Here is a 72,089-nt window from a genome sequence, read left to right as displayed (position 1 = left end):
CAGACATAGCAAAGCAATAACATAACAAACAACTGCCCGGATTCCCATCCGATAAAGGGTCGGCCTTGGTGCCTTAGACCCTGTCGATATAGTGAGGATAACTCACCTGCAACTGCCGACTTGAAGGAATAAGACCACGCTGCTCCGACCACCAGCACAAACTCCACCACTGATCATTACCAAATAACCAAAACCAATAAACACCAATAATTACCAAAATACCCTTGGAAGTCAAACTGGTCAACCCTTGGTCCAAGTCAAAGTCCTCAATCAAAGTCAACCTTCCTGGTTGACCCTACTCGCCGAGTCAACCCGTTGACTCGTCGAGTTCCTATGCTCAGAACTCCCCACGCCACGACTCAACTCGCTGAGTCTCCCCAAGACTCATCGAGTTCAACAAGCTCTGAGTCCCTTCCTGCTCAACTCACCGAGTCATCCCTCGACTCACCGATTCACAGCTCAACCAGACAAGGTTAGGACTTCACGGCCAGACTCGTTGAGTCCAAGAACAGACTCACCGAGTTGTTCGTCCAACTCGTCGAGTTCCTGCCCATCTTCATACAACTCGCCGAGTCCACCCATGTGACTCGCCGAGTTACTATGCAACTCAAGACTGATATATAGCCCGACTCGCCGAGTCCATACGTAATATCTTCATTCAGACGATCACAGGCCATTCCATTGCTTCCAATACATAGATCTGGACTCCTAGGGCCATATTCACACATAAAGTTTCCAACTTTACGTACATACAAGGCTCAACAAGCTCTAATCAAGCTAAAATGAAGGTTTAAGTCAAGGACACTCTCAATCAAGCCCCAAAGCTATCACTTTCCAGATTCATGAGTCAAGACCAGTCTAGATCTGTAGTAGCAACCTCAGATCTGAACCCAATACTCGAAAAGAGACTCATATATGTCAATTTGGCCCTAAAAGTTCATCTATGAACAATCTAAGCACAACAAAGTCAAGGCAACAGCTTTTTACCTTCAATCTGATGCCAACAAACAAGGAAATCAGATCCACTTCGCTCCTCTATGATCCCACCAACTCTTGCTTCAAGTATCCTTCTTCTCCAAGCTCCAAAACACACTTAAATCCTTCTCACTCTCAATTTAGGGTTTGAAATCGATGGGGAAAGCTTCTGGATGTCAAAGGGAGTGCTAAAGAGGCTGGGGTGGGGCTTAAGGTTCCTTATATAGGGTGCAAACCCTAGAAATTAGGGTTTCTCATTCCAGCACGGGCTCGTCGAGTCCAGCCTCCGACTCGGCGAGTCCGGTCACTTAACATGTGCCCGGCACACGCTTAGACTCGACGAGTTGCAGTTCCCACTCGCCGAGTTCCTCTTTTCCAAACTTACACTTTACCCCCCCTGAACTCTTGTTTCTGACTTAGGATGTTACAATTCTCCCCCACTTAAATTAGGCTTCGCCCTCGAAGCCTGCTGCAGCATACAATTCCAGATACTACTCCCACAATGCACCTCCCGGTATCAATCGACCCAGGTTCCTCCGAACACTGCTATCAAACCTCTATAAAGTCTAACTCCTCCCTCACAGAGTCAAGACCACTGCTTCAAGCCGGCCACCGGCTTCTTTCTCTGATAACAACACTCATCAACCAATGATCACCCTGAACCACCGGGTCCTGACCCGGTACCAAGCTACTACCCCTTTCCTCGACTGGCATATCCTTTATCGCATTCACTTCCGGGACTTATCCCGCTTTCCTTTCCGAATCCAACTCGTTTCTTTCTGTGCTGACAGGATGACACATCCTTCAGCTCCTGAGCAACTCCCATGAGCTCTCCTCTACAATCACATACAAATGCTGAACCTGCTCTAACATCCTCGGGCCGGAAAAACCCGACAAACTGACGATACCTCCAGACATCCCCAGGATGAATTACCGCTACATACATAACCTCCTGATCACAACCATACCGAAAATCCAAGGCTCCATCCTTGCATCTCTTCCGAACTCCTCTGGTTCTACACCACCGGAAATTCTTCGGCAACCTCAACAGACACCCAATCCGGATGTGCTTCCATACCACTGGCACAATCACAGTGCTCAACAACCTTAATTGAAATACTCTCAATCATCCATTCTCACTACTGCTTTCACTTCCGTGAACCAACACTCCCCCCCCCCCCCGGAGTTACATACCTTTCCCTATCCTTATCCAAGGAAGTCTACTTGCCAACCTTGCCACTTCAAGCAAGTGCCACGATGCTCACACCCCACTCTACACTATTCCCTTGTAGAGTAACCGCTATTCAATGCATCACACATGCTCTGAATCTGCCCACAAGGACTCTCGGGTCCATGCACTGCCTTCCACTAACACGATCAATACCCGGGGCCAGACCTACTGTCTGCTATTGCATCGCAACATGCTCAATCTGTCTCCTCGCATAGATCTATCAGCACATACAGAGTCTTCAGCATGACTGGACCGCCTTACCAGGCCTTCAGCCGATATGGACCACTCTAAGAACCTTCAGCATGTCTGGACCGCCCTCCAGGGCCTTCAGCCTGTCTGGGCCGTTCTCCGAGCCTTCGGCCTGACTGGTACGCCCACCGGCCTTCAGTCTCCCCGGACCGCTCAAGCTATCATACATCATCCTCAACTATCCTTCCTGGGAATCTTTCTCGTACATACTGTTCTAGCCCTCTAGGGGTTCCGAATTCTAACTCCATTCTATCTACTCAGATCCCGGCCTAATCCTGGGCCTCACAACAACCGATCACCTTTTCCGAAAACCTTGGTCTGTACCCCGCGCCGTTTTCCTGTCACTTACTCATACCAGCCCACGCCCTTGGCTGACTGAAACACTGCTGAATCCCAAACAGCTAACCAACCTCTAATGCTTGTCGATCCTCCTGAGAATTTTCCAATTCTCCCAACTTAGAACACTGACTACCAACCACCGGTGACTCGGCCGGCATAAATCAATCATCCCTACTCAACATACTCCATGAACTGATTTCCTCTGAAACGAGCAACCTCCACAAAATCACTTCCCGGCATCACACATTACGAACTCTATGGGAGTTCGACTCTCCGCTGAACACTTCTCAGATCGCAATTGCTATACCCGACAACAAGACCATACAAACAAATTCTGACCATAAATTCCTTGGATGCTAACCGCCTACAACTTCTAGCTACTATTGCCCTTATCCATACCATGAAACACGCAGAACGGCGGATAAAATACAACACTACATAAATAACAAGATAATCAGACAACAATGAAACGAAAACATACCCGCAACTGCATCTGGCTCTGCCCTGACCTCCTCTGCTGAAAGCTGAAAAGCGCGCCCCTGAGCCCTCGGAGGCTCCGCTCCACCCTGGCCCCCGCCAGTAATCCTCACAGAAGACGGTGCTGGAACCTGCACCGGTCTGGAAACAAGCTGTGGACAGTTGGCCCTCAAGTGACCAACCTGATGGCAATGATAACAAATCCTCAAATCCTGAACCGGGGCTGACTGACGGCAATCCCTCGCGTAATGCCCCTCTCTCCCACACTTGCGGCACGCACCACCGGACCTACAAACTCCGGTATGACCCTTCCCACACTTCCCACAAGTGTGGCTACCCTGACCTCCCAACCTGAAATCAACGGTCTTGGACCGTTTCGGCGCCGGCTGCGACTGCACTGGGGCCTACCTCTGCTCTCGTAACTGCAACTCAATCTCCAACTCACGCCGCCTAGCAGCCTCCTGCAACTCCAGCAAGGTCTCGCACCTCTGCGTGGACACAAACTGCCTGATATCCCTCTTGAGCATACTCAGATATCGGGACATCTGAGCCTGCTCTGAAGCAAATTCAGGGCAAAACATCGCCCTCTCGGTGAACATCCTGGTGATCTCCGTCACCGACTCCGAATCCTGCTTCAGTTCCAAGAACTCGTGAGCCAACCTCTCTCTCTCAACTCGCAGAACATAACGGATACTGAACATCTCCCGAAACTGATCCCAAGAAATCGCAGCCCGCTGCGCATCCGAATAAGATCCCGTGGTCATCCTCCACCAATCCTTCGCCCCGAGCCTCAAAAGGTTCAGAGCACACCTCACCCTCTGATCCGCAGGGCATGAGCATGTGAAGAAACACCCCTCCACGTCCGACAACCATCTCATAGCCATGATCGGATCCTGAACTCCATCAAATGTAGGGGGTTCGTATTATCGAAGTCCCGATACTGAAAACCTCGACCGGTTCCTCCCCCTGTCGCTGATACAGCCGCTGTAGCTGTCGCGGCAGCCGCCTCTGCAAGAGCTGCATAGCGCTCATCAAAGTACTCAACCATGGCGGTCTTGATCGACACAAACATCTCCGAAAACTCAGCCCGGAACATAGCAGCAACCTCATCATGCAGGATCTCACGAATCCTGGCATCAAACTCATCCGTACTCATCTGACCAATGACCTCGGGTGGCACTGATCCACCCTGACCGCCCTCTCCTGATCCCGATCCTGACCCGGATCCACCCCCGGCATGCCTCGTAACCACCATACTGAAAATACGCCACAAGAATATTAGGCATTCCTCATAATAATCCCGAGAACTAGCTCCCACCAAACTCCAGGGGTTGTGACTTCCTTGATACGCATATGGGTCCTGTGCTTTCAGTAGTACGGGCCCATACTACCTTCCACACCTACCCATATTTGTATCAAGTATCACCACAACACCCTAACAATAACATATACATAATGAACACTCGATCCCCACTCCTAGAGGAGCACCACTATCCCATAACTGACCTACCGGTCTCGCGCAACCCACCCATCCATGAAACTTCCACCAACCCTGCAGCACTAGTGTATGCTAGCCATACATAACGCTGGACCCCATAGACTTTCGAATATACAATCCTACCCTAAGCTCCCAATCAAACAAGAACAGAACATAAGGCCAAATCAAACATTCTCAGGCTATAGGATCTTAATTATATATGGCCGTGATGCATACACTAAATAGTTACAGTAATGATGTCAATTTCATACAAGGAAACCCTAGGCTAGCAGGCATCATATAATCAGGCAATTCTATCATGCAAATTCCTGAAGATCCCTAGCCTAGTACTAGCATGCTGTTCTAACATATCACATAATCAAATAACTTGCATGGTATTTTGGGGTCTACTTACTGGCTCTGGCTGATCGTACCTCCGCATCCTCCTCTACTTATTTTTGAAAACCATTTCAATTTCACTTTGAAAACTCTCCTTGATTTGAGACTGGATTCACACGAATGTTCCTCCAATTCACTCAAACCAAGGCTCTGATACCAACTTGTAACATCCAAAAATTTACAACCAATTTAAACTTTTCAAAAACAACCCATATTCATTAAGTTATTACAAAAAGGTTTTCAGTTCATTTATTATCAGAGTATCCCAGAAACATCAACATAAAACTGAGGAGCGGTACGATCACGCCTTCGCCTTGCCATGGTCTCCTGAAGTACCTGAAACAATACACTGAAACTGTAAGCCCGAAAGCTTAGTGAGTTACCCCCAAAATATCAACCACAATACCATACACATAACATATCATATCATAAACAGAACAGCCATGCATATCGAGTCTACGGTGTGACTGGTCCGCCTGCACCAGGCCTTCAGTCCACCCGGTCCACTCTCTCTCCGAGTCTACAGTATGATTGGTCCGCCCGCACCGGGCCTTCAGTCCACCTGGTCCACTCTCTGAGTCTACAGTATGAATGGTCTGCCCGCACCGGGCCTTCAGTCTGTCTGGTCCACTCTCCGAGCCTCGGCACGTCTGGTCCGCCCTCTTGGGGCCTTCAGCCTATCCGGACCGCTCACCGGGCCTTCGGTCTAACCGGTCCGCCCTGGGTATGTTGGCCTACAGCACAAAGCAGGACCCGCCTCAACCCAACCCCAGTCCAACAACCATGTGCACATAAACATATAATCATATAGCAATTCACAACTAATCAACCGATCTAGCAGATCACATAACATAGCAACATCCTAACCAGGATACCGACCTAACCGGTCACTAACATAGCATCATCCTATATACCAGGATACCGACCTTAACCAGGTCTCTAAGATAGCATCATCCTATATACCAGGATACCGACCTTAACCAGGTCTCTAACATATACCATCCTAACTACCAGGATGCAGACATAGCAAAGCAATAACATAAAAAACAACTACCCGGATTCCCATCCGATAAAGGGTCGGCCTTGGTGCCTTAGACCCTGTCGATATAGTGAGGATAACTCACCTGCAACTGCCGACTTGAAGGAATAAGACCACGCTGCTCCGACCACCAGTACAAACTCCACCACTGATCATTACCAAATAACCAAAACCAATAAACACCAATAATTACCAAAATACCCTTGGAAGTCAAACTGGTCAACTCTTGGTCCAATTCAGAGTCCTCAATCAAAGTCAACCTTCCTGGTTGACCCTACTCGCCGAGTCAACCCGTTGAATCGTCGAGTTCCTATGCTCAGAACTCCCCACGCCACGACTCAACTCGCTGAGTCGCCCCAAGACTCATCGAGTTCAACAAGCTCTGAGTCCCTTCCTGCTCAACTCACCGAGTCATCCCTCGACTCACTGATTCACAGCTCAACCAGACAAGGTTAGGACTTCACGGCCAGACTCGTCGAGTCCAAGAACAGACTCGCCGAGTCCAAGGCAATATTCAACAGACTCGCCGAGTTGTTCGTCCAACTCGTCGAGTTCCTGCCCATCTTCATACAACTCGCTGAGTCCACCCATGTGACTCGCCGAGTTACTATACAACTCAAGACTGATATATAGCCCGACTCGCCGAGTCATCTCCCAGACTCGCCGAGTCCATACGTAATATCTTCATTCAGACGATCACAGGCCATTCCATTGCTTCCAATACATAGATCTGGACTCCTAGGGCCATATTCACACATAAAGTTTCCAACTTTACGTACATACAAGGCTCAACAAGCTCTAATCAAGCTAAAATGAAGGTTTAAGGCAAGGACACTCTCAATCAAGCCCCAAAGCTATCACTTTCCAGATTCATGAGTCAAGACCAGTCTAGATCTGTAGTAGCAACCTCAGATCTGAACCCAATACTCGAAAAGAGACTCATATATGTCAATTTGGCCCTAAAACTTCATCTATGAACAATCTAAGCACAACAAAGTCAAGGCAACAGCTTTTTACCTTCAATCTGATGCCAACAAACAAGGAAATCAGATCCACTTCGCTCCTCTATGATCCCACCAACTCTTGCTTCAAGTATCCTTTTTCTCCAAGCTCCAAAACACACTTAAATCCTTCTCACTCTCAATTTAGGGTTTGAAATCGATGGGGAAAGCTTCTGGATGTCAAAGGGAGTGCTAAAGAGGCTGGGGTGGGGCTTAAGGTTCCTTATATAGGGTGCAAACCCTAGAAATTAGGGTTTCTCATTCCAGCACGGGCTCGTCGAGTCCAGCCTCCGACTCGGCGAGTCCGGTCACTTAACATGTGCCCGGCACACGCTTAGACTCGACGAGTTGCAGTTCCCACTCGCCGAGTTCCTCTTTTCCAAACTTACACTTTACCCCGCTGAACTCTTGTTTCTGACTTGGGATGTTACAATTCTCCCCCACTTAAATTAGGCTTCGCCCTCGAAGCCTGCTGCAGCATACAATTCTAGATACTACTCCCACAATGCACCTCCCGGTATCAATCGACCCAGGTTCCTCCGAACACTGCTATCAAACCTCTATAAAGTCTAACTCTTCCCTCACAGAGTCATGACCACTGCTTCAAGCCGGCCACCGGCTTCTTTCTCTGATAACAACACTCATCAACCAATGATCACCCTGAACCACCGGGTCCTGACCCGGTACCAAGCTACTACCCCTTTCCTCGACTGGCATATCCTTTATCGCATTCACTTCCGGGACTTATCCCGCTTTCCTTTCCGAATCCAACTCGTTTCTTTCTGTGCTGACAGGATGACACATCCTTCAGCTCCTGAGCAACTCCCATGAGCTCTCCTCTACAATCACATACAAATGCTGAACCTGCTCTAACATCCTCGGGCCGGAAAAACCCGACAAACTGACGATACCTCCAGACATCCCCAGGATGAATTACCGCTACATACATAACCTCCTGATCACAACCATACCGAAAATCCAAGGCTCCATCCTTGCATCTCTTGTGAACTCCTCAGGTTCTACACCACCGGAAATTCTTCTGCAACCTCAACAGACACCCAATCCGGATGTGCTTCCATACCACTGGCACAATCACAGTGCTCAACAACCTTAATTGAAATACTCTCAATCATCCATTCTCACTACTGCTTTCACTTCCGTGAACCAACACTCCCCCCCCCCCCCCCGGAGTTACATACCTTTCCCTCTCCTTATCTAAGGAAGTCTACTTGCCAACCTTGCCACTTCAAGCAAGTGCCACGGTGCTCACACCCCACTCTACACTATTCCCTTGTAGAGTAACCGCTATTCAATGCATCACACATGCTCTGAATCTGCCCGCAAGGACCCTCGGGTCCATACACTACCTTCCACTAACACGGTCAATACCCGGGGCCAGACCTACTGTCTGCTATTGCATCGCAACATGCTCAATCTGTCTCCTCGCATAGATCTATCAGCACATACAGAGTCTTCAGCATGACTGGACCGCCTTACCAGGCCTTCAGCCGATCTGGACCACTCTAAGAACCTTCAGCATGTCTGGACCGCCCTCCAGGGCCTTCAGCCTGTCTGGGCCGTTCTCCGAGCCTTCGGCCTGACTGGTACGCCCACCGGCCTTCAGTCTCCCCGGACCGCTCAAACTATCATACATCATCCTCAACTATCCTTCCTGGGAATCTTTCTCGTACATATTGTTCTAGCCCTCTAGGGGTTCCGAATTCTAACTCCATTCTATCTACTCAGATCCCGGCCTAATCCTGGGCCTCACAACAACCGATCACCTTTTCCGAAAACCTCGGTCTGTACCCCGCGCCGTTTTCCTGTCACTTACTCATACCAGCCCACGCCCTTGGCTGACTGAAACACTGCTGAATCCCAAACAGCTAACCAACCTCTAATGCTTGTCGATCCTCCTGAGAATTTTCCAATTCTCCCAACTTAGAACACTGACTACCAACCACCGGTGACTCGGCCGGCATAAATCAATCATCCCTACTCAACATACTCCATGAACTGATTTCCTCTGAAACGAGCAACCTCCACAAAATCACTTCCCGGCATCACACATTACGAACTCTATGGGAGTTCGACTCTCCGCTGAACACTTCTCAGATCGCAATTGCTATACCCGACAACAAGACCATACAAACAAATTCTGACCATAAATTCCTTGGATGCTAACCGCCTACAACTTCTAGCTACTATTGCCCTTATCCATACCATGAAACACGCAGAACGGCGGATAAAATACAACACTACATAAATAACAAGATAATCAGACAACAATGAAACGAAAACATACCCGCAACTGCATCCGGCTCTGCCCTGACCTCCTCTGCTGTAAGCTGAAAAGCGCGCCCCTGAGCCCTCGGAGGCTCCGCTCCACCCTGGCCCCCGCCAGTAATCCTCACAGAAGACGGTGCTGGAACCTGCACCGGTCTGGAAACAAGCTGTGGACAGTTGGCCCTCAAGTGACCAACCTGATGGCAATGATAACAAATCCTCAAATCCTGAACCGGGGCTGACTGACGGCAATCCCTCGCGTAATGCCCCTCTCTCCCACACTTGCGGCACGCACCACCGGACCTACAAACTCCGGTATGACCCTTCCCACACTTCCCACAAGTGTGGCTACCCTGACCTCCCAACCTGAAATCAACGGTCTTGGACCGTTTCGGCGCCGGCTGCGACTGCACCGGGGCCTACCTCTGCTCTCGTAACTGCAACTCAATCTCCAACTCACGCCGCCTAGCAGCCTCCTGCAACTCCAGCAAGGTCTCGCACCTCTGCGTGGACACAAACTGCCTGATATCCCTCTTGAGCATACTCAGATATCGGGACATCTGAGCCTGCTCTGAAGCAAATTCAGGGCAAAACATCGTCCTCTCGGTGAACATCCTGGTGATCTCCGTCACATGTAACGGGATGGATGAACGAGAAAGTTGAGCAGCTGCTTAGGAAATTTGGGATGGTCCGTGTGGAAAGTATGGGTAGATGTGGCAGGTAGTATGGGCCCGTACTACTGAAAGCAGAGGACCCATACTTGATGCAGGGAGTGTTCTGGAGATTTTAAGTAGCGGATTGAGAAGTATTGTCATGGTTCAAGTACCATGATTGGCAGCAGGTTGAGAAGTGATGGCATGGTTCGAGTGCCATGCTTTGTAACGGATTGAGAAGAGATAACATGGTTCGAGTACCATGGTTGTGGTGGTTAGTGTTACTTGTTCTACCAGTTGTTCCGTTACGTTTGGTTATACTGAGATCAGATACGAAGGAGTATGGGGCCAGAGGGCCAAGTTGAATGAGTTTCGATGGAGCATACCTTGAGAAGGAAATCGAGTTAGATCCCGAGGGATTTTGGTGAGATGTCATTTGGAGCCGCAAGACTCAGGGGTGAGTAGAAGATGGTGAGCTATGGAGGAGTACGGTCTGAATTGAGAAATCGGCCGATAGTGGGGATGCCACTTCCTTTGGCCACAGGGTGCTATTTTATGTGAGGAACAAAAGGGAATAATGAGGTTCCGGTTTCAGAGTTGGAGGTAGACCCTGTGAGGGTAACAAAGGGTTGTAATCTTTCCACCAGAGTGTTGGGGCGGTAAGTTGTAACATATATTCTTATCTTATGAGGGAGTCATTAGTGGGGCTATGATGGTTGGGAATGAGGAGGTGCTTTGTTGAGGGTGGTGTATTGTTGTTGTCAGTTCCCGGTGGATGAGATGAGCATAACGAGGCGGTGGTCCTCGTGGTCTACATTATGTGTTGACAAAGAGGATGAGGTCTGTATTTTTATGATTATACCCGTTTTGGTAAGCGGGGCGAACAGTTAGAGTCAAAGTTTATGAGACGGCACTATTTCCATATTTGTGACAGATTGAATTCGGAATTGTGGGGTTTCCAGCAGTGTATCAGTCTGTGGCCTCAAGATGTCTGGAGGCAGTTATGCGGGAAGGATTCTGAGATTTGCTGTCAGGGACGGAATTTTTAGGAATTGTTTGATTTCCTTGGGGAAGTCCCTGGAATGATTGTGTTATTCATTCAGGAGTCAATTGTGACATACCTGGTGGGACAGTCTACTGAGCAGACTGTGGTTGTGCCAAATGGTGATGGTTCAAACCCTGAGTGGGGGAGAACTGACTTTCCAGTAAGGGGATCGGTGATCCATTCAAGTGCGGTCCGAGAAATGGTTATGGAAACCTGCAGTACGGTCTTATGAGACCAAAGTTAGTGAAGGATGAGGCAAGGTGCCAGGCAGGAAAATATACAAGGACGAGTTTAGGAAAGGATGAGTGGATTCCCGGCAGGTGATCATTGGTTGAAGAATTCATTGTGGTCTGGGATTTTCGGAATTTGTGTATGTCGAGTTCGAGTGCGATGGGATCGCTAGATTCAAGGTGCAGTGGCAGAGATTGCAAGTGTAAGTATAGATTGTGATCTATACTCCAGTAAGGGCAGCAATTGGTTTGTCAACCAGTTTCAGGATCGACATGAGAATTTTGTATGAATATCGATCAGTAGATAGTGGAGTTTTGGGTTTTCGTCAACGCGTTCTGAGCCATTAACGATGCTCCTGTGTTTCAACTTAGGAGATGGAGTAAGCCAAGGTTGCAAGTGGTATAAGAGGAAGATCGGTTGCGAGATTCCGATGAAGCAACATAATATCTGAGTATGATGTTGTGAGTATGAGATCAGTGATAGAGGCAAGGCATTGTGAGGTTTTGTGATGCTGTTCTGAGGTATCCAAGTATGATGTCCCAAAGATCGGATTATTCTGGGTTTTGAGTTAAGGGATGGAATGTGGTGTAACAAGTATCTATGGTCCAGTGGGAGCCTTTCGGCTAATCGATATCAAGCGAGATTATGTAAAAATGTGGTTGTAGCAAGGAAAGGAGTTTTGGCATGGCGGTTGCCGACAGGAGTAGCGGTGCTTATTTTTGGATGGTGTGAGTTCACTTATCGATGTTGGGCCACAGAACAAGATTTAGTGAACGCATTTTATCGTCGATTGAGGATGAGATCGTGGGGTGATAAGAGAAAGTGTTGTAAGACTGTGGGGAGCCGCAGCATCCATGAGTTAGTGTGAGAGGGTGTGGTGATACTATGGGGAGCCGTAGTATTCACCAGTCAGTGAGAGGGTGTGCTGGTACTATGGGGAGCCGTAGTATTCACCAGTCAGTGAGAGGGTGTGGTGGTACTACGGGGAGCCGTAGTATTCACCAGTCAGTGAGAGGGTGTGGTGGTGGTACTGCAGGGAGCCGTAGTGTCCACCAGTCAGCGAGATGGTGTGGCGATACTGCGGGGAGCCGTAGTATTCGCCAAGCAGTAAGGGAGAGCGTTGTGGAACTATGGGGAGTCGTAGTCTTCGCTAGCCAGAGCATGACGCAGAGGAGTTCCTAGGCATGGGTAGCCTTATCCTTGAGTCGGTGGGAACCTAGTGGTCACGCCATGGACGAGACTGGGGTCTCCCTAATGGTCATGAGTTATCATATTCTGAGTTAAGGTGTGGCTACCGTAAGCAGAATGAAATGGAGAAGTGATGTACGTATAAGTTGCGGGTTATGGGTTATGAGTTAAGTACTTCATTTTGATGAGTGGTTACAATTTTGCTATTGATTTAGACTCTCGAGTTCAAGATGGCCCTAGTGGCGTAATCAGAAGGCGAAATGAGATTTTGGATTTCGTGGCGCGTTTCATTTTGGGAGGCATTGTGCGTCTCCGGATGTCTTAGACCTGAGTGGGTCAGTTCGTTGGTATGGAAAGGACCTCAAAACGCATGGAGCTAATAAGTAGTAGACGTTAGAGGTCGAAGATGAGACGATTTCAGTTAGGATTGTAGTATTCGCTTGGGGTAAAGCGAACTTCGTGACTTGTGTGTCACAATGAGCCGAGATGGTTGTGGAGAGAAGGAAGTCAATGAGACATTTTTAGGTATATTATGGGTGACCTTTGGAGGTTCGACAGTGGGGTCGAGAGTTAACCTAGTGCTCAGTGTTGAAAGGGATATCTGGAAGAGAGAGCGGAGGTTCAAATGTAGAAGTCAGAGGCTTTGATGGGCAAGCATGATTTCCTTCTTGTACCCAAGGTCAGAGTATTGAGGAATGAGGATTCATTGTTCAGATGGAGTTTGTTGTAGTTCAGCGGATGGGTCCCTGGTGTGATGTGACCCTTCCATTTTAGAGAATGATTTGGATTGTTTTATATATTGGGTTTAGTTGGGCGGGGTCCTATTTTTGGGGTTTCGACTGGTTCAATCAGTTGCAACGAGAGAATCAGAGGGGCAGTAAGTTTTTGGGCCTGTTATTCAAGGAGCGAATGACATGGTAAAATCTTGTAGGGGGCGGTCTGGTAGCGCGACAGACCACTAGAGTTTCCGCATTCTGGGGAGCCAGTAGTGGCATCGTAGTGGTAATTGGGGTTGTCCTTTTCTGCGTTTGGGAATTGGGATCAGGTATCACTGGAAGATAATGTGAGAAATCCTCTGGGTGGTGCTTCGCGGGCTGTTGGGTGTGGATCTGTGTGATGCTAAAGAGCGATTTCGAGGGCGAAATCAAATTAAGTGGGGGAGGTTTGTAACATCCGGAATTTCGAGTATGATAGTTCGTTTTTCCATTTTGAGGATTTGGGAGGGACTCGACGAGTCAAAGGTCTGACTCGCCGAGTCACGACGACTTGATCACGTGGATTTAATGAGCGGACTCGACGAGTCCAAGGATGGACTCGCCGAGTAGGTACTGGGCAGAGAAAACCCTAAGTTTCTGGGTTGGAGCCTATTTAAAGGAACTTATGACCTTGGATGCGCCTCATATCTCCTGTGAGAAACCCTAAATCGCCATTGGAGTCATGGGAGAGTTCTTATGATGAAATCAAGTAATTTGGTGGGTTTTATGGAAGGAAAAGAGCATGATTCAAGCAAGGAACGAGATGGGGGCTGTGGATCTAGCATTTCTTCACATGGGACTGCTGTAGGAGGTATAATCTTGCATCCTTTTCATCTATTTTTGGTTAGACCTCATGATCTTGGGAGTTTTAGGGTTTAACTCCCCTTCTTTTGTGCTTATGAGCTAAGTGAGACATGATCTGAGGTGGGAAACCTCAGATCTGAACCTTGTGAGGTCCTTGGAGACTAGATGCCTCAGCTTTAGTGGTCCAAATGAGGGTTGATGAGCAAAAACCTTCATGAAGAGCATGTATTGGCGTTTTGAAGCAATAACATCATGAATGAACGTAAAGATCGAAGCTTTACGTAATTATTGAGCCTTGAGATGTTAGATTTATAGTTTAGAGTGATAGATCTGGTTGAAATAGTCTGAATGAGGATAATTCAGGATAGACTCGTCGAGTCAATGAGCCGACTCGACGAGTCGGTTAGGGTTTCCTGAGCAGACTGAATCGCGAACTAACTCGGCGAGTCGTGGGGTCGAATCGACGAGTTGTGTTGGATCTTCGTGAGATTTCGGAGAAAGTAAGTGGACTCGACGAGTCACAAGGGTGCACTCGCCGAGTCGGGTCGAATCTGGAATGTAGACTTGAGTTTGGCTTTGGCTGACTTAATGGTTGGGTCAACCCTGTGTAATAGAGACCATGGAAGGGTAAAATGGTCTTTTACCATTCCAAGAGATCGTAGAAAGAGGAAGAACAACCGTTAGTATATTTGAGTATGAGTAGAGTAATAATTAGAGATATTTGCCTTATGTGATTAGGCTGTGGCTGGTTTGAGTTTCGAGTACGAGGATTAGTGCTTGCTTGCTTTCGAGGTGAGTCTTCTCACTATACTTTACCTAGAGTGGTAATTAGAGTTATGTGACAGAGTATCTTGTATGCTATTTATATGATGTGATACAGTGCATTATTTCTACGTGATTTATGTTATGTGTGTTTCAGAGTTTACAGAGTTAGGACCGGAAGGTCCACAAAGTTAGGACCAGAGGGTCCACAGAGTTAGGACCAGAAGGTCCACAGAGTTAGGACCAGAAGGTCCACAGAGTTATAGGCTCGAGTGGCTAATATGTGTTGTATGTGGTATCTTGGGGAACTCACTAAGCTTCGTGCTTACCGTGTTATGTGTTATGTGTTTCAGGTTCTTATTAGGATCGCGGGAAGGCGGCGGCTCGATTGTACACACAAGAGAAAAGAGTCACGAATGGGGATCTTGGATTTTGATAATGTTTTGAAAACTTTGTTGACTATTAAATGGTGTTTGTTTAAAATGTCATGTGTTCTATGAAATTAAAAATGAAAATTTTGTCTGAAAATTTACGGTGTTACATAAATCATGACGAATAGTCTTATCGATTTTTGTGGTGGACCTGACCAGTGCACAACCAAGTGTACCCAATCCTTTAGTCATTCACTTGACTCACATGTACATGTGAACAAGGAATCAGTCTTAATTTCCCAAGGACGAAAATTCTCATTCATCATACAATACAAGTTGCATAATTCCAAGTTTCTATCCAACTGAAACTTGGGTGATGAGAGTCTTTCCTTATTTGGTAAATTATGACACTACCACAAATGAAAGAATCAAATTCATATTGCTAATAATAGAAACATACAAAACATCAATTTTCACAAATGTCATTGCAAGGAGATATAACATAAAAATAAAGCCAAAATTTTATTTATTATAAAATGCGGAAAAACTTTTCCTTACAATGCAAATACAAATGAAACTATGTTTATTACATATTTCCTAGCAATCTATCATAACTCCTAAGTAGCAGCTCAGAAATCCGATCTTCAAACCATGCGATTGAAATCCATCTTCGCGATCAGATTCAGCATACTCTTCTTTTAAGCTTCCTTCCTTTTGCTTGGTCCTACAAAACATCAAAATATAACCCTGTCACATCATGCATTAAGAATCAACAATTAGGAATTTAACAGAATTAGATAGTGAACTTACCTGAAGCAGAGTCAAACTTTTTGATTCTTCCTTCTATCAGATCTTTCAGGTAGTCAGGGCAGCTTCGCAACCAATGTCCATTCTCTCGACAATAGAAACATACAGACTCTTTGGGAATGGTACACGGGACTATCACAGACTTAGCCTTTCCCTTTACCTTTTGGTCAACCGGGTTGACCAAGGTCGATCCCTTTCGATTGGGAAGAGAAAACTTTTCTGAACTTCCAATGTTACCATTGTCAAAGTCCATGGAAGTTTGAGAAGTAGATCTTTCAATCAAATTTGTTTTTGCAGTGCGCCAAATCATTGTTGATTCAGCAGCAACAAGCAAATATGAAATATCATTAAGGGTCATGTCGTGATCTATCACATAGTAGTCCTTAATGAACTCATTATATGACTCTGGAAGTGATTGAAGAACCTAGTCAATATCCAACTTCCTTGAGAAAACGACACCCAACATTCTCAGCCTATCAATATGTGACTTCATCGCCAAGACATGAGTACACACAAGACTTCCATCTTTATGTTTCATTGCAAGTAGGGCTTGAGTGATCTTGAACCTTTCAAGTCTTCGAATTTGTGGGTCAGAGAGAATAATTGGAGGAGGTGGAGGAAGTGAAGTATGATTTCCAGTCCCATTAATGCACAACAAAGGGATTGATCTTTCACCTTGATTTCCATTTGGGATATCATCTTCATAAGGAAATCTTGTTCCCAAAGATTTGGGAAGACCATAGTTGTCTGAACTAGACATCTACAAGGGAGACATGAAATTCAAGTTAGTTGATTTAACGTCCTTAATATAACACCCAATATGAAATATTAAGGCTAGGACCCAACACAATATTTTATAACTTGGAAGAGGGATGTCGTAGTCCAAGCTACAAAATATCTTAAGGTAGGTAAATGACGATTTACCAATTTCCGCCATGAAAAAACGAAATTGTTTATTAAGTTTTAATTGGATTGAAACTCCTAGATCCTTTGAGATTCATTTAACTATTCAATGGCATGTTTAAATCTCGATTGTGCCCTTCAAGTTTGTGACTGGGATGCCGAGGATCACAAAACAAGGAGTGAATAACCATGCAAATTAGCTTGGTACACCCAATGTTACAACCACCTAATCAATGTGCCGGTTAACCACACACGCTCCATTGATCCATGGTTAACATCAAGCTACCCTTTGCCACACATTGTCAGTCCCAGATTAGTGTGCCGGTTAACCACACACGCTCCACTAACGATTTAACAAAGGTGCAAAGTACAATTTCATGGGTTAGCACCATTTCACATTTTCCTAAGTAACTAAGATTGGGAATTTATAAGTGTTTAGTTACTTAGTTATTTATCATTATACTTTTAATGAAGGGAGAATTAGAGTCTTATCCTACCCGTTCGGCTAACGACCCTCCACCAGTCAAGGAAGCGGTGGGTGAGAGTGGACACCCATTAAACTGCCATTTTATAGGCAGTAACCTTATGCCCCCCTTAGAGACTGGCTTCGTGAATGAGGCCTACTAACGGTAAGATTAACTTTATCGTATACATACATACATATTGTATGTATGTATGTATATATATATATATATATATATATATATATATATATATATATATATATATATATAGTCAGTAACTTTTAATACTATAACAGTATAAGGTTGAATTTTAAACTTTTAAAATTCTAAGGTTTGATTTGGAATTAAAGTATTAGTGTGTGTGAGACTTTACAAATTCCAAAACTTGAGGGAAAGTTTTGAAACTATTCAAAACCTTTCATATTCATAACATATGAGTTTAATGTTTCTTTAATGGCAAGACTCTTGAAAAAGGACAACTTATGGAGATCATAAAACAATTTATGAAAAGAGACTCTTGAAGGTTTATAATTTATGGCTTTAATAACTTTTTAAAGGAAAAAACTTTTTGTTTTCCATAACTTGAGGACAAGTTATGGAGTCCATTCAATGTCATTAAGATCAAGAATTACACTAACAAACAATTTGCACATAATTCCTATGATCTACCAAAACTCATAAGCATGAACAATCCATATTAACAATTTTTCAAGAATCATATAAACATATATAAAACTTGAAACTTTGATAATAACTTTGAAACTGGTTTACCATAATCATTACCACATTAAAAACAGGTTTTATAAATCCAAAACATTTAAGGTAATGATTCTAGACCAATTCCAGCACCAAAACTCAGAAATCTACATTATGGGAGACCAACTCGTCGAGTTCTATAAGGAACTCATAGAGTTCATGCATTAACTCATGAACTCGTCGAGTTTCATGTCTAGGCAGATTCTTGGCTTTGAAAAATGAGTTGCATCAAGTATAATTGAAAACCAAGCCTAGGCTCTGATACCACTGTTGGGTTTTGAGCATTCTAACACTCCTATGGTGTACATGAAACCCTAAATACCTTGGATCTATGTTTTCTCTATTATACATGCAAACTTGAAGTTTCCAAGGTATTACCCTAACTAGCATATAATCATATGTTACTTGCATAATAAAACTAGATAGAATACATACCTTTTTCTTGTAGTTGATTACTTGGAGCTTTAAGAGCCTAGCACCAATAATCTGAATGTATCAAGTGGAATCACAAATCATCATCAGCTACTTGGAAGACTTAAGAGAATATGTAGGCTCACAAAATCGGGTCTCTTTCTTTTAACACACACTAGTGCCAATTTTATGAGCCAATGACTCCTTTATATAGTATGCATGATTAGGGTAAACCCTAATACCCATGACTTTCCACATTACTTAGGATCCATGGGTTAAAAGCTCCATGGACTATCCATGGACTTCCATGTAGGCTTAACCCATCCTAAATAATATTAGCCCATACTATATGAGTCCATATTTAACTAGTCTCTTTTTTATCACTAAATTAATTCCAAATTAATTCTTGATCAATACTAATTAAATAATATGATTTCATATTAATATATTAGAACTTATAATATATTAATAAATCATAAATACCCTTTTCTCATAAGTCTATCCATACAAATTGTTCCGGTGAAGTGCAACCCAAATGGACCATGTCGGGTCGGGTCAAGTATATACCAATTATAGTTATGGACTTAGACACTAATCCAACACCAACAACAACATATGGAAATTATTTTTTCATAATTTTTTCCCTCTTCTTCATCACAAGCTCGAGATCCGGTCCCGAGAGATGGTTGGTGTTTTCCATTAAGAACTTCATATCCTCCATTTCTTGTCTCTCTGTGCGCTCCTTCTTCCTTGCTTCTTCTTTTTCTTTGTCGAACGCCAAACGTTCAGTGAAATTAAGATTATATCAATCAAACGACGCTGTTATTTTCCGCATTTCGTCAAGGTCCATGCTGAAATTCGATGCACCCGAAGAAGTCCCTTTTCCCTTCCTTTTTGCTTTGTCCCTACTCATCGGTCAGACAATTTCTTCTAGCTCGAGTTCGTCCTTCTGATTTAAATCTAGACCGAGCCGAGCATTGGAGGAAGTTGTGTAACGACTAGAACCCGTTTTCGTTCGCTTTGATTATTGTACTCCAAAAATAAAATCTTGCTTGTATTTTCACTAGGACTTTTAACCAATAATTTCCAACAATCGTGCACTTGAATGGTTTTCCGACTTCTTCAAGGTAAAATTGCAAAGCTTGTTGAAGTATTTCTTCATCGCCTTGGCCGTTTTTTCATTGGATTTTTAGGTTGTTGTACAACCCGTTTATTTTTGAAACCCCCTTTGCTATTTCTCGAAACTTCGAATTCATTTGGTGTTTCGTACGGTAGTCGCCATCTTTTCCTAGCTCCTCCCGAAACCGTTCTAAAAATGCGATGCCAAAAATGATCTCCCGGTTGTGCATTTCCTGTCTTCGAATCCTCAGAAATGTCAACCCAAGCTTTTACCAAAAATAGTTCTTCTTGTGGAAGCCACGGTATCGGCTTTTGTCTTCCCGGTTGTGCGACACCCTCGCACGGTTGTTGTTTTCCTTTGTGTCATTGTGGAGTGGGTTGAGTTTCGGGAACCATCTCTTCTTCTTCCGAGTCATCCAACTCATCGACAAGTCGGAATTGTTGTTGGGTTTAGGGTTAGGTTTGAGGTTGATTTAGCGAATGTTGATCGAGAAAAACAACAAAGTTTGAAAACATTTGCGGAGTAACATTTGAAACTTGGACCGGGTAATATTGTATAACATTTTAGTATTGAAATTTTAGTGGAGATTGAATAGGAGCATCGAGTTTGGGACGATAAACTCTTTGTGATGATGAATCGATAGCAAAAATGTTTTGAGTAGGGGTGCTTAAACTCGAAATATGAGTTTTTTCCCTTCTATCGGAGGTTGGGATTTAATTGTCGGGATTCGTTTTTTTTTTCAATAGAGGTTGAGGTTTGATTGAAAGTAAAAGAGTATGAGTATTTATAGAGGTTGTAGAGGGTAAAAAAAATTACATTTCAAACCATATAGCCGTTGTAAATACAAAAAAAAAAAAAATCACATTTTATTGTTTTTTAACAGTTATATATAAAAAAAATTCTACCCAATCCCCACGGAACGAGAACGCGGCAACCCCACTCCCTATCTCCTCCTCGCTCAGCCCTTCCCGCACTGCTGGTGCGGTGTCTATCGGAGCGGGAAAGACCCCGCCCCTCTTCCTGCACCTGCTTCCGTCTGGCCAAATTGTTTAGATCTTCTAAGTATCAAAGAATGATTACAGTAGTTTTCAACGAATTTTTATCCAAATTCCTTTTTGGAGGGTAAAGAACAAAGAGAAGTTGAATGGAACAATCGTAAGAGATATTTTTCTCCGTAAATAATATTTGCTCAAATGTATAAAACTATAGATAATAAAATGTATTAAAACCAGACACGGGCCCACTACGTTATTTTTGGAATCTCTAAACTGCCCGTAAATTACTGACACATGCCCGTTGTCAGACGTGTACCCGTCCATCTGCCCGTAGCCACCTTCCTCCGCCTTTGCCCCCAGTGTCCCCATTTATCTCTGCAGCTACTTAAATACGATGCCCTTTAACCCTTTCTCCATTCCCGACCACCAATCCCTCTCTTGGTGGTAGTAGATGATTCCGGTGGACTTCCGTCGGTCTTCTGCATAAACCATCAAAACTTCAGATTACCCTAAAACCATGGGACAGGGTCTTAGTTGCAGGGTACAAGATGAACATGGCTTGTTCACTGCAGTACAGTTTGGCGATTTGGAGATTGTGAAGACTGTTTTGGAGAGAGAGAGATCCATCTCTGATTCAACAAAAAACCATTTATGATCGCCATTCTGCTCTTCACATAGCTGCTGCCAATGGCCAGATCGAGGTTCGTAGTTTATCATTTCTGGGTTTCTCTGTTCGGAGCTTGGACCTTCCTCAAATATTGTTATTGTATTTGATCGATTTGATTGATGGGTGCTTTTAATTTTGTATCTTTGATTCATATATTATCTGGGTTTTCTTCCAGATTCTTTCAATGCTTTTTGGAGAATCGATCTGTCAATCCTGATTCTTTGAATCGTCATAAACAGGTGTGCTATTTCCTCTCATTCTCATTCTCATCGATTGATTTGAAGTTTCTATAATTTTCAAAAAAAAATTCTAATATGAAGTCCCGAGCTCTTTGAAAAACACCTGCTACTCGATGCCGTCTCCTTCCCATTCTGATACCACCGCCATGGATGATAACATCTCCGAGGTAATTAATGAATTAATCTCCACAATTTGTTAAACTTTTCATGGTCAAGATTCAGAAACACGGTAAAAACAAATGCAGAAAGACAAAAACTTTTGGATTGTTATACGTTGAAATGGTCATAGTTGATGACTTTTGACTTTTGATGACCAGATATTTTTGTCGACTTTAAACACCATACGTTTACATTCGATTTCAATTACTTTAATGAACACTTGAATAACATTCTAGAATCGAATTTAAAATTTGAATCAACTTGATATTTGCAATTTGCAGGCGAGTGATTCACAGTTATGCTGCATATGCTTTGACCAATTATGCTCCATTGAAGTTCAAGATTGTGGTCATCAAATGTGTGCTCAATGCACACTCGCATTATGCTGCCACAACCCACAACAAACCGAACCTGACAACCTTATCCCTGCCCGCACCCATCTGCCCGTTTTTCCGAAGCAACATAGCCCGGCTGACCGTGGTCAAAGTCAAAGTCAACACTGCTGACCAAGAACTCGATCTTTATTCCTCCCCTAAACAGAGAAAATCAAGAAAGTCTCAGAATTTAAGTGAGGGGAGCAGCAGCTTTAGGAGTTTATCGGTTGTGCCATCGTTTGGGAAAATTGTGGGTCGCGGGTTGGGTCAGGTTTCGGTTGATAATGAAATCGATAAACCGTGAAAAAGGTTATGAAAGTTGGAAACTTGGGTTGCAAGGAATAGGGGAAGAAGTCTTGGGGTTTCCATGTATAGAAAGATCTCTTCGAATTTGTTATTTGTTTTAAAGATTTGTGGGGAATAAGTAAAAGCAAAAGGTGGAGGGAGGTTTGGGTTGGTGAGTATTTGTTTCCATTGTATTTACTTCTACTTGAAGCAGAAGTAGTAAAAGCTTGCATGGGAGACTTTGTTTAATTACTCTCTCTTTGATGGTTCTTGAAGGGAAAAAATCAAATATAATATTGCACATATCTCACCTTACACACATTACAAATCTCTATATCACTTTGTGGTTAACCTATACATTATCGTAAAGTCATAAAGATGCAAGAAGAGTGAAGATCCACCTCCTTGTATGCTTAATGGAGAATATAGAAAAAGAAATAGGATGAGGATCATAGAAGCTAGAAGCGTCTTAGGGAATTATGTTAGGATTATGCACATAACTAGGCGAATACCCGCGCGTTGCGCAAAAGCATCTATATTGCTGAAATATCTACAAATATATGTTTTTGTTTAAATATAACAATAATGTTGTTGTTAAATTTGATATAATAATTCCTATACTAAGTTGATATAATATATTGATTATTTGGAATTATATGATAATATACACATCTATTAAAATTGCATAATCTCAATCTTTTGAACGACATCTACCTGCGGGTTACTCATGAATAAAATTAAATATAATATATGGTTTAATGTTATTTATAGTTGTTGTTATTGTTAATTAATTTTTTAAAATTTATTTCCTTAACGTTTTAATTTATATCATTGTAACTATTTAAAACATAAAACAATTTTTTTTTATTTTAAAGGTAACAATATAATCATTTATATAGAGTTATTTTTAATTATTTTTATTGTAAGTTATTTTAAGCTACTTATTTGAAAATTTTTAACGATTATAAAAATATTTTTAGGAAATATTTTAGTTAAATTGATATTACAATTTAGTTTTTGCACTTCGCACTTTTAACTATTCACAAAATATTCATTGGGTTATTTAAGTGGAATTGAAATTTATATTGAAGCTGACCCTGCAATGTTATATTTAAATTAACAATTTAAGTATTTTGTCCAAACTGTTCAAAAGTTGTAGCTTTAAACTGATAATGGTTTACATACAACAACATATTAAATCTAATAAATTAAGTAGAATATGTTAAAGTTAAAGACATAACTTTATAAGTAGAAGTAAAAATATTATTTTAATATTGAAATTTAGTTTACTTATGATTACACTTTAGGTTTGATATTTATTTAACATTATTAACCAACTTATAATCTTTATTAGAAATATACTACAATTTATCACTTTTAACTATTTACAAAATATTCTTTGGGTTGTTTAAGTTGAACTAAAATTTATATTTAAGTTAATCATGTAAGGTGATATTTAAATTAACAATTTAAGTATTTTATACAAATTGTTCAAAAGTTGTAGCTTTAAAATGATAATGGTTTACATACAATAACATATTAGACCTAATAAATTAAGTATAATATGTTAAAAGTTAAAAACATAACTTTATAAGTAGAAGAAAATATATTATTTTAATATTGAAAGTTAGTTTATATATGATTACACTTTAGGTTTCATATTTATTTAACTTTATTAACCAACTTATAATCATTATTAGAAAGAAATTGAAAAGTCATGGGAGTTTCAAATTAATGTGGTGAAAGGAAAAATGCATGGGAGTTTCAAATGAATGTGGTGAAAGGAAAAATACTTCCTTTATAAGTATATAATGATGTAAAGCCGGTCTACAACCTATTTCCGAACTACAAATGTCGACACAATCTTTTCCCGATAGAAATTGGGCTTCATTAGAAATCGACTCTTAGCTGTAATATCTTTTGCTTTAATTATAGACAGGATTTCTCATGAATTCGAGTAAGGTTAGATGGTTCATACTTTTTGTCGACAATAGTGTTGGATTCGTTGAAGATGTCGTTTGAGGGAAATGTGTTACATATATATCAATATATTTAAGACATAATATGTATGGTAAAATTTTAAGAGGAAACACGGAATAAAAATATGTATCTATGAGGAAGCTTATAATAACAATAAGGGTCCTTTTTTTTGTAGTTCATCCTGAGCCTTTGAGGATATTTAATTCCTCAGGACCGGCCCTGATTAGAAGTGGAGACGAAATGTTAGACAAATCAGGAGGAAAGATCATACAAGAAAGAAGTTAATATATTGCCAGGTAAAATTCAAGAAGTTAACTTTTACCGAGTACATGACCATGTCAAGAGGTTGTAGAGGCTCAAAATCGGGATAGTTGAGTAGTATCAGTCAAATGTAATTTTGTATGTTTGTGTTCATGTAACTCTTTTATAGGGTCTCTTACGTAAATTTGTTTTCTATATATTCAATTGTCTCCTCCCGTTTTGGGCAGTGAGTCATTTTACCACATGGTATCTGTGACAACCGTCAATTTTGGCCAAGTCAAAGTCAACTAAAGTCAACAAGTCAAACCGGTCAACTCATCTAACCCTTGTATATTAGGGTTCCCATTATGTTTCTTATCGAACAACTCGCAAATCCTAACACAAAGTATCACTTGGAATTTTCACGTGTTCGGAAACTCTAAACCCTAATCGGGGCAAGTGATGAAACTACTCGATAAAACATTATTCCTTAACCCTCGGGGGCATATAACAATCATAACAAGACTTAACGAGGTTTACAAACCTTGCGTTACAAAGCCAAACACTCAAAAAGGTCACAAAAGAAGTCTCTCCCAATCTCTTTCACTCTAACTCTCCCAAAACTCTCTAAGTATGAGAAATCTCTCCAAGAATGTCAAATCTCTCCCAAATCTCTCCAAGAATGTCAAATCTCTCCCAAATCTCTCTCTGTATGAGAAATCTCTCCAAGAATGTCAAATTTCTCCCAAATCTCTCCAAGTATGTGAAATCTCTCCCAAATCTCTCTCTGTATGAGAAATCTCTCCAAGAATGTGAAATCTCTCCCAAATCTCTCTCTGTATGAGAAATCTCTCCAAGAATATGAAATCTCTCCCAAATCTCTCTCTGTATGAGAAATCTCTCCAAGAATGTGAAATCTCTCCCAAATCTCTCTCTGTATGAGAAATCTCTCCAAGAATGCGAAATCTCTCCCAAATCTCTCCCAGTATGTGAAATCTCTCCAAGTATGTCAAATCTCTCCCAAATCTCTCTCAAAACCTCTTTTGGCCTTTTTGTAATCATTTGGGGCATCCCGACACTTGACTTGGTGAAAAACCATGCGAAACGGGAAGATACCTTGGAAAATAGCCTCTTAGGGCCGAAGTCCCTCTATAGAGACCAAACCCTCCTTGAACCGGAGTCTTCTTGGTAGCCGCAGCCGGCGAGCCGCAGCCGTCGAGCCGCAGCCAGCGACCGCAGCCACCGACCGCATCCACCGACCGCAGCCACCTAGAGCCCGCATCCGAAGTCGCCTCCGGTTCTAGCTGCTCGGACCGCAGCTTCCTTTTCCCTTCGAATCCGCATCCGCGACCAAGCCCCACCTCGGATCTAAGGCTGTTAAGGCCGAAGTCACCCTCCTGACTTCGGATTTGCCATTTTCCACTCGGTTTTCGACCACGGCTCCATTTTAAGTCCGTTTTTAATTATTTTAACGTGGGATTTTCTCCAGAAATCATATTTTAACATATAAGACCCTAAATATTCATAATTTAAACATATTTTTATGGAAATCTTTATTTAAGAATAAAATCTGGTGGGTGAATAATTGAGGTGGAGTGTTTACTTTACTTTAGTTTATGACACAAGCAACCACCCCCATGCCCACTCCATGACCAGCTATTGTCCTTACACCATACTTGGTCATTCAAGAGTACTTTCCCCACCATTTGACCAGCCACACTATTGGTCAAGGGTTGGTAAACCCCCTCTCCCTCCTCACACTTCTCTCGTTTTCACACTTTCCACCAAAGATCAAACACATCTTTTCTCTCAAACTCTCTCTCACAATTTCGAGATTTCCAAGGCATTTTTCAAGCTCTCTTCCACTCTTGGTAAGTATAATTCATTCTTCTTATAATTATTTCCCTTTCTTCTTCCCAAATCATAGATTGCTTACACAAATTCCATCACATTTGTGTTAGATCTTCAAATCTTCAAGGCATCTTCCAAGTGTTCTTGAGTTGAACACTTCTTTTCCCCATCATCCATCTACTGAAAACACTCAAGGTGAGTTCATACCCCTATCTTTTCATGTTTTTCTTAAGTTTTAAGGGGGGGAATACAAGTTAAAACAACAAGAACACAACTAAACTCATTTAACAGCCTTCATCAGAAAAGTTCATCTCCATTCACGGACTGTTTTGGTCAACTTAAACATTTTAGTTTTCAAAACTGTATTAGGTGCAAATAGTTCAGGTTCATACCTTTAAAATGACTACTTGCACATCACCATACGATTTTTCTACGATTTATGGTGATTTTTACAAAACTGCCTATCATTTCAGAAACAAATTCGGACCAGTCTGTGAATATGAACATTTTAACACGAGTTAAAGACTTCTAAAAATCATAATAAAAATTATAAATAAACTAGACACATTTTACGAACTCTCACAATTTACGGATTCAGTTTTAGACTTCGTATGATTTTTCTATGATTTTTTCTAAAACAGTGTAGAAAGATAAAGATCTAGATAACAGCTTATAACTTTCAACACACTTTGTAACATGTTGAGCAAAGTGTTAATCTTTAATGACTTCATATTTTACATGTGTTTCTTGTTGTGGAATAATTGTATAATAGAAAATACTCACTGAATTTTAAGAACCCTCCATCATTACCAATAGTACAACACAAGGCATGATAAACATAGTTAAATTTTGCTATACATTCGACTTACATAGAAAAGGGTTCTTAGCCACCACAAACAAACATACTAAACTATAATAGGTATAGTTAGGTTGCATATACATTTCAAACATTTTGATAAACTATAATAGGTATAGTTCATGTTCATTTACATTACAAAAGGTTTTCATACGAAAAGGGGTACAAATACAAAGTACCGGTTTTATACAAAAAGGGGTACAAATACAAAGTACCAGGTTTTCATACGTAAAGGGGTACAAATACAAAGTACCGGTTTCATACCAAAAAGGGGTACAAATACAAAGTACCGGTTTCATACAAAAAGGGGTACAAATACAAAGTACCGGATTCATACGAAAAGGGGTACAAATACAAAGTACCAGGTTTTCATACGAAAGGGGTACAAATACAAAGTACCGGTTTCATACCAAAAAGGGGTACAAATACAAAGTACCAGGTTCACACAAAATGGTTTTTATGATATTAAAACTATATTTCATCTAGAATTGTTAGACTTCACCTATAATTGCTAAGTGTATATGCTAGAGTTATATAAGAATCTAGTCACAATCGACTTAGAATTGGTGGGCCCGCCTTATCTCCTGTTCCTTGTTTGGTTGTGGACCTAGGGCAGACCCATTATATTCAACGGTTTATTTAACTTAAATTTTATATAACTTGTATACGCTGGGCGATTATAGAAGGAATCTATGGGTCTTTCTAGGATTCATTATCGCATATCATAAGAGCATTCGTTTCTCACTTAACTAAGAAAATATTGGATTTTCTTTGAAAACATATTTCTATTAAAACTATTTCATCTAGAATTGTTAGACTTCAGCTATAATTGCTAAGTGTATATGCTAGAGTTATATAAGAATCTAGTCACAATCGACTTAGAATTGGTGGGCCCGCCTTATCTCATGTTCCTTGTTTGGTTGTGGACCTAGGGCAGACCCATTATATTCAACGGTTTATTTAACTTAAATTTTATATAACTTATATACGCTGGGCGATTATAGAAGGAATCTATGGGTCCTTCCAGGGTTCATTATCGCATAACATAGGAGCATTCATTTCACACTTAACTAAGAAAATATTGGGTTTTCTAGAAACATACTTTGTCGCTTTTACAAAGAAAACGGTTTCTTTCTCAAACAAAACTCTTATGAACTCACCAACTTAATTGTTGACACTTTTTCAAACCTAGTTGTATTCTCAGGAAATCAGTGAAACATGAAATCAACAGCATTTTGAGGATGGGACGTTAAATCGTCAAACAGTTTATTTTGTCATCATAATGTAATTGATTTGAAACATGTAAACATATACTTTGCTGTAACTTTCTCAATTATATTTATGATGGTTGTATTTACTTTGAGCACTATTATACTCGTTCTTGTGATACTATACATGAAGTCCTCCACCCCCGGACGTTTCCGCCATCCTTGGTTTGGGGGTGTGACAGTATCAGAGAGAAACATAAATCCCTTTCTTTTCACATCCCTCTTCTGCCGCTGCTAATCTCTTCCTCTCCTTTTCAGTTTAATCTTTTCTTTTCCCCATGTCTTCTTCATCTTCTTCCGATCCCACCATCACCATGAATTTCATCCTTCATCTTCTCACAATTAAACTATCATCCTCTAATTACCTATTATGGAAAAATCAAATCTCACATCTTCTCTCCTATCAGAACCTGTTTGATCATGTTGATGGGTCATCTACCCCTCCTACCCTATGCTTATGGTTGCAGAAAAGATGGCTCCAAATCCAGATTATTCCGCTTGGATGTCGACAGATCAATGTGTCATAATCCTCATTTAGGCCTCGCTAACCGAGGAGGCTTTCTCAGAGATTGTGGGTCATTCCACTGCGAGAGAGATTTGGCTTGCACTCGAACGTGCATACGGCAACTCATCCATGAAACGGGTGCAAACTCTATGTGATCAGTTACGCCATTTAACTAAAGGTACATCCACGGTTTCAGATTTTGGAAGAAAATTTAAAGCCATCTGCGATCAACTCGCTGCCATCGGTCACCTGGTTGATGAAACTGATAAAACTCATTGGTTTTTATGTGGTCTCGGTGCTTCATTTGAGACCTTCTCCACAGCTATTCGTGCCTCCCGGATGCCTTCTGGTTTTCGTGATCTTTTAGCACAGGCTGAGGGCCATGAACTCTTTTTACGTACTATACACAACAATGATACTCAACCTCCGATTGCTTTCTCCGCTCAGCAACATCAGTCTGCTACTTTCCCTTCTGCACCTCCAACATATCCGGCTCCTTCTGGATATCGTGGTCGTGGTTATCGTGGCTCTCGTGGGGGGGCGTGGACGTGGTCGTCGACCACCACATTGTCAGCTATGTCGCACTAACGGTCATTTTGCATCGTCATGCCCTCGTCTTTCTTCTTTTGTTGTCTCTCCACCACCCACTGACACGGATCTTGCCAGGGCTTTCAATACTCAGTGCTCTATTCATCCTTCACGTCCCCATTGGTATGTTGCTTCGGGTGCTACCGATCACATGATTTCATCTCCCGGATCTGTGCACAAAACCGAGCGCATTAGTAGATAAGCATCTGTTATGTTTGGTAATGGTAATTACTTACCTGTTTCTTCTATTGGGACATCTTCGATCGCTAATGGTCTTCACTTACGTGATGTGTTGGTGGTTCCCCATCTTACGAAAAATTTATTATCTGTTAGTAAGCTAACTCATGATAATAATGTGGATGTGGTATCTTCCAAATCTTAATTTTTTATTCAGGACCGCATCAAGAAACATGTGCTAGCTCAAGGGCGATGTGAAGATGGTCTCTATATTCTCGTGTCCTCTCCACCGTCGTCTGCGTTTTTTGTGCAGTCTAGGCCACGAGACTCGTATGAACGTTGGCACTTGCGATTGGGACATATTTCTTTTGATATAATTACAATGTTAAATAAATTGGGACATTTATCAGTCTGTCACACCCCCAAACCAAGGATGGCGGAAACGTCCGGGGGTGGAGGACTTCATGTATAGTATCATAACAACAATTGTAATAGTAATTCAAGCAAACCCAACCAACATATATATAATTGAAAAAGTTACATCATTGTATGAATTACATGTTTACGAATCAATTACATTATGTTGACAAAATATGAAATAGTAGACGCCTTAGCGTCCCATCCTCAAATGCACTTGGTTACCTGTTTAATGATTTCCTGAGAATACAAGTTGTTTGAAAAAGTGTCAACACAAGGGTTGGTGAGTTCATAAGCTTTTGTTTGGTATTATTAAAAGCCTTTCGTTTGTAAAAGTAGTATTTGTGTTAGAAAATCCAATATTTTCCTTAATGTGTAAATGTAGTCTTAAAACCCAAAGACCGAAATATACAAGTAATTTGTCATATTTATAGTAAAACAATGCAAGTTTAAATCGACATAAACTCATTAAATTTTAATGAAGTTCCCGTAAATTCCAATGTTTATTAATACTTTATGTGAGTTTATTATAACCATACTATGACCAAGGTTGCCTAAAACGATGTACTTCAGGCGTCAGAAATGTTATGACATTTGTCACCCCAGACCTGTCGGTCTAGCTGTTGCATGCAGCTAAGGTGTGGGTTTGTCAGACCCAATATAGATCTATACACAACTATCACGCTCTCCCTCAAGGAGACTCTGGTTACAATACAGGACTTAATGGTAATTTGAAGCGAATGTCTCACAGAAGTCATTAACGAATTTACGTGTAGTGTAATGAAAACTTGGTACCGTATGGCCGTACCTTGCTTAATGAAAATCTTCTTTGTATAAATGTACCCTTTTTAAATGTATGTGTTATGTAATGTATCATAAAGTCATTAACGGAATTACGTGTTATAAAAACTTGGTACCGTATGGCCGTACCTTGCTTAATGAAAATATCCTTTGTATAAATGTACCCTTTTTAAATGTATGTGTTATGTAATGTTTCATAAAGTCATTAACGGAATTACGTGTTATGAAAACTTGGTACCGTATGGCCGTACCTTGCTTAATGAAAATATCCTTTGTATAAATGTACCCTTTTTAAATGTATGTGTTATGTAATGTATCATAAACTATACCTATTATAGTTTATCAACCAAGGGTAGTACGTAGTAATGTATGCAAACTATATTCAAAATAGTTTATTAAATGTTTGAATGTATCGGTTGTACTTTGATTATAATCACTTGTTATTCTTTATATTTTATATGTCCAAATCCATTTGTAAACTGATGTGTGTCTAAATATTAAGATAAAATGTCATATATTGCAATAACATATAATCACATAAAGATATACACCTTGCTCAACATGTTACAAGGTGAAATGAAATTGACAGCAACTTTTTGTTGTATACAGTTTCTGTTACTGTTCTTAGAAAATTTATAGAAAAATCATCAAAGCTCTAAATCCAAATCCGCAAATTCTGAGAGTTTGAAATATGAGTCTAGTTTGTTCGTAAATTTTATCATGATTTTTAGTGATCTCTAACAGAGGTGAAAATGTTCATAATCACAGACTGGTCCGGGTTTGCCTCTGAAATGATAGGCAGTTTTGTAAAAATCACCATAAATTGTAGAAAAATCATATGGAGATGCGCAAGTAGCCATTTTAAAGCTAAGAGTTTGAACTACTTACACCTGGAACAGTTTTGAAAACTAAAATATTTAAGTTGACCAAAACAGTCCGTGATCGAAGTTCATCTTTTCTGATGTAATCTGATAGAAAAAGTTTAATTGTGTTCATGATGATTTTACTTGTATTCCCCCCTTAAAACTTAAGAAAAACATGTAAGTGTAGGGGTATGAACTCACCCTATGTGGTTTCAGTAGATGAAAGTAAGAGAGAGGAAGTGTTCAACCCAAGAACACTAAGAAGATGTCTTGATGATTCGAGAATCTAACACCGAATAAGATGGAATTTGTGTAAGATATCAATGATTTGAGTAGAATGGAGTGTAATAATTATATGAATGATGAAGATACTTACTAATTGAAGAAAGAAATCCCTGGAGAAAGCCTTGAAGTTCTTGAAGTTGAGAGAAAAGATGAGAGAATTTTGGAGAGTGTTCTTTGGTTGCTAAGTGTAGAATGAAAGAAGTTAATGAGAATGAGGAGAGATGACCAATTCTCCAGCTCTTAGAACGTGGGAAGAGCTGGAGATTGGGTGTAAAGGTCCACTAAGGTGACAAGGGGTAGTGGGAAAGAGTGGCTAATCATAGAGTGAGGTGGTGGTGGTTTGCTTTTGCCATAAATTAAGGAAAAGCAAATATTCCCTCAATAATTAGTTCAACCACTAATTCTTTTAATATATTTTTATAAAAACCCTGGAGATTTATATATTTTGGGGCCTTAGTTTATAAAATAAAGTTTTGGGTGAAAATCCCACGTTAAAATAATGAAAAACGGAGTTAAAACGAAGTCGTAGTCGAAAAACCGGTAAAAAGGGGCCGTCTGCGAGACCTCTCGGATGGGGGCCGAGACTTCGGACCCTCGCATGCGAGGCTGCTGTCTGATGGCTTCGGATTCGGTCTCCTGAGAAGCTTCAGCTTCGGTCCTGATGAGAGGCTTCGGATCCGAGGCCTCGGATGAGAGGCTTCGGTCCTGAAGTTTCCGTTTTGGGTCCTTAAGGCTATTTTACCCGTTTTTACCCCGTTTCAAGTGGTTTTTGACCCGGTTAAGGGTCGGGATGACCCGAATGATTCCAAAAAGTTATGGGAACTTTTAAGAGAGATTTGGGAGAGATTTCAAATAGAAAGAGATAGAGTGAAAACAATTTAGAGAGGTTTCGTTTGTGATTAATTTGAGTGTCTGGCTTCATAACGCAAGGTTCGTAAACCCCGTTAAACCGTGTTTTAGTGTCGTACACACTCCCGATGAGTGTGCAATAATGTTTTATCGTTTTGGTTCGTTGTTTAGCACTGTTAAGGCTAAGGAAAATCAAACACATGAACTTTCCAAATGATGATTTCTCATTAAAATAGCGAATTGTATAGTGATTACATAACGTAAACCCTAACATACAAAGGTTATTGGAGTTGACCGGTTTGACTTGTTGACTTTGTTTGACTTTGACTTGACCGAAATTTGACGGTTGTCACATCATCCCCCCGTTAGAAGGAATTTCGTCCCGAAATTTTCATTTTGACTAGGATTTCAAGAGTTTGGGAAGAGATGTGGATACTTTTGTTTCTTCTGATCCTCGCATTCCCAGGTGAATTCGGGTCCTCGTTTAGCATTCCAGCGGACCTTCACAATGGGAATACGACTTTGCTTTGTTCTTTTGATCTCTCGATCCATGATTTCTACCGGTTCTTCCACGAAGTGGAGACTCTCGTTGATTTCAATTTCGTCAAGAGGTATCACGAGGGTCTCGTCGGATAGATTTTGTCAATCATATTCTCGGGGTTAAAAAAAATAAAGTTTTATTAGTTACCTATAGCGACGACTTGTCGTCACCACAGGTTTAATCTATTACGATGACTTGTTGTCGCTATAGGTTTTTAACAAGAGCCAACGACATACCTATAGCGACACACAAGTCATAATTTGCATGTGTGAAGACTTGGAGTACTTTCTAACTGGTTCATGTGTGAAGACTTGGAGTACTTTCTAACTGGTTCATGTGTGAAGACTTGGAGTACTTTCTAATGAAAACTGTGCTACTGGGGAAATTGGAAACTGGTACGTAGCTTCAAAGTCAAGAATATACAGTAGGCATGTGATGCATTAAATGCATGAGGCACACAAGTCATAATTTGCAGCAACATATCCGTATATGTGTGTGAATTGAAGAAGAAGGTTACGGCTCAAAGAATATATATATATATATATTCATTTTCTCTTCATTTGTTAGATACACAATAACCATAACATCATAGACTATATATATTCCATTTCATTTGTAATTTTCACTAGTTTATATTCCGCGAGTGTTACCGAAATTATTTATCAATTTTTCAGAAGTGCTTAACTTGTTTTGTTGCATTCCCAACAATTTGCTATTAATTACTTCTCCCACTTTACTTATATAAATCATCACATTCTTACCGCGACTTTTAACTTCTCCCTCACAAATGGATCCACCTGCAGATCATCAAAACCCCATAGATGACCTCGATTGGTTTCAGTACTTTGATCATCAAGATCTTTTCAGGTATATATAAACGTCACTCATTACACCATCTTACGCACAGAAAAGTGATTTTGTCGACATTGATCAAAACATGGTTTGGATTTGTAGTGATCAAAAAGAGTCTTTCATCGTGTTGGATTTGATTATCTTGAGTTTTTTGGATTTTTGCAGTGGTGACATGCTCAACCATCATGATTACGAGTTGTCGGAAAAATTGCATGAAGTGCTCGATCAGAACGTTTCCACAGTACTTAACAAAGATCAAAACATCATTTCTAGAAATGAGTTTCACGATCTTGATCCCCTTGAAGATATAAGCTTATGGGATTGTTGGGAGGATGGTAATATACCATTGGTTAGTTTCAGTGAAGACTGTAAATCCGGTGGTGAGGCTACATGTAGTTCTAGTGCTGCCACCACTGATCAAGGTGGCCGAAATGTGGCAAAGAGATTGAGACCATTGGAGTTTGAAGAGATAGAGAAGTACTTTGAGATGCCGATAATCATAGCAGCAAAGGAACTAGGGATAAGTTTAGCAGTGTTGAAGAAAAGATGCAGAGAGCTAAACATAAACAGATGGCCTCATAGAAAACTTAAGAGCCTTCAATCCCTCATTGAAAATGCCAAGGTAAATTATGATAATAACCTTCTATACATTACTCATGCACTTGGTAACCAAAGTAGTTTTGGTATTTTCTAAAATTTTAATTGTTAGTTTCTTTATAACTAAACATAGGTCCTAGGCATATGCCACATCAAATCAATTGATTTACTACGATTTCCTGATTTATATTTATATAAACTTAACTCATTGTAAATTTTGTGAACTCACATGAAAAATATATTGCATCTACCTTTTAAAAAAAATTAGGAGTTGGGATTAAAGGAGGATATAGAGACGTTAGAAGGGCACAAGAAGATGATGGAGAAATTGCCAGGTATGGAATTGACAGAAAGAACAAAGAAGCTTAGGCAAGCTTGCTTCAAAGCTATTTATAAGAAGAGAGGACTTAACAATCCTTAGCCATTTTGTTATAATTAGTGGATTTTAATCTACATTGTATGTGTTTTTCTCTTGATAGTTTGATACCCTTTTTAGTTTCATTTTATGTATTTGTCTATTGATTTTTAATGCAGAAAATTTTGTATAATTTGGGTATTATAGTTTGTATTATGTATTTAGCCATATTCTAGATTGCCGACACGACTACGCCGACGACTCTATACCAGAGGTCTATATAAATAGACTTATGAATTTAGTAGGAATAACTTGATTATAATCTTGTGATTTGTTCCATGTCTGATCCACCCCTAAGATTCACTTGACATGCCCCCAGTTATGTGTAATTAAAATTTTATTAGACTGTTGATCCTAATGAGTCTACCCTAAGTCCACAACCAAACAAGGAACAGGTCCTAAGGCGGACTCACCATTTCTAGGTCAATCATTCCTTAATTACACATAACTTCGAGGTACACCTAAAGAATCTTAGAGTTACCAGTTGTAAATTGTTTGTAATACCAAGTAGTGAGATTCAATGAAATAAAATGCATGCCTATTTCATTGATAAACCTTTTAGTAAATATCCTTACCATTTATATACACATGTATAATTTCGCACTTTAGTGAACTATTCTTGGTGTTTCTGTTAACGTCTTGGAGACGGAGTTATGGTAGTGGGTAGAAGTAGGTTTTGTACGGGCGTTAAAATTTACACATCATGTTGCTCGTGCAAGAATAGGGGTAGAAGAGATAATTAATAGACGCTTAATCCTATAATTACTTATAGGGGTGATCCTTATTAATTACGTCTATAATCACGTAGTGCATATCAGTTATACATAATTTGAGATAGAATAGACTTTCGAATAAATGACTCTACTCTAAGTCCACAACCAAACAAGGAACAGGAAGTAAAGCAATAGTCATAGATTCTGAGTCTATAATATCTTTAATTATGTATAACCTTGGCGTATGCACTCAGTTATCATAGGCCTACTAATAGAGGTCTTTAGTTTTCACATAAGTTGGTTATAGTATCACCAAATACTCCTATAGTATTTTTAGGTGTTTAGATTCGATTCTTAAAGTATTCCCTGTAGGGTGTAGTTAGGTTGTTAGATTTGTTGCCCATTATGACTATCCCCCAGTATATGCAAGTCACTCCTCGGACAGATATAGTTGATCAGGCTATATCCTTCCCAGACTTGATTTACATATACCAAGGCATACCCATAATGTACAACTCCTCTTCTTTTACTTTATGTTCTTCTAGTTATGACACTATGTGAGCATGTATGCATGTATTTATACTTTTAATAATAAACCATTCATTTTCTAAAAGTATATTTATTTGAAAAATGCACAAATCAGAGACTATTAGTCCCAATTGTGTTTATAGTTTGTATATCTTATGTGGTTTGATATACTTAATTCACTATAAACTGTGCTCTGATACCAATCTGTCACACCCCCAAACCAAGGATGGCGGAAACGTCCGGGGGTGGAGGACTTCATGTATAGTATCATAACAACAATTGTAATAGTAATTCAAGCAAACCCAACCAACATATATATAATTGAAAAAATTACATCATTGTATGAATTACATGTTTACGAATCAATTACATTATGTTGACAAAATATGAAATAGTAGACGCCTTAGCGTCCCATCCTCAAATGCACTTGGTTACCTGTTTAATGATTTCCTAAGAATACAAGTTGTTTGAAAAAGTGTCAACACAAGGGTTGGTGAGTTCATAAGCTTTTGTTTGGTATTATTAAAAGCTTTTCGTTTGTAAAAGTAGTATTTGTGTTAGAAAATCCAATATTTTCCTTAATGTGTAAATGTAGTCTTAAAACCCAAAGACCGAAATGTACAAGTAATTTGTCATATTTATAGTAAAACAATGCAAGTTTAAATCGACATAAACTCGTTAAATTTTAATGAAGTTCCCGTAAATTCCAATGTTTATTAATACTTTATGTGAGTTTATTATAACCATACTATGACCAAGGTTGCCTAAAACGACGTTCTTCGGGCGTCGGAAATGTTATGACATTTGTCACCCCAGACCTGTCGGTCTAGCTGTTGCATGCAGCTAAGGTGTGGGTTTGTCAGACCCAATATAGATCTATACACAACTATCACGCTCCCCCTCAAGGAGACTCTGGTTACAATACAGGACTTAATGGTAATTTGAAGCGAATGTCTCACAGAAGTCATTAACGAATTTACGTGTAATGTAATGAAAACTTGGTACTGTATGGCCGTACCTTGCTTAATGAAAATCTTCTTTGTATAAATGTACCCTTTTTAAATGTATGTGTTATGTAATGTATCATAAAGTCATTAACGGAAGTACGTGTTATAAAAACTTGGTACCGTATGTCCGTACCTTGCTTAATGAAAATATCCTTTGTATAAATGTACCCTCTTTAAATGTATGTGTTATGTAATGTTTCATAAAGTCATTAACGGAATTACGTGTTATGAAAACTTGGTACCGTATGGCCGTACCTTGCTTAATGAAAATATCCTTTGTATAAATGTACCCTTTTTAAATGTATGTGTTATGTAATGTATCATAAACTATACCTATTATAGTTTATCAACCAAGGGTAGTACGTAGTAATGTATGCAAACTATATTCAAAATAGTTTATTAAATGTTTGAATGTATCGGTTGTACTTTGATTATAATCACTTGTTATTCTTTATATTTTATATGTCCAAATCTATTTGTAAACTGATGTGTGTCTAAATATTAAGATAAAATGTCATATATTGCAATAACATATAATCACATAAAGATATACACCTTGCTCAACATGTTACAAGGTGAAATGAAATTGACAGCAACTTTTTGTTGTATACAGTTTCTGTTACTGTTCTTAGAAAATTTATAGAAAAATCATCAAAGCTCTAAATCCAAATCCGCAAATTCTGAGAGTTTGCAATATGAGTCTAGTTTGTTCGTAAATTTTATCATGATTTTTAGTGATCTCTAACAGAGGTGAAAATGTTCATAATCACAGACTGGTCCGGGTTTGCCTCTGAAATGATAGGCAGTTTTGTAAAAATCACCATAAATTGTAGAAAAATCATATGGAGATGCGCAAGTAGCCATTTTAAAGCTAAGAGTTTGAACTACTTACACCTGGAACAGTTTTGAAAACTAAAATATTTAAGTTGACCAAAACAGTCCGTGATCGAAGTTCATCTTTTCTGATGTAATCTGATAGAAAAAGTTTAATTGTGTTCATGATGATTTTACTTGTATTCCCCCCTTAAAACTTAAGAAAAACATGTAAGTGTAGGGGTATGAACTCACCCTATGTGGTTTCAGTAGATGAAAGTAAGAGAGAGGAAGTGTTCAACCCAAGAACACTAAGAAGATGTCTTGATGATTCGAGAATCTAACACCGAATAAGATGGAATTTGTGTAAGATATCAATGATTTGAGTAGAATGGAGTGTAATAATTATATGAATGATGAAGATACTTACTAATTGAAGAAAGAAATCCCTGGAGAAAGCCTTGAAGTTCTTGAAGTTGAGAGAAAAGATGAGAGAATTTTGGAGAGTGTTCTTTGGTTGCTAAGTGTAGAATGAAAGAAGTTAATGAGAATGAGGAGAGATGACCAATTCTCCAGCTCTTAGAACGTGGGAAGAGCTGGAGATTGGGTGTAAAGGTCCACTAAGGTGACAAGGGGTAGTGGGAAAGAGTGGCTAATCATAGAGTGAGGTGGTGGTGGTTTGCTTTTGCCATAAATTAAGGAAAAGCAAATATTCCCTCAATAATTAGTTCAACCACTAATTCTTTTAATATATTTTTATAAAAACCCTGGAGATTTATATATTTTGGGGCCTTAGTTTATAAAATAAAGTTTTGGGTGAAAATCCCACGTTAAAATAATGAAAAACGGAGTTAAAACGAAGTCGTAGTCGAAAAACCGGTAAAAAGGGGCCGTCTGCGAGACCTCTCGGATGGGGGCCGAGACTTCGGACCCTCGCATGCGAGGCTGCTGTCTGATGGCTTCGGATTCGGTCTCCTGAGAAGCTTCAGCTTCGGTCCTGATGAGAGGCTTCGGATCCGAGGCCTCGGATGAGAGGCTTCGGTCCTGAAGTTTCCGTTTTGGGTCCTTAAGGCTATTTTACCTGTTTTTACCCCGTTTCAAGTGGTTTTTGACCCGGTTAAGGGTCGGGATGACCCGAATGATTCCAAAAAGTTATGGGAACTTTTAAGAGAGATTTGGGAGAGATTTCAAATAGAAAGAGATAGAGTGAAAACGATTTAGAGAGGTTTCGTTTGTGATTAATTTGAGTGTCTGGCTTCATAACGCAAGGTTCGTAAACCCCGTTAAACCGTGTTTTAGTGTCGTACACACTCCCGATGAGTGTGCAATAATGTTTTATCGTTTTGGTTCGTTGTTTAGCACTGTTAAGGCTAAGGAAAATCAAACACATGAACTTTCCAAATGATGATTTCTCATTAAAATAACGAATTGTATAGTGATTACATAACGTAAACCCTAACATACAAAGGTTATTGGAGTTGACCGGTTTGACTTGTTGACTTTGTTTGACTTTGACTTGACCGAAATTTGACGGTTGTCACAGTTTCATCCATTTTACCAAAACCAGTTTCATGTTCTCCGTGCCAACTTGCTAAGTCTCACCGACTTCCGTTTGTGGAAAATCCCAAACGGGCGTCACATATTTTAGACTTGATTCATTGTGACCTTTGGGGTCCGTCACCGGTTTCTTCCGATGATGGATATCGTTATTATGTCACGTTTATGGATGATGTTTCTCGGTTTACGTGGTTTTACCCACTCAAAGTCAAATCTGATTTCTCCACGGTTTTTGATACGTTTATTAAATGCGTTAATTGTATAACAGAAAATACTCACTGAATTTTAAGAACCCTCCATCATTACCAATAGTACAACACAAGGCATGATAAACATAGTTAAATTTTGCTATACATTCGACTTACATAGAAAATGGTTCTTAGCCACCACAAACAAACATACTAAACTATAATAGGTATAGTTAGGTTGCATATACATTTCAAACATTTTGATAAACTATAATAGGTATAGTTCATGTTCATTTACATTACAAAAGGTTTTCATACGAAAAGGGGTACAAATACAAAGTACCGGTTTTATACAAAAAGGGGTACAAATACAAAGTACCAGGTTTTCATACGTAAAGGGGTACAAATACAAAGTACCGGTTTCATACCAAAAAGGGGTACAAATACAAAGTACCGGTTTCATACAAAAAGGGGTACAAATACAAAGTACCGGATTCATACGAAAAGGGGTACAAATACAAAGTACCAGGTTTTCATACGAAAGGGGTACAAATACAAAGTACCGGTTTCATACCAAAAAGGGGTACAAATACAAAGTACCAGGTTCACACAAAATGGTTTTTATGATATTAAAACTATATTTCATCTAGAATTGTTAGACTTCACCTATAATTGCTAAGTGTATATGCTAGAGTTATATAAGAATCTAGTCACAATCGACTTAGAATTGGTGGGCCTGCCTTATCTCCTGTTCCTTGTTTGGTTGTGGACCTAGGGCAGACCCATTATATTCAACGGTTTATTTAACTTAAATTTTATATAACTTGTATACGCTGGGCGATTATAGAAGGAATCTATGGGTCTTTCTAGGATTCATTATCGCATATCATAAGAGCATTCGTTTCTCACTTAACTAAGAAAATATTGGATTTTCTTTGAAAACATATTTCTATTAAAACTATTTCATCTAGAATTGTTAGACTTCAGCTATAATTGCTAAGTGTATATGCTAGAGTTATATAAGAATCTAGTCACAATCGACTTAGAATTGGTGGGCCCGCCTTATCTCATGTTCCTTGTTTGGTTGTGGACCTAGGGCAGACCCATTATATTCAACGGTTTATTTAACTTAAATTTTATATAACTTATATACGCTGGGCGATTATAGAAGGAATCTATGGGTCCTTCTAGGGTTCATTATCGCATAACATAGGAGCATTCATTCCACACTTAACTAAGAAAATATTGGGTTTTCTAGAAACATACTTTGTCGCTTTTACAAAGAAAACGGTTTCTTTCTCAAACAAAACTCTTATGAACTCACCAACTTAATTGTTGACACTTTTTCAAACCTACTTGTATTCTCAGGAAATCAGTGAAACATGAAATCAACAGCATTTTGAGGATGGGACGTTAAATCGCCAAACAGTTTATTTTGTCATCATAATGTAATTGATTTGAAACATGTAAACATATACTTTGGTGTAACTTTTTCAATTATATTTATGATGGTTGTATTTACTTTGAGCACTATTATACTCGTTGTTGTGATACTATACATGAAGTCCTCCACCTCCGGACGTTTCCACCATCCTTGGTTTGGGGGTGTGACAGTATCAGAGAGAAACATAAATCCCTTTCTTTTCACATCCCTCTTCTGCCGCTGCTAATCTCTTCCTCTTCTTTTCAGTTTAATCTTTTCTTCTCCCCATGTCTTCTTCATCTTCTTCAATCCCACCATCACCATGAATTTCATCCTTCATCTTCTCACAATTAAACTATCATCCTCTAATTACCTATTATGGAAAAATCAAATCTCACATCTTCTCTCCTATCATAACCTGTTTGATCATGTTGTTGGGTCATCTACCCCTCCTACCCCTATGCTTATGGTTACAGAAAAGATGGCTCCAAATCCATATTATTCCGCTTGGATGTCGGCAGATCAACGTGTCATAATCCTCATTTAGGCCTCGCTAACCGAGGAGGCTTTCTGAGAGATTGTGGGTCATTCCACTGCGAGAGAGATTTGGCTTGCACTCGAACGTCCATACGGCAACTCATCCATGGAACGGGTGCAAACTCTATGTGATCAGTTACGCCATTTAACTAAAGGTACATCCACGGTTTCAGATTTTTGGAAGAAAATTTAAAGCCATCTGCGATCAACTCGCTGCCATCGGTCACCCGGTTGATGAAACTGATAAAACTCATTGGTTTTTATGTGGTCTCGGTGCTTCATTTGAGACCTTCTTCACAGCTATTCGTGCCTCCCGGATGCCTTCTGGTTTTCGTGATCTTTTAGCACAGGCTGAGGGCCATGAACTCTTTTTGCGTACTATACACAACAATGATACTCAGCCTCCGATTGCTTTCTCCGCTCAGCAACATCAGTCTGCTACTTTCCCTTCTGCACCTCCAACATATCCGACTCCTTCTGGATATCGTGGTCGTGGTTATCGTGGCTCTCGTGGGGGGCGTGGACGTGGTCGTCGACCACTACATTGTCAGCTATGTCGCACTAACGGTCATTTTGCATCGTCATGCCCTCGTCTTCCTTCTTTTGTTGTCTCTCCACCACCCACTGACACGGATCTTGCCAGGGCTTTCAATGCTCAGTGCTCTATTCATCCTTCACATCCCGATTGGTATGTTGCTTCGGGTGCTACCGATCACATGGTCTCATCTCCCGGATCTGTGCACAAATCCGAGCCCATTAGTAGATAAGCATATGTTATGTTTGGTAATGGTAATTACTTACCTGTTTCTTCTATTGGGACATCTTCGATCGCTAATGGTCTTCACTTACGCGATGTGTTGGTGGTTCCCCATCTTACGAAAAAATTATTATCTGTTAGTAAGCTAACTCATGATAATAATGTGGATGTGGTATCTTCCAAATCTTCATTTTTTATTCAGGACCGCATCAAGAAACATGTGCTAGCTCAAGGGCGATGTGAAGATGGTCTCTATATTCTCATGTCCTCTCCACCGTCGTCTGCGTTTTTTGTGCAGTCTAGGCCACGAGACTCGTATGAACGTTGGCACTTGCGATTGGGACATATTTTTTTTGATATAATTACAATGTTAAATAAATTCGGACATTTATCAGTTTCATCCATTTTACCAAAACCAGTTTCATGTTCTCCGTGCCAACTTGCTAAGTCTCACCGACTTCCGTTTGTGGAAAATCCCAAACGGGTGTCACATATTTTAGACTTGATTCATTGTGACCTTTGGGGTCCGTCACCGGTTTCTTCCGATGATGGATATCGTTATTATGTCACGTTTATGGATGATTTTTCTCGGTTTACGTGGTTTTACCCACTCAAAGTCAAATCTGATTTCTCCACGGTTTTTGATACGTTTATTAAATTCGTTCAGATGCAATTTGATACCAAAATCAAGATTTTTCAAAGTGATGGTGGGACCGGATTTTTAAACCACAAAGTTAAAAAATTACTTAATTAAAATGGCACATTTCATCAAATATCATGTCCCTATACTCCGCAACAAAACGGTCGTGCGGAGCGTAAGCACCGTCATATTGTGGAAATGGGGCTTGCAATGATGTTCAATGCTTATATTCCACCATCTTATTGGGTGCATATATTTAGCACTGCGGTTTATATTATCAATCGTCTGCCTACGAGAGTATTGGCTCACCGCTCCCCCTTTGAGCTTTTATTCAAACGGACTCCGTCCTACATGAATTTTCGGCCACTTGGATGTCTTGTTTATCCCTACTTACGAGATTATTCTGATCATAAGATTTCACCACGCAGCATCTCGTGCATTTTTTTGGGTTATCATGCTCAATACAAAGGATATAAATGTCTTGATCCGGTCACTTCTCGGATCTTCATAACACGACATGCACGTTTCGATGAGGATACCTTCCCTTTTGGCACCCACAATGCTCCCACACCTCTCACTCAATTGTCTCCTCCCGTTTTGGGCAGTGAGTCATTTTACCACAAGTAGTATAAGAGTAATCTATATACTAGCTTCCTTTACTCTTTATGCTTGTGAAACATATTTTAACAATCGTAATCTTGTCCCGTTTTGCTTTCGATGTGTATAAGACTATAAGTAGTATATGTTTTAGCTTTATTCCAAGTATTTTGCTTTCATTATGTGCCTACCCAAATTTAATTTGTATTTACTTGCTTACCATTGTCAAGCTTTACTTGCTGCATTGTTGCTAGCTTGTATTTGCTTCTTTATATTTATTTTGTAGCACACCACTCTTTGTTATTGATTGTTAGTTGATGTTTCATATGAGCGAGATCATGCAATGTGGGTTCACACTTTTTTTTATGTGACATCTCGTCAATGGAAGCAGGCTCCCTGCCTTCCGTTAGAGCTTGCTTATATATATATATATATATATATATATATATATATATATATATATATATATATATATATATATATATATATACTAGAAAACTTTGAGGTCTGTGCTAAGCACGACCCAAAAAAAGGTAATTTGTGTATATTTTTTAAGGTGTCTAAAGTATGTTATGCTAAAAACGAAAAAGGTTAAAGTACAATGCTACAATATATTGCTTGAATCATCTAGAGTCTAGACCAGCCATCTAAGCAGAAAAGATGAACTCTAGGTTTGTTAACTTGAGCATCTTCGCCTGTTAAGAATCATGAGAAAATGAATTAAATTGGAAAATATGTTTTGCTCGATTTATAGATATGCAAGCTATAATACAAAGTTTATTCATTGCAAAATTAGTATGCATTTTGTTATAGAAAAACAAACACCAACCATTCTTTTCATTGCATTAACACAAATATGTTGCGTAAAAAACATAATAGAAAACTTTGGCATCAAAGAACTTATAAAATATCTTAAAGTATATTAGAGCTAGCAATATACATATACTTTATGGTGTTTTATAAGGTATGTAATGTCGATTTTTTCTCAAATGATTGTTTAAGAGCATCATTGAGTTTGACATTAATTTTGCCTTTTTATAACAAAAAACATGCATAATATATCATTTTGCATTGAATACAGTAAGATTGAGTTTCATGGGAAATAATATTTTTCTTAAAAAACCAAAAGTACTATCAGTTGCATCAGTCCAATTAACATGACCCTCTATACTAAACACGTTTTGTAGATCAGTTACATGTGAAAGAAAGAATGAAACAGTAATTATTAAGTGAATAATCAAGAAAATGGCAAACTTTAACCAAACTTAAGCAAGAAATCCCTATCTTCTACTGATATCTAGAAGCTTCTTATCTTTTTTTGACATTAACATACAAATATCAGTTTTTGAAAAGTAGAAATCATATCATTTACATGAATGGGTGGTTTTTCATAATTATGGAAATATAAATACAAATAGTTTCCCAATTTGATCATTTTTGAAAAGAAAAGGGCATAAACTGTAAATAGATTGAATTTTCCCCTTGAATCTCATATAAAGAATGTTTCCCTTTTCAACCTCTACGGACAAAAAATTGTCATTCTTCAAAAATAACGGTGTAAAATTTCCCATATTGGTAAAGGAGTCAAAGTGGTGGCCATTAGTCCATTATAGACAATTTGTAACCTGAAAACAAACAAATAACAACACATTTACCTGTTTATACTTATATAGGTACCAACTCACATTCTTTACCAATATGGACAACTTGAAATCTGAAACCAATAAAAATAGCAACATATTTACTTGTTTTAACCAATATAGGCAACCTAACTCACTATCTAATCACAATAGCAGCCAATTTACATTTTCTTTTACTGATGTGGACAGCTTGTAACCTAGAAAGTAGAAAGATACAAAATAATGGTGTGGCATCGTCTGTGGTTCCCATATGGGAGATCCTGTGAAGGACCATAAATGTTGGGATAAGCCTGAATCATTTTCAAAAAAAGATAGATTTTTGCCTTTATGGTCCGACATCACAACATGTCCCAATTATGTTTATTGTATCATGTTCAGAATTTTGTAAAAATCAAATAGAGAAAGTTCATGAAACTAATGAGAATTAGGTCACACAGGAAAAATAAAAGGAAACAAACCAACGATAACAAACAACCTTCCTTGAAGCCTGTGAAATCAGTAAAAATGTTATTATGACATTAATGCTTAAAATTTTCAATATAAACTTGTCCACTTAGTACTTGCAAAGGAGAAAGATTTCCAGAGTTACAGTAGCATGTTTATGTTCCCTTATTTGTAGGAATATTTTCCTGGTAGTGCAACCAAGGATGCTTGCTTGGTGTTAACGGTAGAAAGTCAGTAAGCCTGAATCAGAGTTCTCTACATTGGTATTCACAATTTGATATCCATCGGATAATTTAGGGTTTTAACATCCAATCTTGGATTAATCCTAAACAACAATAACAAAAGTCGAAATTAAAATTAAAATCAAATTAGGGTTCTGTAGATATTAATGTGTAATTATACATACCCGAATCGAACATAGGCACCCTAAGGAGCGACTTTGAAAGTCTTCATCGCTGTAAATTGATTCAACGATATACTCAAAGCCACTGATCGACACCACTGACGCTTGTTGTTCTCTTCCACCAGAAATTCAAATCAAATAGGCATAGATATTGGTGTTGGCGATTGAAATTGAGAAGAAGAAACTTAAGCATTTAGATCGATTTGACGAATGATGATGCTAACGATGATTAATAGAGAAATGGGTCGTGGTGATGGTATCGATTGAATAAAAAGGATTCAGACGATCGATGGGGATTAAATAGAGAAAACGGGGACCGGTCCCCGAAAAATAAACTGGTTGACCAGGCTTCACTCTCTGTAGCTCTCGATTTTCACCCTCCATGGGTTAGAATAAAGGTTTGGGATTTATTAGACAGGGATGATGGTTTTCGGCGGAGGGAAACGATGGAATGAGGCGGTTTCAAATGGCTGAAACATCAAGGTAACGATTCTCCAAAGTGTTGAACATGTGTGTCGGATAGTTTCGAAGAGGGAGAAAGAAGAGTGTTAATCGAAATTATGGAACATTGCGTCTGTCCAAAAATAGATGACGTGGAGTCTATAGAAGGGTGCGATTTTGATTTAGAAGGCACCAAAAAATTAAGGTTTATATATATATATATATATATATATATATATATATATATATATATATATATATATATATATATATATATATATATATATATATATATATATATATTACATCTCCCTCATGTATGAGTCTTAGGTATTGTTATTGTTGTTATTGTATATATTACGAATTTCAAGCATCAGAAATTTAGGGTCGAGATTGAGTTATATAGCTTCTAATGAAATGATGAAAATGAGATTTCTAATGAGCTTGTATTATATGTGTATATATAGTCTATATTTTTTTTCATTTTAAGGTGTATGTTTTATTGAATAGGATACAATTTTAGATGCATGATGTACAATCGTGGCTGTGTTCATGGTATTTTGGTTAAAGTATAAGTGTGTGGTTGGTGGTTAGTCATGTGATCCCTTGGTTTCAATAATTTGATGTATTCATGCTTATTATGTATGAGTACAAGTGAGATTGGGTCATATATCGTAGGGATGAGCAGCGGAAGCGGGTACCTGCTTTCAGAACCGAAACCGTCTCGGAACTGCCAGTTCTGGAACCGAAACTGCCTTAGACGGTTCCGGTTCCGTTTCCTAAAGTCTAGGAACCGACTTAAGCGGTTCTGGTTCCAATTCTCATTTTTACGAAACCGATACCTGCTGGATACTCGCCGGTTCCGGTTCCAGTATCGGGTACCCGGAACCGGCGGTTAACCGGAACCGGTCCCGACGGGTACCAGTCTTTTTCTACAAAAATATATATTAAATTTTTATATTTTGGTAATTATGTTTTTAAAAAATAGGGAAAAAAAGTTATACCGATTACCTTAGACCTAATTCGTTTTTAGGGTTTTTGATTTTCGTTCTTAAAAAAAAAACTCCGTCTTCTCCTCATCACTCTCCTCTCTCCCCTCTCGAACCAGTCATCGTTCAGTTAATCGAGGCTTCAATCGCTCCAGTCGTCGTTGTGTTGATTCCCTGGAGTAGACCATCACGAGTACCACATCGATTAAAGAAGGGTAGAAGACGACGGTGGACCATGTCGATTGATTTGCTGGAGTAGACCATCGCGAGTACCATATCGCTCCGATCATCCCTACTTAGGTTCTCCCTCGTCTCTCTCGTCGCGAGTACTACTCCGCCTTTGTACATACATCAACAATGGTGTCTGCCATTTTACATTTGGTACGTAATCCATACACGTTTTATTAAATACTTGTTTTTCATCTATCGAGTAAGCTCAAATCATCTCTGTAAATTGTGCTCTTGCAGAGCCTTGGGTATAGCGGTACAACAATGGCTTGTATTTCTGAGGTAGAAAACTAAAATCCATCTGGCTTTGAATTCGTTATTGCAGTTTGTTTCTTGTATTTCCGTACCGATTTTAGTTCAATTCTTCGTTGTTTTCGAAGACAATGACATGTTGATTAGAAATTAGAATTTGGATGTGCTGAAATCAGGAAAATCCGGTGTAGCGCGCTAAAGGCTTCATCTGAGCAAAAAGTTGCAAGTTTTCACTTTCCTGGACATAACAGGGGTAGAGCAGCTCCTTCTTCATTGTCTAATCTCATTGGACTACTACCTTTCCTCCATGACTTAGATGCTCAAAAGCAAGCAACTGAATTGTTTGGAGCTACAAAAACATGGTTCTTAGTTTGGGGAACAACATGTGGAATCCAAGCATCAGTTATGGCTACTTGTTCACCGGGAGATACACTAATTCTTCCAAAAAAACTCTCATATCTCAGCTTTTTCTTCCATGGTGTTATCTGGTGCTATACCAATATACATTACCCCCGAGCATGATTCTGATTGGGACATTGCCTCAGTGTGCCTTTCACTTTTCCTGATCATGTTCTTCCAGTGGTGAAGCGAACTTCTAATAAGGAAAAAATCCTGCTAAATGTGAATTCTGGTACAGATACAGAGATCATCTACTATTATTCTAGTCATCCTTTAAAGGTATACTTTTTTATTAAATTATACTCCAGTTTACTAATAATTCTTTATTCATATTTGACTAGAATAATCCATTTTCCCTTACTATGTTTGCTTGATTATTTTATGTTTTTTTGCATGTAGCTTTGTGTATGCAAGGAGCAGTTGGAGAAAGAAACATCTTTGAAAACTGAAGTATTGGAAAAAACACGAACAGTCTTAACTTAAAACACAGGTAATTTTGTCTTAATTTTAGAGTGATTTGCTTTTCAACAATTGTACTTGGTTTTTTGTTGTCAGTCAGTCATGCTCTTTTAGAAGCGCCAATTACTCCATATTTGTTTCACAGTTAAATACACAACATCGATAAAATTGTGAGTAGGAAGGAGAAACTATCTCAATTCCTTATTATTTCTATCTTATGCAGTATGATTACTACATTTTTATAATTTCTATAATATATTAAAATGTTTGTTAATAGGATGGGTAAAAAACAACTTTAAAAAAAAGGAAAAATGGAAACGGGTCAAATGGGTTAATAGTTGCCCAGGGTATAATTGGTTGTTTATGATCTCTTTAATGTCTTTATTTAATAAAAATTAGATTATCGTTTTATTAATAGTTTATATATATATATATATATATATATATATATATATATATATATATATATATATATAATTATGACTATCTTACATATATGGTCCTTGTGTTATGCAATTTTTTTATATGTTTTTGGTCCTCATTTTAGGGCTTCATAGCGTTTTGGTCATTTCCCCATGTAAAATGACTATTTGGTCCCTCTTATCTGTTGGTTTTTTTTTCTAATTATTATTATATTTTTAATGTTTATATTATAAATGAAAAGTTATACAGGGCGCAACTACGCAAATGTTAGAGATCCAAAGACGGGCAAGGTTATCTAGGGGTGTGCAAAAAAACCGCAAAACCGAAAAACCGAGCCGATCTGGCCAATCCGAAACCGAAAAACCGGGTACCTACGGGTCGGTTTCGGTTTGGGTATTTAGATATCCACGGATACCCGAACCGAACCGTGTTTAATCAACTTTCAAACAAATAATTTTCATAATTATGTGTTCTAATAATATTAATATCATAATGTTTAAGTACATTAAATAATATTCATATAATATAGAATTAATAGGGATATATATATATATATATATATATATATATATATATATATATATATATATATATATATATATATATATGGTGAATAGCAACGAATATCGATAACCGTACATTTTAATCAACTGTCAAATCTTATACTTTGACGAAACTTATATATAACTATATAAGAAATTAATACAAAGAATAAAATTGCCAGTACACATTATCAAACTCAGACGGTTAAATAATCAACTCGACTCTTGACTCTAGATCATGCAATCAGTTATTAAGAAAATGTGCGGACGGAAGCTGTCTAGTTACCAACATATTCATCCAATAATTTTAGGGTGATCTTATTTTTTACGACTGCATTAGTATTGTAAACTGTTTTTGATTTGATAAAAACATTAAATCTTAAATACAATAAATATACGGCCCAAATGTGTATGTATGTTTTTATCAACTTTTATCACGTATTTTATGTTTATGTATTTTGATTTCAGAAAGAACGGTTAAAATGGAGTTTATAGCTTTTATTGATTCTTATTTTTTATATTTAGTGGGTACCCGTGATCCGAACCGTGGTTACCCGCCTTTATACGGTTCGGTTCGGTTCGAGTTTTTTAGCAATTCGGTTTGGTTTCGGTTAGTGCATGTAAGGTACCTGTCTCGTGGTCATGGTTCATAATTTTCTTACTATCCGAAAAGAAACGCCCCATAAACACCCCTAAGGTTATCAAGGCGCAATGTTATGATGTGATGTTGCTACTATTGCTGATTTGTGTTGTTGCTGTTTTTGCTGTTACTATTGTTGTTTTTGCTGTTTTTTATTGTTGCTGTTTTTGCTTTTATGAATTACAATTTCAGTCTCATGTTATTTCATAGTTTGTAGTTTGTTGTTGGCTCTTTCTATTGTGTTATTTAAAAGTGATGTTATTTCATAGTTTGTAGTTTGTTGTTGGCTCTTTCTATTGTGTTATTTAAAAGTGGGAAATGGTTTTAATGGCTTGTTATTTAAAAGATCAAATTTTTGTAAATGTTTTGGTTATATATCGTGTACTTATATTGTTTATATAGGTTAATTTACATGGCATGTATAAAATAACAAGTTTTAATACTCAAGAAGCGGGTACCCGGAACCGGAACCAGTTCCGGGAGCGGTTCCAATTTTCTAGGAACCGGTGTAGGCGGTTCCGTTTCCAATACCTAAAACTTAAGAACCGCTGGTTCCGGAAGCGGTTCCGGTTCTAGCTAAAATAGGCGGGTACTCGGTTATGCTCATCCCTAATATATCGTGGGGACCAAATTGTAACTATGATTGTCTGATGGGGGTGGATTGCCAAGACTTTTCTAAAGTTTTGTGGGGTTCGTTTTGATCGATTTTTGACTCCCTTCCACTTCCATTGTTTTCAAATGGAACACTTGGTCAAGATGTTGTGGTCCTCGATCATTCTCTTGCGTTTTCATGTGGAAGTCAACAATGCATAAGTATGTAAAGACATATTATGTACTCCGTTTATCCGTTTTTTGTTGTTATTTGATTTAAATGTTATGTGTCCAATATATACAGATAGAATTATTGATACTAAAAGATAAATTATATGTCAACACCAATGTATAATACAAAGGAATGAGAACATGTTTATAATTATTCTAGATTCATATCGGATCTTTTTCTATCTATACAAATTTTTTTTATTCTGAAAGCTAGTTTTCATGGCTACGTTTGTTATGGTAGACTTGCACTCCATTTTGGCTTGGTGTGACACTCAAAGTGGAAAAAACAGATCCAACCCGCTAACCCAACATGAAATAAACATATTTTGGTAAAACATTTTAACTTGTTTAAGTAAACGGGTCAACACAACACGAAATAACTGAAATGAAGATGTCTAAAACTGTGGGAATTTTAATATTTAGTCCGGTCATTGTTAAGCTTATCACACATTATAAAAATAGTTAATGCAGTCCATTTCCATTCAATATATATTATTATCTAATACATGCAAGTATGTAACCTATTTATGATTATGCTACTACGGTTGTTATGATGTCAATTTGGTTTGCAAGGATGGGGTCCAAAATGTGGGGAGGTGCCTATTCTAGGGATGAGCATATGGACCGGGGAACCGGCCGGAACCGGAACCCGATGGAGCCGGTCGGGCCGGGACCGGGACGTTATTTTTGTAGATTTTTGGAACCGGGAACCGGTGGGAACCGGAACCGATATAACCGGAACCGGTAGAACCGGCAAAAACCGGTAGAACCGGCAAAAACCGGAACCGTATGATGCTATTTTTCAAGGACCGGTTCCAACATTTGAAGACACGACAAGAACCGGTAGGAACCGGGAACTGGTAGAACCGGAACCGGTAGAACCGCCGGGCCGGTTCGGTTCTTGATTTTGGCCGAAGCCGGTTCCCGGGTCGGGTCCGGTTCCGGCCGGTTCGGTCCTGTTGCTCATCCTTAGTCTATTCTGTTTACTTGCGTCAAGTTAAGACTACTAAATGCATATATGTTTTGTTTTTATGTTGAGCACTTGAGTGCATTAATATTTGTGACATCTCATACTATAAAACAATATTCGTTTTGTCAACTTTGTATTGAGCCAAGAGAGCTATTTTGGTAGAGAAGAGTACACGTAAATGATGTAGAATCATGCATCAACTAGATATCTTTTAGAGTGATTATATCCATTTCTTTTTCTAGATGATAATGGTTAACTCATACGAACCAATTTGAATTTTGTTCTAAAAATACAAATGTGGGACTTGTTCCACATTGAAAGAAGGAAGAAACATTTTTTACTTTTATAAAACTTTTTTCTAGTACTTTAATAATTAGATCAAAAAGCTTGGGCTAAAGGGTTTGTGTTGGATTTAGTGATTGGGTCTCCTTGACTAATTAAATTGTTTTTGTATATTAATTTTGATTTTGACTTTTTATTTAATAACATCTGTTAAATTCAATTTAATTGTTTTAACAGTTAATTTCGATTTTATAGGCTTTTGGAGGGAAAAACAATTATTAACTTATGGATCACCAAACACGTTCTTCTTATATTTTCGAACTCTTCAATCATAATGAGGACATAGAGAATTTTGTTAAAATCAAGATCTTATCTTGATTAGATTGTTGTATCCTCTAGATAGATCCCTACTAGAGAAATTTCCGTCTTATAACACTGCAAACCATACCTCAATCTGTAAATTTCCGTGACTGTCTGGTTGTAATCTTCTTTCAAGTATGTTTATGTAAAATTGATTCTTGTATATTACATATAATTGAATTTAATTTGTATTATTTGTGTTGTTTTCATTGATTGTATACTTATGTCATAACACTTTGTTGACCTAAATAACCTTGGACCCATATAATATCTATATAAACCACATGGAACAAACAAACCATCCCAAAAAAATACAGATGTTTGTCCTTTGAAGTGTGTAATACATGTGTTCATGAGACGATTCCTTTGAAATGCTTTATTTATTCAATGTTATTTCACCCAAAATGGTTTATTATATCTTATCTCATCTTCTTTTATTGAACACCGGAGAAAATTACTTATACTTAAGAATGATATCATCCTTTTCTATTTTAAGATTTATTTATTATAAAAGCTTATAAGAAAGAAATTATGAAGATTAATCGTATTATTAAAGTATCGAGGGTTTTAGCATATCGTGAAAGTAATGTATATAGAAAAAAATAATAATTGGAAATTACATATTTAGTCCTTATACATTTCTACACCCTCCGTTTGTGGTCCCTTCACTAATGATTATGTATTGTCAGGATGTTAAAAGAGAAAATCTGTTAAAAAGTTTCCGAATATCTTCATCGTGCGCTATAAATCAACCATATTTAGGTGTGGATCAAGATCTTCTCTTTGGTTTTGTTTAGACAGTTTATTTAATAGAGAAAATTACAAATTTAGCCAAATTCGCTAATTTTTATTTTGTGGAAAATAGCCAAAAAAAAAATTGAAGTTGCAAATTTGGCCACCGAAATCGCGGATGGGAATGGTCCATCTGCGATTTGCACATCCCATCTGCGAATTTACCACTTGTACATTCGCAGATGGGTTTTTTTGTATATATATATAGTTAATCAGCCTAAAATCGCAGATGGACAGTGCGATTTCCTCTCTCTTTGATATGCGATTTTATGTATTTTTATTTTTTTATTTATTTATTTTTTATTTTGACTATGAAATCAATGGGTTTGACTACGAAATAACCTTATTATATATAAACATTTGTAGAAAATTATCAGTTTACTTGTTATTTCTTTAGGAAATTTTTTAAAAATCTCTCTAAAAAATGATTGAATATTTGGTTTGTCTTGTAACTGGTGGGAGATGGCAAGTTATTGAAACAAATCTGGAATACGTATGTCTGCAGGGAGGTATTTCTGAATTCGCTTTGATATTTTATGAGTATATTAGTTATAGTGATTTTTTATCTTTGGTGAGAAGCAAAATTGGTCTGTTAGACAAATATAGAATTAGTCTTCGTTTCCATCATCCTGAATTGAATCATTATATAGCCATGGTTGAAGACATGGATATTAGAATGTTGATAAATGTAATCAAATATAGTGGAGGAAGGGCTGTGAAAGTGTTTGTGGTGGTTGATGAAGGAGATGAGGTTAATGAGGTTGGTCAAAGTGGAAATCAGGCGGTTGATAATTTATGCAGTTATAAAGGGAGCAACGATCCGATAGGTACTTTCAATACTCCTAGTGTACCTCAATTTCACAGTGTTGTTGAAAATGTTAATGTTACTTATTCACCTATTCACTATGTGGATCCTTAGAATTACAAGTATGTTGGTGATGATGATGTTGGTACATATCTTAATGACGTGGGTGGTCGTTGTGTTGATGTTCCCGAACAAGAAGTTAAAATTATGAATAGGCGTGTAGTAAATAAAAGTAAAAAGAAAAAAAATATGCCTCAAAAAGATGAAAAAAAACATGTTTACGGGGAATATGTTGATGTTGTTGATGTAGCTTTAGATATAACCGACTTAGAAAGCAATTCAGATGGAGATGAGTTGGGTGATGAAGTTAAAGCTAAGTTTCCTGATAACCTTTTTTACGGTATGCCCCCTCTACCAGATTGTCCAGTTGATATTAATGAAGATATCCCAACACAGATGATAGACATCAATCTTCAAAAGATTGAATGTGAGAGTATATTTAAGAACAAAGAACTTTTAAAGCGGGCTATTGGTAAAAAGTGTCTTCGAGAACGTTTTCATACGAGGACAAGTAAATCCACCAAATCAAGGTATGAGGTTGTGTGTGTTTCGAAAAATTGTTCTTGGTTACTAAGAGCAAAAGCAATTAAAAATTCTGATGGACTTTTCCAAGTGAATAAATTTGTTGATGTACACACATGTTCTTCAACAATTTTGCAATATAATCATCGACAAGCAAACAAATATGTTTTGAGTGAATATCTTGTTGATGTTTTGGCTAAAGATTATAGTAGGGTTTATCGGGGAAAAGATATTATTAATGATATGAATGCTCAATTGAATATCAATATCTCATACCATCAGACTTGACGTGCGAAGCAATATGCATTGTTGTTGTTAAGGGGTACGAAAGAGGATTCTTTTACCAAACTTCCGGCTTATTTCCACAATTTGGTCAAACATAATCCGGGTACGGTGACACATATTAAAGCAGATGGTGATGATTGCTTTGAGTTTTTGTACGTCGCACTTGGTTGTTCAGTTAGTATTTTAATATTTTATTATTTATTTAATTTTTATTTTGGTGTATTTGAATAGATATACAATGTATTGTACGTACGCGCTTTTGTCAATTTTTGTAAACCGACCTTTATAGTAGATGGAGCCCACCTAAAGGGCAAGTTCAAAGGTACCATGTTACTTGCAGTTACTAAGGCCGGACAAAACCAAATATTACCGGTTACATATGGTATATGCAAAAATGAGTACAGATTCTTGGACATGATTTTTTCAAAAACTACGTGATTGCATAGGTAATATGGAGGAGCTTACAATTATATCTGATAGGTCTTCATCTATAGCGACATCCGTTGCCAACATTTTTCCTCACGCTCGTCACAGAATATGTGGTGTCCATTTGTATTTCAACATAGTATCTAGATTCGGGAAGAGTAACACAGTTAGAGGAATTTTTTGGGAGGCTTGTAGGGCGTATACAGTTGATGCTTTTGACGCTGCCATGGAAGTTATGAAAAAGACAAAAGAACCAGTATGGGAGTACTTAAAAAATATAAATCCAGAAACTTGGTCTATGGCACATTTTAGAGGGAACCGATACAATCTTATGTTGTCCAACAGTGCGGAGTCTATAAATGCATTATCTAGACACGCACGTAAGGTGCCGATACTTATGTTGATCGATTTTTTTCGTGCAACAATGCAACAGTGGTGGTTTCAAAGACGTAACTATGCAGGTATTAGGTTAATTTTTAATATTAATGTTTTATTTAATGTTATTGATCTTAACTTCTTCATTTTATCTATTTTTAAGCGGAAGCAACAACAACACTCACGCCTTGGGCCGATGATATTGTAAAAGAAAACAAAAAAAAACTTTTAGTAAGTGGGATGTTCGCATGATCTCAAATACGAAATGCGAGGTTAAAAAGGGGGCACAAAACGTGATTGTTGATTTCCAACAAATGACATGTACATGTAGGCATTGGCAACTTGATGGGATATCTTGTGGTCATGTCATAAGATGTTTAACAATCAACAATTACCAAGACTGCTCGAGGTTTGTATTGTAACAACCCAAATTTTCGACAATATATATATTTTTTTAATTAATAAACATACTTTCATTAACCATAAATTTCATCACAATTGTTTTCAGATCCACCTTTATTACATTTTGTTTAAAACATCAGAGTGTCCCAAAGGGTAGTAATAAAAGAGAGATAGAGTGCACGCCGCGCCATCACGTCTTGCCTTTGCCCTTGGGCTCGGATGTACCTGAAACACATCCACAAACGGTAAGCTTGAAAGCTTAGTGATTTCCCCAGGGCACACCCACACATAAGCGCAAAGTATCTCATACATGCTAATCGGCCATACAAACACATAAACCATGCAAACAAACACATAGGGAAGCCCTGGAAACCCTCCAAGGTCTTACTCCGGGTGCCATAGGAACCCCGTCATGGTCTTAGCCCAATGCCTCGGGAACCCCCCGAGGTCTTCGACCTAGGATGCCAAGGAAACCCTCCCATGTCTTATACCTAAGTGCCCCGGGAACCCCCCCGAGGTCTTCCATACCAACATCATCACAAAACACATAGTTTCACAGAATGACTAACACGTAACACATCTCATATAATGGGTCGGCCTTGGTGCCTTAGACCCATGGGTATGGTGAGGAGACTCACCTCTATTTGCCGAAAACCAAAGCTTCTCTCCTAATAATCCGGAAATCTCGCGGGCTGGATAACAGTATTAAATAATATTAGATCCTTAAATTAATCAGGAGGGAAAAAACCCAAACCCCAACCCTATTCATGCAGCCCAAATAATCTTTCTTTGAAAATGGGCCCAAAGTCCAAGTCCAAAATCACTAATGGGCCTCTTGGCCCAATAAGGCCCTCCCAAAAGTCCACGACCCCAATCCAAAGATATAGCCCATTTTTCACAGAATGTCGTCAGCCCAAATACCAAGTTGAGGCCCAAACGTCGCCAGCCCCAAAACAGGAACGACCCAATCTGTCTTGCGTACGCTCAGCGTACCTCTTTGGTATGCGCCGCGTACTGGGCTTCCAAGGCTACGCGTAGCGTACACTGAGTACGCCCGACGTTCGCCCGGGTTAAGCACTTTCCCCATTAAGTGCTTAATATCCCATTCTTTTACGTCCAAAAGCTAGATCTGAGCTCTTTAACACGTCCTAAGGCATAAAGTTGCTAACTTTATGTCTTTGCATGATCCTTATGCCTCCAAAACCATCATCAAGACCTTCCCAAGGTCTTTAACTCATGCTCAAGGTCAAGACTACCACCAAGATCCTATTTTTATGCTTCTAGATAGCTTAAGGACCCCATATCTGACTTTCTAATCAAAAGGGGATGACCAAGCCAACAAATGAGGTCCAAGGCACAACAAAGGAACCAACTACAAAAACCCTAGCAAGATCTAAAGAAATAAGAGGAAACATGTAAGCTTTTTACCTCCAAAAGCTCTGAAAGATGATTATGATGCAAGATCCAGAAGCACCCACTTGATCCAAGCTTTTTCCACCAACTCCTTTTCTTGAAAGGGGCACTAAAGACCACACATACACACTTATAAGGCTCAAGGATGCTCTCTCAAGGTTTCCAGAGGTGCAATAACGTTTAAGGGCAGTGGAGGCTCTCTAGGGTTCACTCCAAGGAGCTTAAAGTCGTTTATATAGGCCTCAAGTCCGAGAATTAGGGTTTTGCTTCCCTGACACGTACTCCCCGCGTAGCTCATGGTACGCCCAGCGTACCCCCAAACACCCGCGACCAGAAAGGGACGTAGTACGCTAAGCGTACACTTAAGTACGCCCAGCGTACTAAGGGACCATTTATGCCAAAAATTCTTATTCAAAGGTTCCAAGACATACCTTTATTTTTCTCGGATGTAACAACTCTCCACCACTTGAACTAGACTTCGTCCTCGAAGTCTGTGGCTGCGAATAGTTCCGGGTAGTGCTCCCGCATCTCCTCCTCTGGCTCCCAAGTCCATTCGGAGCCCCTTCGGTGTTGCCATTGCACTTTTACCAACTTCACCTCCTTGTTCCGTAGACCCTTCATTTTCCGATCTATGATGGCGACAGGTCTCTCCACGTAGTTCAAGCTTCCATCCAACTGAATGTCATCCAAGGATATAACCACAGACTCATCAGCAACACACTTTCGAAGCTGAGACACATGGAAGGTGTCGTGAATCTGGCCAAGCTCCTCCGACAGCTCTAGACGGTAAGCCACCTTGCCTACTCGGGTCGTGATCCTGAACGGGCCTATAAATCGAGGGCCCAACTTGCCCCGCTTCCGAAATCTGATGACCCCTTTCCAGGGTGACACCTTCAGCAATACGAAGTCCCCCACTTGAAATTCCAGGCCTGATCGACGACGATCAGCGTAACTTTTCTGACGACTCTGAGCGACTCGCAATCGCTCCCGCACCTGCTGAATCAATCCAGTCGTCTTGAGCACTACTTCCGTGCTCCCCATGACCCGATTTCCAACCTCGTCCCAACACACTGGAGTCCTACACCTCCGACCATACAACATTTCGAAAGGGGCCCGATCAATACTGACATGATAACTATTATTGTACGAGAACTCCGCCAGTGGAAGATACGAATCCCAACTTCCTCTAAAGTCCAGCACGCAGGCACGAAGCATATCCTCCAGTGTCTGGATTGTCCTCTCACTCTGTCCATCAGTCTGAGGATGGTATGCCGTGCTGAAATGTAGTCGGGTGCGTAGTTCCTCGTGGAACCTCTTCCAAAACCTAGATGTAAACCGGACATCCCTATCCGAAACCACTGATACGGGCACCCCATGCCTAGCCACCAACTCCCGAACATAAATATCTGCCAACTTCTCTGCGGATATGCCCTCAGAAATCGGAATGAAATGGGCACTCTTCGTCAATCTGTCTACGATAACCCAAATAGCATCCACGCCTCTCACCGTCTTTGGAAGCTTTGTAATGAAATCCATGGTAATCTCCTCCCATTTCCACATAGGAACGGGCAGCGGTTGGACCTTCCCATGAGGTCGCTGATGCTCGGCCTTGACCTTCCTGCAGGTCAAGCACCGTTCCACGAACCCGACAATCTCCCGCTTCATGCAGGGCCACCAATAACTCAGTCTCAAATCTCTATACATCTTTGTAGCCCCTGGGTGTATAGAGAACCTAGACTTGTGCGTCTCCTCTAATAATCTCTGCCTTACTCCCCCTGACGCGGGTACCCACACCCGACCACACTGCGTCAAAAGGTCACGGCTGTCCTTTACAAACAAAGGATATTGCCCCCGAATTCTCTATATTTTCCAATTTTCCTTCTTTACCCCATCGACCTGGGCCTCCCTGATCATATCCAACAATGGCGAAGTCACAGTCATCCTCAAACAGATGTCCCTGATCGGGGATCCCGTTGCCTTGCGGCTCAAGGCGTCTGCCACCACGTTGGCCTTCCCCGGATGATATAAAATCTCGCAATCATAATCCTTTAGTACATCTAGCCACCTTCGCTGACGCATGTTGAGGTTCTGCTGGTCCATCAAATACTTCAGACTCTTGTGATCGGTATAGATAGAGAACCGTGCTTCATACAAATAATGCCTCCATAGCTTGAGAGCAAAAACCACTGCTCCCAAATCCAGGTCATGCGTAGGATAATTTGCCTTATGAGGCTTCAACTGCCTCGAGGCGTAGGCAATCACTCCCCCATTTGCATCAGCACCGCCCCGAAACCCGAGATCGATGTGTCACAATATACCACTAAATCACCCAATCCCTCCGGTAGAACTAAGACTGGAGCCTCACATAACCTCCGCCTCAGGGTCTCAAAGGCTATCTACTGATCCTCACCCCACTGAAAAGTGACATTTTTTCTTGGTTAAGCGGGTTAATGGCACTGCTGAAGGGTTTTGAGCATTCTAACACTTCCTATGTGTACATGCAACCCTAATAACCTTGAATCTATGTTTTCACTATATACATGCAAATTTCCTTTTCAAGGTTATTTCCTAACTAGCATGGCATGGGGATTACATAAAAATATAAAACTAGTAGAAGTACATACCTTGTTGTTGCTTGGATTCCTTCAAGACTTTGTGAGCCTAGCACCCCAAATGTTGTGCCTCAAATGCTTCACACAACACCACAAGACTTGGAATAACTTGAGAGAATACTTCTAGCACTCAAAAACAGTTATGCCCTCTCTAGTAACACTAGGTCACCATTTTGCTAGCCATAGGGTTCCTTTTATAGTGTTGTCACAATTAGGGTTTACACATGAATGCCCTTAATTGTCATGACTCTTGATTTCTCATGACCCATGGGTTTGTAACTCCCATGGACTATCCATTGAGCTCCATATGGTTACAACCAAACCCATAAACCATGGATCATTAATCCACCATAAAAGAATTGATGATTGTCATAATCAACCCTATATATTTAATTAGTCTCACTTTGATCACCAAATTAATACTAGATTAATACTCGATCAATACTAATTAAATAATACTATTATTAATATATTAGAACTTATAATATATTAATAATCATAAGTGCCTTATTCTCTCATCTAGTCTATCCAAGTATTGCAATGCCATGCAACCCAAATGGACCATGCCGGGTCGGGTCAAGTACATACCAAATAAAGTTATGGACTTAGACACTATATCCAACAGTCTCCCACTTGGATAAGTCTAATAACTATATTTGCAAATATGACTTCAAAATCCGACTAGCAATCGTAGCTCTTTCAAAGTCTCTCGGAACTGAGATGATGATGATACGCCATTTAAGATAAGTGATCATATAATCCTCTGTTCTCATGATATCAGCCGGACAAACACATGGAACATGGTCTTACTTATTGTCCAACATTTGTTTCTCGATCTCTGATTTGTTTCGACATAGAACTAAATTGAACACATCAATTAGGTTCTGACCGGGCCCGGTACATAGGTCAAAACCAAATCATCGAGGGGCCCAGATATCGCTTCTATTTCTAGAAGGAACAGATAAACTTCGACTGATATGCTTGTACTAACTACTTGTTGAATTACTCACAAAGGCACGTTTTATGACATCGAGTTACCAATGCGTTTTCGTGCAATCAATGAATAACCAACTCATAGTCAACAACTCATATCTCTAGGTTTGAAGATTTATATGATATTACCGTCTCACGATCACTCGAGATAAATTCCATGAAGTGATGCAAGTGAGCGTGGGTTGGATCCAATACTCAGCCCTTATGAGTACTCATGAATGTTGTAGCAACCATTGCATTGTCCAAAGCACTTTTAGACAGATCATACAAGCCAAATTCATGACAGTCTTAAATCAATACTTACTTCCAAAGTTTGACTGACTGTGGATGGTTTGAATAATAACATAATTATTCTGGAAGTAAAAACATGCAAAATTGAAACATAGTAAACAATCAACAGAAGATAGTAACACCTTACTCATAAATAAATAACAACTTTTATTTATCATCAAATGTCAATTACATTTTACAAGTTTCAGGAATCTAATTATTGAAACTAATATCATCCTTCAGCCCAATGCGCCTCGCATGCTGTAAATGCTTAACCCTGCTCAGTCCCTTAGTGAGGGGATCTGCCGGATTCTCATCTGATGATACCCTCTTAGCCACGAGGAGTCCTTCTTCTATTCGATGTCTGATGAAATGGTATTTTCTGTCAATGTGCCTAGATCTCCCGTGATCTCTCGGTTCCTTAGCCAAAGCAACCGCACTTTCGCTGTCACAGAAAATTTCCATTGGCTCCTTTATAGCTGGTACAACCCCAAGGTCTCCGATGAAGTTCTTTAGCCATATCGCCTCCTTAGCTGCTTCACTTGCTGCTATGTACTCTGATTCACAAGTAGAATCAGCTACTGTCTCCTGCTTGGAACTTTTCCAAGTAATTGCCCCTCCATTTAGGATAAAGACCCAGCCTGACTGAGAGCGGAAATTATCCCTATCAGTCTGGAAGCTAGCATCGCTATATCCTTCCACTCTCAAGTCATCACTGCCTCCGAGGGTAAGGACCCAATCCTTAGTCCTCCGCAGATACTTGAGAATGTTCTTTACCGCTGTCCAGTGTGCCTTGCCAGGGTTCCCTTGATATCTACTGACCATGCTCAAAGCAAAGGCCACATCAGGGCGAGTACAAGTCATAGCATACATGATCGAGCCCACAGCGGAAGCATATGGTATACGACTCATCTCAGCTATCTCATCCTCTGTACTCGGACTCTGAGTCTTACTCAACTTGGCATTACTCTGGACGGGTAATTCCCCTTTCTTGGATTCTTGCATGCTGAACCTCTTCAGCACCTTATCCAAGTAAGTACTTTGACTAAGTCCAATTAGTCTCTTACTCCTATCTCTCAATATCCTTATCCCTAGGATATAGGCAGCTTCCCCAAGTTCCTTCATAGCGAAACACTTCCCAAGCCAGGACTTAACCTCCTGCAAGGTTGGGACGTCGTTTCCTATGAGAAGTATGCCATCCACATACAACACCAAGAAGCTAACTATGCTCCCACTAGCCCTGACATACACACAAGACTCATCCTCACTCCTAGAAAAGCCAAACTCTTTGACTTTCTCATCAAAGCAAAGATTCCATCTGCGAGATGCTTGTTTCAATCCATAAATGGATTTATCAAGCTTACACACTCTATTAGGGTATCTTGTATCGACAAAACCCTCTGGTTGAGCCATGTAAACATCCTCAGCCAACTTTCCATTAAGGAAAGCGGTTTTGACATCCATTTGCCATATTTCATAATCATGAAATGCAGCTATGGCTAACAATACTCTAAGAGACTTAATCTTAGCTACTGGTGAGAAGGTCTCATCATAGTCAACTCCCGGAGTTTGAGTAAAGCCCTTCGCAACCAGTCGCGCTTTGTAAGTATGTACCTTCCCATCCATGTCGGTCTTCTTCTTGAAGATCCATTTGCACTCAACTGTCTTACGACCTGGTACATTGTCAACCAAGTTCCAAACTTGATTGTCATACATGGACTGAATCTCGCTGTCCATAGCCTCCTTCCATTTAGCAGACTCAGGGCCTGCCATGGCTTCCCTGTAATTATTAGGTTCATCCAAATCTATTAGTGTACTATCACTAATAAATGTATCACCTTCAGTGGTGATGTGATAACCATAATAAAAATCAGGTGTGTTCCTCACCCTAGTGGAACGTCTTGGAGGTACAGACTCATCTATCGGATCAACAGGAGTTTCCTCCTCAGGTTGGTCGATAACATTTGAGGTTCCTTCACCACTTGACTCTTGAAGCTCTTCAATGTCAATTTGCCTCCCACTGTCCCCTTGGCTTATGAATTATCTCTCGCGAAAGACTCCTCTTCTTGCTACAAAGACCACATTATCACTAGGTCTGTAGAAGAGGTAACCAAAGGATCTATGTGGGTAGCCGATGAAAATACACCTCTCACTTCTAGGTTCAAGCTTATCATGAGTCTCACGTCTCACGAAAGCTTTACAACCCCAAATCTTGATGTGGTCCAAATTGGGAACTTTCCCAGTCCACATCTCGTGAGGTGTTTTGGCAACCTTTTTAGTAGGGACTAGATTAAGGATATGGGCGACAGTCTCTAAGGCATACCCCCAGAAAGAGATTGGTAACGAAGCTCGACTCATCATGGAACGAACCATATCCAACAAGGTTCGATTGCGCCTCTCAGCTACACCATTCAACTGTGGTGTTCTGGGAGGTGTCAATTGTGAGACAATCCCACATTCCTTAAGATAGTCAAGGAACTCAATGCTAAGATACTCTCCTCCCCGATCGGATCGGAGCATCTTGATGTTCCTGCCCAATTGATTCTCCACTTCCTGCTTAAACTCTTTGAACTTTTCAAAGGTTTCTGACTTATGCTTGATTAAGTAAATACATCCATATCTACTGTAATCATCAGTAAAAGTCACATAATAGCGATTAGCATCCCTTGTAGCAACTCTGAAGGGCCCACACACATCCGTGTGTACAAGGTCCAACAAACCTTCACCCCTATCACAAGTACCTGTGAAGGGTGACTTTGTCATTTTTCCAAGTAAACAAGACTCACAACTATCATCTGACTTGAGGTCAAATGATTCCAAGACTCCATCCTTTTGGAGTTGGCCTATGCGCTTCTTGTTAACATGTCCAAGACGACAATGCCACAAGGATGCTTTATCCAAGCTATCTGAAGAATCAATATACAACACATTATTTCCTAGATTGTCTACAACATTCACGGCTTCATATACACCATCACAAGGTAATGATTTAAAATAAAATACATCATTGTAATAAACATTAATAGCACCATTTTTATTATCAAATGAAAATGAAAAACCTTGTTTGTACAAGCCATGAAAAGAAATAATATTTCTCGCCATTTCGGGCGAGTAACAACACTTATTCAAATCTAACATTAACCCATTATTAAGCAATAAAGAATAAACTCCTATCCTGGTAACAGGTGATGCTTTCCTGTTGCCCATGACTAAGTTTATCTTCCCGTGCTCCACTTGCTCACTTCTTCTTAGTGCCTGCAAATCAGTACAAATGTGAATACCACAACCTGTATCAAGCACCCAAGAATTAGCATTAGATGAGTTATTAGACAATATTGTGTAAATACCTGCATGGGTGGGTTTAACCTTCCCATCCTTTACATCTTGCAGATATTTAGGGCAGCTTCGCTTGAAGTGTCCCTTATCCTGGCAATAGAAGCACTGTGCTTCCTTTGGGTTTGAAGAAGGAGTAATGGGACCTTTATTTGTCCCAATTGAAGAGGAACCATCAAGAGTCTTACCCTTGGTACCCTTCGAAGGGCTTTTCCTCTTCTTACCCTTTCCCTGCCCAATAGCCAGAACAGGGGCTGTTGAAGGAGTAGAAGTAGCAACCGCTTTACCTTTAAGGCCATTTTAAGCTGTCCTTAAGAGTCCTTGAAGTTTGCTAAGTGTGACTTCCTCCTTGTTCATATGATAAGTCATACGAAACTGATCATAACTTGGATGTAAGGAATGGAGAATGATGCCAATCGTCATTTCCTCAGGAAAGTCAACATTTAGCTTCAGCAACCGGTCAACGAACCTTTGCATCTTCTGCAAGTGACCGGTGATGGGTTCACCATCCTTCATCCTTGCGGTTATCATGGAGGAGATGATTTCATACCTCTCCTGACGCGCGCTCTGATGGTACCTTTCCATCAGATCCAGGTGCATCTCATAGGGGTAGAAATCTTCATAGGATTTTTGAAGTTCAGGAGTCATGGTGGCCATCATGATGCATGCTACTTTAGTAGCATCCTTTTCATGTGCTACAAACTTCTCAAACTCTTCAGGAGTAGCAGTGGCTTCACTCACAACCTTAAGCTCCCTATGGAGGACATATTCTTTGTCCTCATAGCGGGTAATCATTCTGACGTTTCTGATCCACTCATTGAAATTGGATCCATCAAAAATGACCTTACCACACAAGTTCATAAGGGAAAAGGAGCATGTTGGGTTTGAGCCAGAAGCATTGTTGGAAGACATCTGAAAGGAAAGAAAGATAAGTTTCATTAGATTAGGAATCCTTAATAATTCACCCAAATGAAATATTAAGGCTAGGATCCAACAAACTATTTATAGTTGGAAGAGGGATGCCGTAATCCATACTATAAAATATTTGAAGGTAGGTAAATGACGATTTACCAATTTCCACCATAAGAACGAAATATTTTATTATTAGGTTTTATTGGTTTTGAAACTCCTAGATCTTTTGAGATACATTGAACTTTTCAATGGCATGTTTGAATCTCGATTGTGCCCTCTCAAGTTTGTGACTGGGATGTCGAGGATCACAAACAAGGTGTGAATAACCATACAAATTGACTTGGTACCCTCAACAATATTACCTAATCGATGTGCCGGTTAACCACACACGCTCCACCGATCTATAATAAGGTCAAGTTACCCTTTGCCACTCTTACTAGTCCATGTTAGTATGTCGGTTAACCACACACGCTCCACTAACGACTTGGTAAGGTACAAAGTGTAATTTTATGGGCTAGCACCAATTTCACATTTTCCTAAAGTAACTAAGATTGGGAATTTATAATGTATAGTTACTTTATAATTCATTATACTTTTAACGAGTATTTAAAGTCATATCCTACCCGTTCGGCTAACGACCCTCCACCGATCAAGGAAGCGGTGGGTGAGAGTGGACACCCATTAAGTCACCATTTTATAGGCAACAACCTTATACCCCCCTTATAGACCGGCTTCGTGAATGAGGCCTACTAACGGTAAGAATGACATATTCTTATACATATCTATATAATAAAATTATAATAATAGTATAAGTGTTGATTTTTAAACTTTTTTAAAAATCTAAGGTTTAATTTGGAATTAAAGTATTAAAGTGTAAGACTTTTCAAATTCCAAAACTTGAGGGCAAGATTTGAAACTATTCCAAGTCTCTTCAATTTGTAACTTATGAGTTTTAATGGTTCATAAAAATGAAGACTCTTCATTTTATGAAACCTCTTTAGTTCTTTAATCATAATTAAAAGAAGTGACTCTTGGTTATCCATAACTTGAGGACAAGTTATGGACACCATCATAGCCATTAAGATCATGAATTAAACACACATGGAGGTTACACATAATTCCTATGATCTTCTAAAACTCATAAGAACACAAATTCATGTCAAGCAATTTCAAGAAATCATATAAACATATACAATACTTGAAAATTGATAAAAGTCATGTAAAATGGGTTAACATAATCATTATCATTTTGAAAAACATATTTTACAAGTCCAAAACAGATTGGGATAATGATCTTAATCCATTTCCAGCAACAAAACTCGAAAAAACTGCCCAGCACGCTCCTACTCGCCGAGTGCACTATTCTACTCGTCGAGTAGGATGAATTTGTTCATGGACTCGGCGAGTCCTCCCCATGGACTCGGCGAGTCCAGTCGTCAGAGTGCAGAATTTTCGATTTTTAAGCAGTTTTGCATCAAGTATACAGAAAACAATCCTAGTCTCTGATACCACTGAAGGGTTTTGAGCATTCTAACACTTCCTATGTGTACATGCAACCCTAATAACCTTGAATCTATGTTTTCACTATATACATACAAATTTCCTTTTCAAGGTTATTTCCTAACTAGCATGGCATGGGGATTACATAAAAATATAAAACTAGTAGAAATACATACCTTGTTGTTGCTTGGATTCCTTCAAGACTTTGTGAGCCTAGCACCCCAAATGTTGTGCCTCAAATGCTTCACACAACACCACAAGACTTGGAATAACTTGAGAGAATACTTCTAGCACTCAAAAACGGTTATGCCCTCTCTAGTAACACTAGGTCACCATTTTGCTAGCCATAGGGTTCCTTTTATAGTGTTGTCACAATTAGGGTTTACACATGAATGCCCTTAATTGTCATGACTCTTGATTTCTCATGACCCATGGGTTTGTAACTCCCATGGACTATCCATTGAGCTCCATATGGTTACAACCAAACCCATAAACCATGGATCATTAATCCACCATAAAATAATTGATGATTGTCATAATCAACCCTATATATTTAATTAGTCTCACTTTGATCACCAAATTAATACTAGATTAATACTCGATCAATACTAATTAAATAATACTATTATTAATATATTAGAACTTATAATATATTAATAATCATAAGTGCCTTATTCTCTTATCTAGTCTATCCAAGTATTGCAATGCCATGCAACCCAAATGGACCATGCCGGGTCGGGTCAAGTACATACCAAATAAAGTTATGGACTTAGACACTATATCCAACAACTGCAACCTTGGAAACGTCCTGGATAAATCTCCGATAATAACCCGCTAGGCCCAAGAAGCTACGGATTTCTGATGCATTCCTTGGTACTTCCCACCGCATCACCGCCTCTACCTTGGCTGGGTCAACCGAAATTCCCTCTTCATTAATGACATGCCCCAAAAACTGAACTTCCCGCAGCCAAAAATCACACTTGGAGAACTTTGCATAAAGTTTCTCCGCCCTCAGAGTCTCTAATACCTCCCTCAGATGCCGCTCATGCTGCTCCTTGGTCTTGGAATAGACCAGGATGTCATCAATAAAGACGATCACTGACTGATCCAGCATTGGTCTACATACCCGGTTCATGAGATCCATGAACGTTGCGGGGCATTAGTGAGCCCAAACGGCATCACCACAAACTCATAATGCCCATATCGGGTCCTAAACTCTGTCTTCGGTATATCCTCATCCCGAATCCTCATCTGGTGATACCCCGACCGAAGATCTATATTGGAGAACCAAGATGCACCTTGAAGCTGGTCAAACAAATCATCAATCCTAGGTAAGGGGTAACGGTTCTTCACCGTTAGCTTGTTCAGCTCTCTATAATCGGTGCACATTCTGTGCGATCCGTCCTTCTTTTTCACGAACAGAATTGGTGCTCCCAACGGAGAGCTACTCGGACGGATGAACCCTCGGTCTAGCAACTCCTGGAGTTGCGTAGATAACTCCTGCATCTCCGGGGGCGCTAATCGGTATGGTGCCTTCGCTATCGGGGCGGCACCTGGCACCAAATCGATGCGGAACTCTACTTGCCTCTCCGGAGGCACTCCTGGTAACTCTTCGGGAAAAACGTCCCGATACTCCTGAACCACCGGCATACTATCCACCCCTGCCACTGTCTCCACCCTTGCATCCGAGACATAAGCCAAAAATCCTGCGCAACCCTGCTGCAAAAACCTCCTAGCCCGTGCCGCCGAACAGAGGATCGGTCCTCGCGAGGCCTTTTCCCCATGTATAACTAGTTCTCCCCCACTTGGGGTTCGAACACTGATTGACTGGCGCCCGCAATCTATCATGGCCCCGTGAGCTCCCAACCAATCCATGCCAATAATCACCTTCGATCCCCGCAACGGTATCGGGACTAAATCGACGCGGAACCTCTCGCCATGCATATTCAGAACACAGTCTCGATACACCCTTGCAGCATTCACGGTGCGGTCGTCTGCAATTTCCACCTCAAGCGGGGAATCCAAAGTCCCCGGCGTATCCCGAAATTTCTTGCTAAGCGCAAGAGACACAAATGATCGGGTAGCTCCCGAGTCGAATAAAATGTGGATCGACATACCATTGACCAAAAAGGTCCCTAAATCACAAGAATACACAACAAAATAAGCATAACAAATGAACATGGAGAGAGAAAATAAACACGTACCAGTCACAACATCCGGTGCTGCCCGAGCCTCCTCGGTAGTCAGCTGAAAAGCACGGCTCTTAGCCGTTGGGGCGTCCGCCTTGGCAGATCGGCCATCGGTGATCCTCAAAGTAGCGGGCACAGGTGCCGCTACCGCTCCTCCTCCTCCTCCCTGCAACCTAGGGCAATCAGCCCGCTTGTGGCCAGTCTGGTTGCAGCGGAAACATATCAGGCCCTTCCTGGGGCAATCCTTGCTCACGTGGCCCGGCTGACCACAAGTATAACATGTCGTGCCTTGTCCCTTACATATCCCTCCATGTGACCTCCCACATTTGGCACACCGGCCCCGACCCTGCTGGCCCCGACTAGACGAATCCGAGGTCTTAGGCTTTTTAGCCTGTCCTACTGCTGCCTGGGCCTGCTCCGGCTTCCGCTTCGTGCGGAAGTCCAACTCCATCTCCCTCTCGCGGGCCTTATCTACCATCTCATTTAGGGTCTTGCACCCCGTGAAACTCACAAACTCCCGAATGTCATCTCTCAGCATGGAATGATACCGGGTCCGCCTCATATCCTCGTCAGTAGCATACTATGGTATCAGTAGAGCCCGCTCCCGAAACTTGGCGGTGATCTCCGCCACCGTCTCGGTGGTTTGCTGCAAATCGTGGAACTCCCGTACCAGCCTCTGCACCTCAACAGGTGGTGCAAACTCCTGATCAAAACGTCGTACGAACTCGGCCCATGACATCTCGGCCACTCCGGCCGGCCCCAATTGGCTAGTAACCTCGCCCCACCAATCCCGGGCCCTATCTCTCAGCATACATGAAGCAAATCCCACCTTTGCTGCATTCGGGCAAGAACTCGTACGCTGGGCATTCTCAATATCCGCTATCCAGCGCCGACTGACAATGGGGTCCCTGGCCCCGAGAAACTCCGGCGCTCCGCACGCCTTGAACTCTCGAAAAGAGGGAGTTCGGGCCCCAACCTGGCCCGCTGCATTCTCAGCCCTGAATGATCTGAGTCTCTCCTCCATAAGATCCATGATACCCTCCTTGACCGTCCCGAAGATGATCAGGGTCGCGTCAAGTATGCCCTTGCTAACCTCGACTGCAATAAGCTCTCGCAGCCTCTCATCAATAGCATCAGTAGTGTCTCCTGATCCCACCCCGGATCCAGATCCCGGTCCTGATCCCCCTGCTCCAAATCGAGTCACCACCATGCTGAACTGAAAAGCCATAAAACATAATGATCAGGATGCCTATAACAAGAACCCTCCCAATCGGTTCTCCTCCTTAGAGTTCTCAGGTACAACATGAGTTTGGGTACAGGTCATGTGCTTCCAGTAGTACGGGCCCAATACTACCTTCCACACCTACCCGTACCTTTCCCCCGATGTCCCACCTGCTAACTCCAACTCGCACCGTCCCTCACACCTCATGCAAAAAAAAAATGAATCAAGCCCTAGACTGCCCTAGCAGTTGTTCTACTAATACCAATTCATCATAACAGGTTGCCTTTATGCATGCAAATTGTACACAAAAAGGACCAAATAGACTTCCGAATAAAGATTCTACCCTAAGACCACATCCAAACAAGGAAAAGAAATTA

General features: G+C 39.9%; 1 long non-coding RNA gene and 1 pseudogene across 3 annotated transcripts; both read left to right on the top strand.

The window, feature by feature from the left end:
* Positions 1-21,255: 21,255 nt before the first annotated feature.
* On the top strand, positions 21,256-22,696 carry LOC145139692 (putative E3 ubiquitin-protein ligase XBAT31; annotated as a pseudogene). The gene is made up of 4 exons (XR_013721975.1): positions 21,256-21,342; positions 21,581-21,611; positions 21,726-21,811; positions 22,085-22,696. The product of XR_013721975.1 is annotated as a putative E3 ubiquitin-protein ligase XBAT31 (transcript).
* Positions 22,697-48,267: 25,571 nt separating this feature from the next.
* Positions 48,268-50,521, top strand: LOC145136287 (uncharacterized). Of its 2 annotated transcripts, none has more exons than XR_013720367.1 (5): positions 48,268-48,605; positions 48,693-48,734; positions 48,881-49,382; positions 49,503-49,593; positions 50,235-50,521. It is a non-coding gene; the product is annotated as an uncharacterized LOC145136287 (long non-coding RNA). The 2 variants fall into 2 exon arrangements; XR_013720366.1 differs by having other exon boundaries at positions 50,227-50,521.
* Positions 50,522-72,089: the final 21,568 nt, after the last annotated feature.

This window comes from Lactuca virosa, chromosome 9 (assembly GCF_052849685.1).
Source record: "Lactuca virosa cultivar CGN04683 chromosome 9, Lactuca_virosa_CGN04683_v6, whole genome shotgun sequence".
NCBI lineage: Eukaryota > Viridiplantae > Streptophyta > Magnoliopsida > Asterales > Asteraceae > Lactuca > Lactuca virosa.
Note: the sequence above shows the minus strand (reverse complement) of the source record. Positions and strands in the feature narration are given on the sequence as shown.